Raw genomic sequence first — 72,089 nt, 5'->3', positions numbered from 1 at the left:
TTATTTCAGATATATTTTACTTTCCCGGACAAGAGATTTCCCTACATTTCACCTTAAGTGATTAATAACTGACAAATGACTAATATTCATCCAGTGCCGTCCTCTTCTCAGAATGCTTTCATAGACGCATTGCACTGGACGGGCATAACCCTCCGGGAGGAGGGGAACGTTGTTTCTTTTTAACAGACAGGGAAATTAAAGTGTGAGGTCGCATTGTCACTCAGAGCCCCTGGCTCAGGAAGAGCAGGCTCAGGATTCGAACCCAGTTCCTCGGATCGCAAGAACCATGGTCTTTCTGTCGACGATGTTTATAAACGACTTCCCCGTTTTCAATGCTTTGCTCTCCAAACCCTGGGAAGCAGCCCGTGGTCTCATCCACGCATAAGCTCTAGGAGAGAGAGGAAGCTCCGCAAGGCAGCGGCTTTCTGTCCGGGCCCCAGAAAACTTGCTGAATCTTCAGGAAGTCAGTCAGCAAATATTTTATGAAGGAAAGATTGGCAGGTACAGAGAGGCTGAGTTACTCATCCCAGATTACACAGCTAAGGGATGCAGAAGCTAGGAATCGAGCCCCGGCTTTGGAATCTAAGCCTGATAGTATTCCCAATCCACATTTTGTTGTATAAACTGACTGCGAGACCGTTTTTCCCCAGTATTAGGAACAGCACTTACCCACAGATTTCCTCGAGGCAAGGAAGTCAAGGAACTAAAACCGAGGGTTTTCTTGGGCACCACGTCCAGTCATTTCAGGATCCCTCCAAGAGGGCACAGTGTCCTCTTTCTACAGACGAGTAAATCGAGGCCCAGGGAAATGGCGTAACTTGCCCAGGACCACGCGAGGGAAAGCTTCTGTCAGGGTGCCTGGTTACCACCAAGTTTGTCACAGCTACTCTGATGAGCATGGAGAGAGAAGCCGTGACGAGTTCTAGAATGCCCTTGGCTCCTGTGACAGCGCTCATCCGTGAGCGATCCTGTTTCTCTCGTTTCAAAACACACGCACATGCACACACAGCAGGGCTAGTTGCTATTAAGCGATTAGAGAAGTATGTCGAACGTGCAAGTATTAACAGACTGAAAGTAAAGTTTGAGGGCGCTGTGACAATTCAAGGAAATGAGAAATCCCGAAGATGGGTACTCTTCAGGGAAGGCTTTGCAGAAGCCAAGGGTTCAAGGTCATTGTACAGGCATCGCGAGAGTCATGAGAGTTCCCGGCGTTTACTACGTCCTTCCTGTGACATCAACAAATGGCTTAACCTCACTTTTCCCCCATCAAAATGGAGACAGTGAGTCTCCCTTACAGGGCTGTGTGGGGAGCAAGTGGGAAGGTCTCGCAGGGCTTAGCTGGGTGGCCCGCACGCCGTAAGCGCTCAATAAATGCTGCCCGTAAAAATCGTAAGGATCCGGAGCTGAGGCGCTTCCTCCCGCCTCTATTTCGGAACCAAGCCCAAGGGTCCTTTCTCGCGCGAATCTGTTCCTGCCCCCGCCGCGGTGCCCACGCCCGTGTGGGCGTCGGGCGCTCTGCAGATGCCCGGAAACAGGCCTTCCCGTCGCACCCTTCTTGGGGGAGGGTGCTCTCTTAGATGTCCCTAGCCTCGTCGCGAGCCCAGGGGCTGGCATGTTCTAGGCACTCGGCGGACGAGTGCCAAACGCGCGAGGGGTTTACAGAGGAGAAAATGGACCCTGATTTTTTGCGGAGCTCACAGTGTCGATTTTAAATGATCTAAACGGCGATTTATTCTGTAAATATTCACTGAGCACCTACTGTCATGCTACATACACGGGGTGTTCGAATCCTGGCGATAAAATTCTGTTCGCGTCCTTGAAAACAATTCCCGGTCTAGTGGAAGGGCCGGACAAATAAACCAACGATTGCGTTAAACTACAGAGCTCGGGAGCCCCAGGGACTGCCTGCCGCCTCCTGACTAAAGGAGAATCCAAGTCGACCCAAACCCTCGGGTCATCGTTACATGACACGTGATGTCCACCTTTTAAAGCTGTCACCAGTCTGCACGAGGACAACAGGCACGTGACTGGACGTGCTCGCGCATGTGGCTCAGCCGGGGGGAGAAGGAAGGACCAGGAAAGGGGACGGACCCCGGCCTCCGGGGGACGCGCAGCACTGTTCCAGGCCCATGCTAAGCTGCGCCAACAAAGCCACGTTAGGAACTAAGCCGAGAAGGTGAGCTGGTGACGGAGCGAATGTTTATGCTCCGATGTGGCAAGAATTTAGACCGAACGAGGGAAAGGGGAGTAGACAGGCGTACACATGCCCTCGGCGCCTCGTCTGTCCTGGCCGGCTCGGCGTCCACGGTCACGCGTCAGGAGCAGACTGGCGTGGCGAAGCCCGAGAGCTCGTTTTGGCGTCTCTGACGCCCCTCGGAGCAAGGGGGTTCTGGCTTGGAGCGGTTCACGATCAGTGGAAGGCCGGCAGCGGAATAAAGTGGGAGGCATGGCGTACGAGCGGACAGGCGGCGTGTTGAGGGGCCAGCGGGGGAGGCCCAGAGGCTCCGTGGCAGGGATCGGCAGCAGACAGAGCCCCTGACGTCGTGGCGGAGACGTCTGGACTGAGATGTCGGGCGGCAGGATGAAGGTGAGTTTGCCACGGAAGGAAGGAAGAGAGCATTAAACGGGAAGACGAGCTTGACAATCATAGGCCTGGGTGTGAAGAAACGGGGGGCTGGGGAGGGAAGGGGGGGAAGGGGCGGGGAGGGGCGCAGGCGGCAGCCGCAGGCAGGACCGCGACGGGGGAAGCAGGATTCGGACGGGGAGAGCCCCGCGCCGCGCCCGAGGGCCCCGCGCACCCCGCCAATGTTAGACTCTGTCTTTGAGCACTTAGCACTTATCCGAACGTGGCAGGTTTTTTACTTTTTCATCACGACTATTGTCTTTCTTGCCTCCCCCCCCCCCAAAAAAAAATGTAAGTTCCATGAGATTGTATGCACTGGTAAACCCTGAGATCCTGTGACCAAGCCTGGCACCTAGTATCCGGTCACCGAAACGTGCTGCTCAACAACGTGCCCAGGGTTTAAATGTCACCTATTACCACCTAGTCTCTCAACGACGGCCTAGTATTTATGCTCCCAAAATGCAGGCGGGACCATTTTTTGGGGGGAAGAGCAAGTAAGCATGAAGACAGGCCAGTTATGATGTTATCCCACCTCTGACTTACCCTTCAGTAATTTCCACGCACGCCCTCCCTTTCTTCCCTTCCACTCACCCCGCCACCCCCGCCGAGCTTCTTCCCGGGCGAGAACAAACCCCTCTACGAGCCGAACCCCACACGAGCGCCCCGGACGAGGGCATGTGAGGATAACGGATGCGGGGAGAGTCAACAGCAATATTTATCCCGCGTCTCCTGCATGTCAGGCTCTGACAGCCCGCCTGCTGTCTCCAAACTCTGTTCATGTCAATAAATCTGCTCGACTCCCCCACCAGCCTGCTCGCGCTTCCCACGGCAGAGAAGCTGTGAAGAATGGCTGTTCTGTCTTAAAAAACAACAAAAAAACTGCACTGCTCCCAGGCACGGTGGGAGTGCACCTTGGCGGAAAACTGTCTTGGGGCCTTTGTACGATTCTACCTGAGCTTGGAAGTTAGATGCTGACCCCGAGGTGCTTCCCTGGCTGCAGCTGTAGGGGAGATGGGAGACGGTGTGTGTGTGTGTGTGTGTGTGTGTGTGTGTGTGCGCGCGCGCGCGCGCACGCGCACGCATGTGTGTGACGTGAGGGGGTGGTGTGGTTTATGTGCGTGCATGGGGTGTGTCATGTGTGTGTGGTGAGTGTATGTGATGGTGAGTGATACACGGGGTGAGTGTGTGATGTGTAGTCTGGGTGTGTAGTGTGGCGGGGGCGGTGATGTGGGGGGGGTGGCACCTTTCCTTTACGTAAGTCACGGTGCAATGACAAACCCAGTCATGCTCCCCAGTTTGGGCTCAGGTTGGAGGTCTTTCCGTCCCACTGAGGCTTCCACGGTTTTTGAAGACGCGTGTTTACAGCGTCCAGGTCCACCCACGGCCATGCGAGATCACGCACGTCGTTTAACCTCTCTGAGCCTCATTCACCACATTTACCCGCTGAGGGAATAACTCTTAGAGGATCGCTTGAGGGGCGAATGGGAGAAGTATCTAGGCGGCACCTCCCAGAGCAGGCTGGGGACTCTGTCCCACTCGTCGGCGCACACGAGGTGTGTCTCACGCAGCCCCGCGCGGAGGCCGTGATGAACGCATCCTCGTCGCCCTCACCGGTGGTGATGATGGCGGGGAGAGGAGGCTGGCAGCGTGGAAAGAGACAGAAGAGAGAAGACCAGGTACTCTACGCTTCGTCCACTGTCTCCCGGGGTTAAAATGAGCACTGACAGCTTCTCCGGAGGGCGCCCGTCCCAAGAGAACAAGACCGCGATGTCGGAGGAGGTCGCACCCTCTCCCAGCGATGGCTGTGGGGACAGATCCTCCTGGCACGAGGAAGCACCATTCCAGCTGCAGAGCCTATGACCTGACAGTCTCCTCCCAGCGATTCTGCCGGTGAGCTGGAAGCGGTCCTCTTTCTAGGCTTCAGTTTCCCGAAGTAAAAGAAGTGTCTGGATTAGACTGAGTATTTTCAAACCACACCGCAGGGTCTCCTCGGGGAGTGTGTGTGCCGCCGGAGGTGTGTGTGAGCGTGCAAGGAGGGCCACGGGCGACTCCATGTTCATCTCTTTTTGGGCACTGGACTCCTGCCTCCAATAGATTTAAAGATAGCAAAGAATGCCACCTAAAGCTAAATACAGACAGAACAAAGACAAACAGACGCGAGTCCAGTTTCCAGCATGACAAAATCACGTTTTCAAAAAGCGTCAGTGAGATCGGATAAACCTGCCCAAAACAGCCCCTGGAAGTCAGCCAAAGTCATACACACCCTGAGGGGCACTTCTTTAGTAAACCACTGCTTTTCTTGAAAGAACGGCAGAGGTCTGTGGTGTTCTTGCCCAGAGCGAGCTCTTGCCATCTCCGCCCAATAAATGGTGCTGGGAAAGCTACAGCAACATATGCAAAATAAACAAACAAAAAAAGCCTGTGATTATTTTCTCGCACCATCCACAAGCTCAACTTCCAACGGACTGCACACTAAACATATGAGGTAAAACGACAAAACTTCTAGAAGAACACATAGAAGAAAACCTTTGTGACTCCAAATTAGGCAAAGAGTTCTTAGACATGATGTCGAACATGCAAGCCGTAACAGGAAAAATAAAAATAAAAAGATAAACTGGATTCCATTGAAGTCGAAAATGTTGGCGCTTCGAAGGGAAATCACTTAAAAAATGAAAAAACAAGCCACACATCTGGAAAAAATATTTGCAAATCATGTATCTGATGAAGGTCTTATATCCAGGGCACATAAAAACTCACACTCAATACTAAGATAGCAAACAACCCAAATAAAGACTGGAAGAAGACTTAACCGCTTGGACAGACAGACATCCCAACAAAGAAAGCACACGAATGACTGATAGGCATATGTAAACGGAGCTGTCCTTAGCAATTAGGAAAACTCCCCAGCCGATGGAATGGCTCTGAGAAAAAAGGCAGACAGCCTCAAGCGCTGACAAGAATGTGAAGTGGGTGGAACCCCCACACTTGGCTCGTGGGAAAGTAAAATGGTACAGCCGCACTGGAAAACAGTGTCTTAACACGCGAGGCACAAAACTTATCGTGACACCCAGCAACTCCGCTCCCAGGAATCCACTCGAGAGAAGTGAAGACACTCCCACGCGAACGTATATGTAGCATCGTTATTCACGAACCGCCAAAACTGGACACGACCCAGTCGGCCGCCACACAGCGCAGCAGGGCGGTAGACCTGAACGCCCCTCGGCAATAAAAGAACAAAATACGAAACCTGCCGCGAAGTGGATAAGTCTCGGAAATATTATGCAAAGTGGAAGAAAGCCAGAACCGAAGACTACACAGTGTCTGAAATTTGTCTGAAATACTCAGGAATGACTAACCTCAGGAGACCAAAAGCAAATTGATTCTTGCCTCGTGCTGGGGGTGGGAGTGGAGATTGCCTGTAAAAGGGCTCAAGAGAATTTGAGGGGGTGATGGAAATGTTCTAAACCAGATTTTAGTGATGTTTTCCCCACTCTATAAATTTTCTAAAACGATAAATCATACACTCACGATAGGTGGATGTTATGGAATGTTAATTTAAATAAAGCTTTCTTGAAAAGCAACTTGGAAGCTGCAAAAAAAAAAAAAGACAAAAAAGCCCTTGAATACCATCACGACGAACATTCTTTGAATCTTCAATGCTCCTTGTGGCTTGAGCGCTGGGTCTCAGCTCATTTCAGCTGGCTCCCTCAATTCTGAGACTTTCAGGTCTGAGAAAATCCTGTGCTTAGCTGTCCCTGAACTTTTTGGTGCCATTAATGGGCAATTCTGTCCTCTTTTTGCAACATGTAATTTCCACATTTCAGAGTCCTTCTGGCCTGTGCCTCTTTCTTGCTTCTGCGGACGAGCTGAGCCTGTCCTCACTCTGACCTACACCGTAACCATTTCGTAGTCTAATAATGCTTTCGGTTGCATTCTTAAGCAGGAAGCCCTGTTTGCAGAAGAGTTATCATTTTTTGTTATAAAATTTACCAATTAAATTGAGTGCGTTTGACCCAAATTGGAAAGAGAAGAAAAAGCTCTGGTATTTTCAGATAAGGCTCTTTATTCTTGGCAATAACAGAGCCACTTTCTATGTTCGCCAAACTCCTCTAGGCGAATAACTATCTTAACAAAACAGCGAACTGAGAACCAAATTGGAATTCGGGCCGACGCTGGCTCCTTGAACGCAGGTTCTACAGGAATTCGCGGCTTTGTGAAGGGAGGATCGTGACCCTTTGCCTAATTTCCACTCCGATGTCCTGGACAGTTCTACCTTTTGGAGCACAGTCCCCTCTGGGAATGGATTCTGTCCTTAGTCACATTTGGATTTTAACTGCAGGGCCTCAGACTGACATGTATTCTGAGGTACTGATGTATAAAGCCCACGGCAAAATTCTGCAGGCAGGTGGCCAGGTGCAGCTTTTTTGCAGCTCTTGCTAATTTGAAAACCTCCTAAATATGAAAAAGACACTGTCTTCTTTTCAAAATGCACGTCCTCGACCTGCCTGGTGGCCAAGAACAGATCCTGTGCCCAGCCCTGCTCAAGTAAAAGAAATAGTCTAAGATAAAAAGGACTCCATTTAAGACATAATCTGTCCCCAACCTCATCGTCCCATCGAAGACGCAAGTCTGCAGGAAAATCCCTGCCCCCCAGCCCTGGCTGCATTTCTTCCTCCAAAGGCCTCATCTAGTTTTGCTCACCCTGTCCATCCTCCTAACTGCGGCCGGAATCATTTTTTAAAAAAATTATCCTCTTTCTGGCTCACGATTCCTTCTGAACTGTCCCTGCCTCTGGGATAAAGTCTAAACACCCACACTTGGTGCCCTCCCCGTCACCCGCGTTTTTACCGAAGCCTCACTACTAGGCTCAGGACGCCTCATGCCACCGATGGTCCAGCATCAAATGGCTCGTCTGTCCCTAAACAGCAGGTCGGTGCCCGCTGCGTCTGAAAATGCCTCCTCTTTCTTCAAGCTGCGGCTGCAATGAAAACTTGTCAAATTGCTCTCCACCCAAGACACTCCTCAGTTCCTTCTCCTTGTCCTATGGAACTTCAGACGCGCCACTCACAGCCGCCCTGTTCCAATGTGACATAATTGTTCCCATGTCAGCGCCCCAGAAGGACCACACGCTTCTTCGGATCTGACGCTGTCTCTCATTTACTCGGCGCCGGGCGCTTTGATAGACACGGGAAGAACCGGAAGGAAGGAGGGAGAAGGAGACCCAGAGGCGGCTTCGGGGAAGGACGAGTTCACGTGGGACATGGGGCGTGCAGAGCCTAGGGGCAGCCAGGCCAAGTCGTCAAGCAGGAGGTGCACACGTGAGGCCGAAGGGCAAGAGAAAGGCCAGGTGTGGGAGAAGAAAGTCTTTAAAACGCATCGGCTTCCAAAGGGCTCTGCCACCGTGGATGTGGACAAGATCAGAGCTGGCCAGTCTGCGGGAAGCAGGCCTAGGGCATTATAAAACCCCGGGTAATCAGAAGGTTCAAGAGCAGGCAGACGAATTAAAACAAGAAGAGCCAGTAAGGAAGATACAGGGAGGAACGTGCGAACTTAGCGCCTTCTGCACGGCGAGGGAGGGAGAGGCTGTCACCCGTCTGGGAGCCTGCGCGGTTCTGCTTCGGACACGGCCGTTCAGACCGTCCGCCCATTTTCAGTTCCATCTTCGTCCCTAAGGGCAGAAAGACCTCCTACCCCAGATTCGTGAGCCTTCCTGGGGTTCTGAAAATGCACAGTGGATCTTTTTTTTTTTTTTTTTTTTTTTTTGCTTCTCCCACTTCCTCCATAGAATTAAGCTTTCTCGCATCTGTTAACTTCAGCGATCACTTGCCTGTCAGCTTTCCAGAATCCGAGTCTTGTGCTCCACGCGCCTTTCCATCTTGTCACTGCCTGTGATCGATGCCATTTTGATGGTGCCATCGGGGAGAGCTGAGGTAAATGTCTACAGTCGGAACGCCACCGTTAAGGGGGACCCGGTTTTTTCCTCAGTTTTTTACAAGGCCAGCTGGCCCTGCCTCAAACACTGATTTTTTTTCCTCCTAAAATTATAGAAATTTTAATCCTGAGATGAGTATAGAAATCCCTGAAGGTAGAGTCAGTCACGCGGTATGGACTAGTTATTTCCCGTCAAGCACCTTACTAACGGTGCAGATATTTATTGAACACTTATTGACTGATATTGACTGATTGCCTCCAATAACTAAGCCGTTCTCGCCAAATCCCTAATGGATGAATACATACACAGATCTTAAGGGACAATTTTTGAACAATGGATCTCTGCAAAGCATTGATAGGTGATTTCTGTGCCCTAGGTCATTTATTACTTAAGCCAGTTCTACTGGATAACTATTAGCCCCTCTCCGCAGATGAGGGAAGAAGGGGTAAATAATTGTTCTAAGATTGCACTGCTAATCCATATCAGAAAACACACCTGGCTCATATTTTCTCTCAGCGAAACCATCAGGCTATTAATTCGCAGCTAAGGAAGAGGAACTTTCTTCAACCGTGGGAGGGCCACTTGTAGTTTATGGCTGCTCGTTAGGTTGGGGTTTGTGGCACGCGGCATCCACAAGAGAAACAAGTTCATCTTCCAAGGCTAGATCGACCCGAAGGGCAGGGCAATAATAAGACCAGTCACCCCAGTCTGCCTTCTCAGAAGAACTGGGATCCCTCGGACCAGCGATGAATGAGAAGGCCTTGTGCGGGCAACATTTCAGAAAGTGAACGTTGTCATTTGTCCACCTCGACTGAGGCCCCTGGACGGTGGTTACTTAATCTGGCTAATGACCAGAAAATGTAAACTGTGTGGACTCACGCCAGACATTAACAAAGATAAGGCGGTAAGTCAATAAACAAAACAACTGCAGGTCTTTCCCCACGTGGAGCTCACGTTCTCCGGGAAAGAGTCAGGCACAGTCTCCTAAGGAGCGTGAGCCCCTGGGCGCCGTGGTGATGCACTTGTGTCAGGAGGAGGCGGGCGGAGCCGAGGACAGTCACACGCCTGCCACCAGCAAACCAGGTGAGACTTCCTAAAGATTTTTCTTTACCCATTTCAGTTTTATTTTCCCTCTGAACATAGGGTTTCGAAATTTGGTGTCTCAGCAACTGTGACAGTAAACAAAATATACAGTGTTTGAAAGGCAGCGTGTACAGGGTCCCCACGTGGCAGCGAGAGCATCAGCCAGATGTAGGGACCGAGAAGAGTCTGAACAGAGAGACTTGGGAGGGCAGTTAGGCTGCGGGGTCACTGGCCCTTCCGCAGCCAGAAAACGTACCTCTAGAACTTTGTTCTGTGTTTCTGAAGGATCCGATGTTTTGCTTCAATAAGTCTCCTCGTCTTTACACAGTGCTTCTAATACTGAGTTATTTGCACTCCCTAATGCACTGGGAGGTGCGCCAGCCATACTGAGATTTAGCAAGCTAAGGTGACCTATCTTCTTGGAGTGTCAATTTTATTGAGTGGTAAGTAATTTTAAGCATTATTCTTATATTCTGTGGGCAGAGAGCAGAGTGAGTGAAATGTCCGTGTGAGTCAGGGCATTCTAGGACAGAAGGCAGAGCTGTGTGCCTGTGGCCTGGCACACGAGGAGGAGTCAGGGGCGTGGGGAGACTGAGTCCTCTCACACAAGGGGTTCCAGCCTCAGGACCACCTGGGGCACATACAGGACAAGGCAGGTTCCCTGGCTCCGCCCCAGCCCTGCTCACTCAGAATCTCGGAGGTAAGGGCCCAGGACTCAGCCTTTGAAACGGATTTTCCACACGCACTAAAGTTTAAGAGCATCGCTTTTAAGAACAGGCGGTTAAAACGTTTTTGAAACATGATGATGTCAGCTAAGGTGACTCTGGGGATTTCTTCACAGGTAAGCCTGTGATGTTGTCTAAAGTAAGGCAGTGACAAGGCTGCCTTCCGAGTCTCTCTCCTACCTCCTTCCCTGGGGAAGACCCCAAGACCCCAAGACTTCTTTTACCCCGCAGAATTTGCAGGGAACACTGAGAAGGCGATTCACTCAGACGAAGACGGGTCGTGATTTCAGAAGGGCGGACTTCGTGGTAGGTCTAGTCTGTCGTCTCGGTCTGTTCTTAGTTCGGTTTCTTATATGAAATTAAGTGCTGGGACTTGATTGGGCGACAGCTGTTCTCGCGAATTAGCTTCTCTCTGAATCGAGAAAATTGCCGTGTTCCAGACTATCCTCCCAGCTGGTTCAACGAAGACAGAGCCAATTATTGTCATTTGGTGCAGTTGTGGGGTTTCTTCTATGAAAGTTTAGAATATTCCTATATTTTTTACATTAGAGATAAACAAGAGATGACTGACTTCAGAAGCCTTGCAACTTCAATGACAGGACCCAACTCGTGCCAGAGAGGAGAGAAGTTGAGAATCCAGAACACAGAGCCATCTTATCTGTTAAAGATGACCTCCTGGACCGGACAGTGATACACACAGACTGGTGAGTATCAGGAAACACAGATTTGCTCTTGTTTCCAATTATTTTAATACTTACTTTTTTTTTTTTTTTTGATATTTGCCAGCTTCTCAGTAAGGGGCAAATTTTCCCTTCGATGTGATGGCAGTGATGATTTCCAAGGGGAATTAGACGCTGCTCAGAGTTTTAGCTTCATGTCCATCTCACCTGTCCTACAAGGAGCGTCAGAGGCGGCGGGGTCCGTCATCACAACCAGAAAACGAAGGGCATTTACGTAAGGCTCACCGTGAAGCCTCGCGATGCCACATGCTGCGACGAATGTTTGCTAAGCACATTCGCGGTCCAGGTAGCATCTTCACCAAGGTTTTCCCTTTGGGCCTCGCAATGACCCTGGGAGGCTGGACCTGCTTTGATGAGGAAACCGAGACTTGGAAAGACTAAAGATTTCTGCAGAGGTTCGAGATGCAGGGAGAGTGTATGCTCAGCCTCCATACCAGATTCTATCACATGTTCAGTTCACGTGGACATACCAAACCCCCAGGCTTGTCCTCCTCCGTGTCTGAGAAAAAAAAAAATGTTTAACCCCATTTGGCAGCTTCGAGGTGGGAGGCAGAAGACCTAGGGTTACATACAGTATGAAAATTCTACACCACAGTGAGACTTTCCTCGCTGATCTTCACATAGAAGAAGCGGCAGACTCAAATGGGATGATTTTACCCAAAATTAATTGTGTGGAATGACTTCATAGAATGCGTGTATCATGGCATATGTATATGCTTTGTATGTATACACCACTATATGTGCATATATTTTGAAATCCCATCCACTAGTTCAGAGAATGTTCATAACGATTGGATTCAAGGCTCTTAACTGGCCAATGAAATGGCTACTGGGTTTGAATCGACCAACTCCGCACACAGTTTGGGTCCGATGTGTTCCCAAAGACATTTGGCTGAGCATACTCCTTTTTATTTATACACATTTTAAAATATAATGTTACACTAGCTAGGTTTATACAAAAGGCCATCCAACAGACATGAAAAATGCTCGACACGAATCATCATGGAAATGCACATTGAAACCACGATGAGATACCCCCTCATGCCTGCCAGAGGGACTACTATCAGGAAGTCAACAAGGGCTGGCAAGAACGTGGAGAAAAGGGAACCTTCGCGCTCTGTTGGCGGGATTGTAAATTGGTGCAACCATAATGGGAAACAGTGTGGCGTTCCCTCAAAAAAAACTAAAAATAGAACTACTATATAAGACCAGCAACTCTACTTGTGGGCATTTATCCCCAAAAAAGGAAAACACGAATTCAAAAGAGATCTGCACCCCTATGTTCACTGTACGGTGCAGACATGGAAGCGACCTAGGTGTTCACGATTGTCGAGTGGATAAAGATGTAAGACACACGTGCGCACACACACTAGAATATTATTCAGCAATAAAAAATAATTAAATCTTGCCATTCGAGGCAACGCGGATGGACCTGGAGCGTATTACGCTAAGTGAAAAACAGAAAGACAGATGCCATATGATTTCACTTATATGTGGAATCTTAGAAAACAAAACAAATGAGCAAACAAAACAAAACAAAAATAGACTCGGAGAAGCAGAGAACAAGCTGACGGCTGCCAGATGGGAGGGGAGCGGGGGGAGGGGCGGAAAGGTGAAGGGAAACAGTCGCTAATATTGTGATAACTTCGCACGGTGACAGATGGTTACTGGGCTTAGCGATCGTATCGTAAGGTATAGAAACGTCGGTTCGCTCTGTTGTACACCTGAAACTTATATAATAGTGTATGCCAACGACACTTTAATTTAAAAAAAAAAAATTTAAGTAAAACAAAGATGTTTTTAAGAAAAAAATTAAAGAACTGGTTTTAATTTGGATTTATTTTAAACCTTGAATATAATGGTTGCCATAGATGCAAAAGATACCTCGAAAAATATATATCCGAGTGCATTGTCATATGTACTTAATAAATCACACTGCTCGTTTTTCATTTGTTTCCACTGATTATGCAAAGACTGTATTATAATAACCACTGACGTCAATTGGTAGTTATAGCAAACTAATATAATTGCTATATATATGTATATATAGAGAGAAGAGCTTGGTGGCTCCTGTGAATCAGCAGCAAAAGCCGAAAAACACCGCAGTGAGAATGCCTGCCCTCCTTGCCTCTGGCTTTGTGGGGTGGCACCCTGGGGGAGCCCCGGGCAGCAAGCCAAGGGGCCCGAACCAAGACTCTCTGGAAAAGGGAAGTAACGCACTTCTCGGTGACCCAGCTCCCAGGCGAGTACGTCCATGTGGCCACCAGGTGCTTCCTACTTCTATATTTAGGTAGTCATTCATAAATGTGCATAAATAAAGGTGAGTTGGGCCCAGCGCTGAGCCACACACAGGAATTCACACAGAAATGAAACACCGTTCTCGCTCTCCAGCGTCAACACGGGACTAAGAATAAAAACAGCCACGTTTGCAAAAGGACCCATGCCGTGATGAGCCCCTCGGAGTCATCCTCGCCAAGTTTCAAGACCACGCTGCAGAGAAGGTGTTAGCTGCTTCCATTTTTCCTCTGAACTTACTGTCACACGGCTTCAAGTGGCAGAGCCACCAGGATCCGAACGTGGATCCGCCCACTGTCTCCCTTCCACACACAGCCTGTTCCGCGGGTCTCAGCACTACTGTCGAAGGGCCCGCCGCTCGGACGAGCTGTTCCAGCACGTTCCGTGCCGAGGGGGAAGGCTTTCTCCCATCCCATCAGCATTATACCTGCCTTGCAACAGGGGCATCGAGGCAGAGCTCCGTGTACCCAGATGTGGCAATGAAGTCAGCTCTTTTTGTCTGGGGACAATCTGAGTGACACACACCATATTGCACTCAGAATACCTCTTCCGTCAGGTTACGTTAATTAACCAAGCCTCGGACCTAACATTCTCTGTCTATAGGTTGTGTTTGCTCCAGGGTGGGACACCAGGGTGCCAGATACGCCAAGTGGGGCCAAGGGGTAGACGGACGTCCGGGAGGCTCAGTTGGGGTTCCCTCATGACACACACACACACACACACACGCACACGCAAACACCCTTCTCAGAGTGAGAGCTTCTTCTCTGCAAAGCGGTGACTATCCTTTGCCAACTTCTCCGGGACAGAAGCTGTATTCTGTCTGTGCTACTGAAGCCAACTGATCAGCTCGTCCCTTGAGGACGAGTGTGCTGCGTCACGGCTTCGGAAGCATCCTTCCCGAGGAAGCCTGCGCATCTTGAGCTTTGCCTAAAAGCTCCAGGCATAAGAGACGCAGAGGAGGTGACGGAGAAGGATGGACGGAACGCACGGCGAGGCTGCGATGAGGGTCCCAACGTCGCCTCTCCCTCGGGGGCAGGCCCCGCGCAGTGATAGGGGGAGAGGATGGCGGTGGCGAGGGCTGGAGGCCGACCCCCTCCCACCGGGAGCCACGGCCCCACAGGAACCCGCTTACTTCCTCCTTTGCGACCGTGAGAAGCAGGCAGAGGATGCCGGCGCCCTGGGCCTGCGGAGAGCAGGAAGCCCCGAGCAGGGAGGAGGCGGTGCAGGGCGAGGGAGGGCACCGCAGAGTGACCAGGCGCATCCGGGGCGCCTCGGCAGCCTGGAGCCCCTCCGGCCACCCCTGCCCGCCCCCACCCAGAGCCCAGACCTCCGCCAGGCGGGCCTGACATTTCCTCCTCCTGCCAGTTCGGACCACCTGTCCCTTCACCACCACACACCTGTGTGGTTTCTCCCTTCACGTGTTATTCTACACACACGCCTTGAATGTCTGCTCTGTGCTACGCAGTCAGCTAGGCGCTGGGGGCACGGCAGGGAATAAACTAGGCAAAAATAGAGCTCTTTGAGCTTCCACTTTACTGGGGAGAGTTAGGCAGTCAGTATAATCAGCGGGCAAAGGATTCGCCGTGGTAGAAGGTGAAATGAGCGCAGGAAGGAACTAGGGAGTGCGGACACCTGGGGGTGGCCACCGAGGCGTTCAGGGGAGGGGGCCCTGGGGGAGGGGCCTGGGGGGAAGGTCCGGAGGGGCGATCGCGGCCAAGGAGCTGGGGCGGGCGCACGCCGGAACGGTCAGGGCCGGCACGGAGGCCGCTGGAGCCAGAACGAGCCGAGAGAGGGGAAACGGCCGAAGGAGCCCGAGGGGCACCGCCGGGGCCGCAGAGACCACTGAGGACGCTTGGGGCTGCCCTCAGGACGGGGGCAGCCGTCATCACAGGGGCTGAACAGGGACGTGGCATGATCCGACTCGGTTCCAGTCACCGCGGCAACCGTGGCACACAGATGAACGGGCTCAGGGACAGACGCGGGGGCTTCAGCGGGGTGCCGTTATCGGGGTGAGAGAGAAAGGCGGCCTGGCCCGGCTGCGAGCTGAGGACCACTCGGATGCCGGAGTCTTTCGAAGGCAGAGACAGCGAGATCCGCCCGCGGGGCGCGCGAAGGTTATGGCGGTAACTGGCGCCGAGGACAGGTGTATTAACCCGGGATCCTCGAAGGATGGCCCTGCCATTTCCCGAGATGCGGACAACGATGAAAAGAGGAAGAAGGTCAGGAATTCCGTTTCGTGCGCAGCAAGTCTGAGGTGACTAATGCGAGGGGAGAGGAGCGGAGGCCCCTGGGTGGACAGTGCCGAAGGCCAGGCCGGCCTGTGCAGGATGCGCGGACCCGGGAAGCCTCCGGCGGAGGCGCTGTTTAGTTCTGTGAGGCTTCGCGGGAGCACCTGGGAGCGGGTGGAGCTAGAAGGAGGGGCGGTCCCAGGACTGGGCGCTGGAGCCTCTGACGCCCCGGGGGACGAAGAGGAACTGGAAAGGAAAACGAAGGAGGCGAGGAGACCAGGGAGAGGGGGCGCTCGGGGACGCGTCCAGGCGCAGAAGTCGCCCCGAAGAAGAGGGGCGCGAAGGGCTGGGCCGGGGGGTGCTGCTGGGAAGCCAAGCAGGACAAGGACGGGGGGCCGACATTTCACTCAGCAACTTGGGTGTCCTCTCACGGGCGGCCTCGACGAGAGGGCTTCAGCGGAGTGAGGGGAGCAACGGCCCAAGCAGAGCAGTGCGGCAGAGCCGGCGAGATACTCGGCCGCCTCCTACCCTCGTCCTGGGCGCAGAGGCCGCACCTGCTCTGTCCGGTCAGCGCCGCGAGCTTCGTCATGTCGGAAACACACCCAAATCGCTCCCGGACTCACAGGTCTTACAGGGCCTCTTGCCTTCCTCACCACTGTCTTGTCTGTCTGTCTGTCTGTCTGTCTCTCTCTCTCTCCCCTTTTACCCTCCTCATCCCCATGAGGCTTGAATGGGAAGGCTCGACCCTTCATCTGATCTTTGCTCCGAGTTGCTCTATTCAACTCGGAAGTGTTCCGAGTATCTTTCACTCAAAACCTTATGAAACCCTCCGTGAAATGGCCCCTTGTCACCTCCGCAGTGGCTTCGAGGCCCTTCCCGGTCCTGTACGACCCGCACTCCCGAACTCCGCCTGCTCGCGATTTCGCTTACGGAGTGGCCCGTTCGTATTAAACACACCTTTCTTTATTTCACGTCTTGCGCAGAGGTGATAATGGCCTCCACACGTCACCAGCGTCCGGCTTCTCGACTTTATCTTAGAGCTACGATCTCAATAAAAACGTTTTTGTTTTTTCTTTCCAAATAAGCTGCTGCTACACACCTGGCCCTCTAACTCTCAGTGTGTTGCATCTACTTTTTTCATCTCTAAAACTCCCACTAAGCCGATGCCGTGCAAAAACTGATACTGATTTCTGTTATCAAGTCCAGATAAGTAATACTAGAGGCTGTCGCAAAACCCTTCCACTCTCAATGATTTAGCAGGAAAAAAGCGTAGCCCGTTTCCTTTTCCGAGACGGCCTGGAATACTGCACGCTCCAGTCTCCCCTACAGGTATGTTGAGGCCGTGACCTGAATTTCAGACAGGAGTGTGAGCAGAATGACATGCGCCAAGCCCAAGCATAAGGGCCCCCGTGTGACTCTGCTCACGTCCTGCGCTTTGTGGTCACCGCCGAGGCTGCAGGCTGAAGAGGGAGATGTCAGAGCAGAGGAGCCGACCGGCTGCCTGGGTCACCCCCGGAGGACAACCGCCCGGAAGGGCCTGTCGACCCCCACGGAGTGGGATGGGAGAGCAAAATAAACGTTTAGGGTTGTATCACTCCAGTAATTCATTGCAGAAACTCTCCCGCGAGCACACGGCGGGGAGGAGATGGGAGAAGCGAGTGAGGCCAGTTTTTTAGAGAATTTCTGGCATGAAGCGGGGAGACGGATGAGAGGCAGAGGGCCGAGGAGAAGTCGCGTAGAAAGAGAGGTTTCGTTTGTTCCGTCTTTGCGTAATGGGGAGAATGAGTGTGTTTGACGCCCGTGGGAAGGGCCTCGGGGGCAAGATCCTGCGGTGGGAGAGGAGGTGGGATCTGGAACGCACATGTTGGCAACGACATTGGCCAAGAGCACGGGCGATTCGTCTCTGCATCGGGAGAGAAAGCCGTGGCCACGGGCGCAGAGGCGAGCGGGCAGGCGGCTGAACTGACAGAAGCCAGGAGAAGTTCTCTGAAACCCTTACATTTTCTCGGCAACATCACCAGCTGAGACTGAGGATCGGAGACGACGTGTCGGGTTTGAGGAGAGAGGCGAAGGCGAATGAAATAGTCGTCAGGGGCCGTAGGACCGCGGGCGCGCAGGGCTGGGTTGCTCTCCATGTCCACTTACGGCGAATGAGCGTGAATGGAAAGCGAGACCAGCATTTTTTTCCTCCAGCCAAGTCCATCTTGTTATGTGGACGGGCCGTGAATTTCACTCGGGTCGAATAAGGCAGTGACGGCCTAAGGGTGAGAGACAGTGGGAAAGCGATGGTAAATCTGGTAGAACGCAGGACCCCGTGAGGTCACAGGAGCACTGGAGCCAGGGACAGCAGGGGAAAAGGTGACTCGGGACAGAGAGGAGGATGCTCCGTGTTGAGGTTACGGAGAAGCGCGGCATCGCTGGCAGTGACGAGGTCCGCCGCCACGTGGTTGGGGGTGTGCGGGGCGGAGGTGAGCAGCAGAAAAGGGGCAGGAGGAAGGGAGAAGCCCCAGGAATTAAGAGCCTGAGCATTTCAAGGGTCATGGGGACAGAGGCTGAAATCCCCGGCCATGGGCACGCGGACGTCTCGCACCCGAACAGGGAGTCAGGAGCTAACCCCACGTCGGAGGTGTGACCTAGGAGCCGGTGATGACTTCGGCAAGGAGGGTGGTGGGCGTGCAAGCTGATGACATAGGTAGAGAACTGTGGGGCGGGTTGGGGTGTCATCCCAAGGGTGTCTCTAAAGCATCTCTCTCTCTCTCTTTTCTTTTTTCCCCAGAGCAGCCCTGATGCAGGGCTGCCCTGAGAATCAGACATCTGCCGAATACCGAAAGCGAACCGCAGCGTAGCACAGACGGCTTCCATCCATCCACACGAGACGCGGGAGCGCGTTCTTGTCCCGTCACCCTTGCTGAAGAATCGGACAGGTTTCCGGTCTTAAACAGATGGGGCCTCCTCCCATTACTCTCCTCTTACTCCGCTCTCTCCTTTGCGTCTCTCCCCCGTCACGCACGCACGTGCACACACACACACACACACACACACACACACACACACACACCGTCCCCTCCACCTTCCCATGCACCCGGAAGAGTCCAAGTTTCTGCACACTCATGTTGCCTTGTCATGCAGAGCCATTGCCACTCCCGCCTGTAGCTCTAGACCAGACTCCCGTCCTGCGCGGTCCCCCGTTCTTCACATGAAGGAGCGACAGACCCCTCTACAAGTGTTCCGTTTTTTAGCACGTTCCAGACTAAGTCCCCAAACAAGGCAGCCTTCCACTGACAAGAGTTTTGGGTCCATGTGTCGGGGGCTGTCTGAAGCACTAGCCAGCGGACGAAACTTGGAAATGAGTAAGAAATTGTACCGCGGATCTGAGGGACGGGAGCCTCGGTGGAGCTGGCTGCGGCCACGGAAGCGCCGGACGGCCCGGCTTCGCCCGCGAGCCCTGTGCATCTTTTGGAAGGAAAGAGGCCCAAAACCATGGCGGAGGATTTTGAATACAGGCCAGGAGCGCGCCTGGGGCCAGCGCCCATGCCGAGTGTGGGCTGTGGGCTGACCCTGCAGTGAAGGGCATAGTCCAGTCACACAGCTCTTCCCATGACCCACAAAAAAAAAAAAAAAAAACAGGAAACGCCCTTTTGTAAGAAGAAATAAAGCAACATTGTTCACTGCCCTCACAAGTTCTGAAAGTCTCTGTTATCCTATTTCTCAGAGAAGGGGGAATTGAGAAAGGCAAAAATGAGAAATGTATTTAAACAAGGAAAAAAAGAGGGATGGGGGAAATGAAACGTGGGGCCCGGGGAGCGGGGAGCGAGGCCCGGGGAGCGGGGAGCGAGGCCCGGGGAGCGAGGCCCGGGGAGCGGGGTGCGAGGCCCGGGGAGCGGGGAGCGAGGCTGCCCCTTCCAGGCGGCGGAGCGTTCCCTCCGCTCCGTCTCACAGCCCATGGAGCCTGCGGTGAGAACTGTTTTGATTCCAGGTGGCAGCCCAGGAAGCCGACTGAGCACACTCTTTTTTTTTTTTTTTTTTTCCTTTTTTTTTTAAGTCTTAAAAACGGAAAACGCCCAATCTTCTTTGTGAAAATTCAAGCAGGGCTTGATTTGTTCTTTATCATTAAGGAGCCCACTTAAAGCAGAAAAGAAGGTACGGTATCAAAATATAAATCAAACCTCAATGCAAGGATTAAGCCTTCAATTTGCTCTCTCTTAGATCGAACTGTCGGTCCTCTTATTTGACATATATAGTTGGCTACCCCTACCTGTTTTCAAATGCAGCTTCTATTCTTGGCATGGGGTCACCCAGCCATGACAGAAGAATCCCCCGCATCATCGTAACGCCTACATTCGTTTAAAAAGGAGCGTTATAGGGCGACTCTCTCTGCTTGAGTAAGCCAACGCCATTTTAAAGTCGACTCCATCTTTTCATTCTAGCTTATAGTTTGCAAAAAAGTGAAGGAAGGAAAACAGGAAGGAAGGAAGGAAGGAAGGAAGGAAGGAAGGAAGGAAGGAAGGAAGGAAGGAAGGAAAGAGAGAGAGGGAGGAAGGGAGGGAGGAAAGAAAGAAAACTCACATGTGGCTACCCTGTGTTTCGTTACCTAGACATGTTTTCAAAGACATGATCTTTTTTCTTAGTGTTCTAAAGATGAACGCGATGTATCAGCTAAAAATACGATAATTAACATGTGTGCTTTGAATCACATAACAGCAAATGTCCTTGTCCTGTAAGGGGTGTGTGTTCTCGAAGCTAATCAGAAATGAATGGCGCCCAGCAGGAGTCAGCAGGGCACCTCCAGCCTGGCAAGCAGATCACAGTCCCCTTGGGCAAACCATCCGTGAGAGCACCCAGGGGCACCTGCAGCCGGGGTTCGTGCCTGGGGGACAGAGAGGTTTCTAAAACCCGGTTTACACACAGCCTTCCTGTCATTTTCTCGGCTCAGGTTGGATGCCGACAAAGGACAGAGAACACAGGCAGGTACGTGATTTCTCCTAGTAGTTTCCAAGTACAGAGACAGCTAGGACTTAGTTCAGATAGCGATGATCTCAGTGGTACCCAGCAGTCATCTGTGAGGTGCTTGCTACCCTAATTGATTATTACTTCGGGGACGAAAGTCGAGGAACACTAAGAAGGGGAGTTCGTGGTCCATCGCTCATCTTCTTTCACTTAACTTTGTTCACTGAATTCCTCTTCCACGCGGGCAACGTGCCTAGTGCCACCGACCTGCGGGTACGTGGAAGCGCGGCGGTCCTGTAGGACCGAGCCCACAAGGGCAGTCCCTCCGGAGTGGCACCACAGGGGCGAGGAGCTGAAGAAGAGCTTAAGGCGAGAGGTTTTCTGAGCCGAGATGAGAAGCGGTGACCCCGGGTGAGGCCGGAGCAGGACGTCTGGGCTGATGCGAAGGCCCAGAGCCGGGACCAGAGGCAGCTCTGTGACACGGTGAGAGTTCGGTATCACTGCACTGTTTCGGAGTATTAATTCTCCTTTGCAAAACGCCCTCTGAAATGGTCACCGGCGAATGCACACCGTGGCAACAATATGTGTCCCCTTCCCGTTTCTCCCCCGGGAAGTAGGTGGCTGTCCTCCACGCATTCCTCATGCCACAGACCCCTACGTGACTCGAGTTCCGAGGACGGGAAGGTGACCGTACCTGCAAGCTGCTCTTAGCCTAGTTAGTAAACGAATGGATGTGTGTGTGATCACGTGGGTACCTAACCGTGGATAAGACTTCCAAGAGGCCAGCACCGTAGAAGGTGGGCAGGAAAGATGGGCACATGTTCGGGCGTCGTGGTTCCTGGAATTCTAGACTCGACTTTGCCAGCAGCCACGGTCATGGGTCTGCCCGCCTCAGCGCGCTGGGCGCACCCTCACCCGGGCTCCGGCTGAGGTGAATCAGGAGCGCTGCCACCTCTATGTCACTCCTCAAACGTGTCTTCCACTTGCTACTCGGGGTGACTCCGGAACCAACAGCATCAGGCCACCTGGAAGCTCTTTAGACACGCAGACTCCCAGGCTTCACCCCAAACCTCCAGATCTGCAATCTGCATTTAGAAGGTGCTCAGGGACTCAAGCTGAAAGGCGAGTTTGACGAGCACTGACCCCCGAATTGGGCTGCACATTTTCATCCCCCTAGAGAGTTTAAAAAAAAAATAAAGGTGCCTGGGTTTCACCCCTGGACTGATTCATTTGGTCCAGGGTGAGGTTAGGGCATCATAATTCCTCAAAGCTCCCCAGTTAGTTCTCATCTGTGGCTAAGTTTGAGAACTCCTCAGCTACCTCTTTAGCCTGACAGCCACCAGCGAGGATGAGAGGCGCCCGTGGCTGTTTGGGAATGGGAGAGGCGGGAGAAAGGATCAAGGCCAGTCGAAGCGGAGGGACTGCGAGAAGGAAGCAGTCCCCGAGAGCGGCGAGAGACAGCCTCTAATTAGACAGCCTTTACCGTCACGCCTTCACTTGACAATACGCCGAGGCCGAGAGTGGGCCGGCGACTTACCACGGCCACAAAAGAGAATCGAAACGGAAAGTGGCACCGGCGGGGCGCCAGAGGAAGCAGCCAGCAGGGACGCCAGGCTTCCCGGAAGCCTGACTCTGTGCCGTCCTCATTCCCAGCCCCCCCGGAGCCCCCACTCTGCGACCTGCGTTCAGTCCCCACACCGCCTCCTTCGTGCAAGCCAGAGTCTTAGGGGTCCTCCACTTCACCTGCACGTCTGGCCCTGACCTTCCCGATGGTCACTCGGTAAAGGAAGATACAGTCTTGTCCCTGAAAAAGTGTGATTGCCCCATCCCCTCGGAGGAAGCCACGCTTTCCCGGGCCCTTATCTTCACAAAAGAGTTTCTTGCTCCCGGCTCCACAGAGAAGGAAGTGAATGACCTAATGCAGAGTGCTTCAAAGACAACCCTCCAGTAATAGTTTTCATAAAGCCATTATGTGTAATATCCCTGGATGGAAGCCAAGGAAATAACATTAAAATGCATGAAAATTCTGCTGGGGACTAAAAACATATGGTCCGAGTGCACAGCTTGATGCAGGAATAAAAATTAGCACACTAGAGGAAGGGATAAATAGCCTGCCCTTCAAATAAGTCCCCGTAAATATCACTTCCGCCATCCAGGCTTTTGATAGGGCAGCACAGGCTTCAGGTCTCATTCTCTGGCCTGGCATGTCGCTGCTCTGTGTCACGGGTGGGAGGAAAAGCCCGAACAGGCAAATGGTAGGGTTATCATCTATTTTTGAGCATTCATCACTCCAGTTAAGGTTTTTGGAAGAATAGAGAATAATCCATTTTTTGTGCAAAGTTGGGCCAAGGGTATATTCAAAGGATGATTCGGCAAAGGAGTTTTCCGAAGAAAAAGGTTGTCCTCGTAAGGACACGTGAATTTATGAATGGTGGACCAAGTCCTGAGGTCCTGTATATCACCTGTGGTGCATGGAGGTTTCTATACCTTTCCACACCGGTTTCTAAATGCCCCGGAGCCCTGGGAGACCCCACCACAAGGGCTGGGTGCATGTAAAATTCTCACAGGCAGAGAAGGTGGAACTTGAAATAAACCTTGAAAGGTGAGGAGGCTGTCGATTCATCAAAACGGATGAGAACAACTTGGACTGAAGAAAATGACTAATGGGGAGCGTTATCCTTAGAGACGCCGCTGCTGCACTCAAGGAGGGAGTGAGGCTTGGCCTGGGGCCGCCTGGAAACAAGTCACATGCAGGGGAGTCCTGGAAAGTGTGGGTCACCCCCTTCCCTGCAATCACTACCCCCACCCCATTTGAGAGCTCGGCGATGTAGTAAAAGGATCACCCTGATCTTCCCCTCCCCGCTCCCTGAAACTCTGGGATTTTACTAAACCAGAACCCGCCCCTCACTCACACCAGACTCAGACCCAACGCTTCCTCCTTAACTGACCGCCCAGCAAAACCAGTCCTTTCTCGCTCATCTCTGCAGCACGCCTGGCAACTCGGGACGCATTCAGATGCTTCCGAAGTAACTGCAACTTCGCTGACCCCGCAGGCGACAGTGTGTGGTCAGCTCTTCCAAGGGGAGGTCTAGATTTAACGCATGTCGTGTGTGTCTTAAACGCAGTGCCCATTACAACCGACACTGATGAGTGGCGCGACGGACCCCGCCTGCGGAAATCAGGGGTCACGCTTGCTGACCCCTAATGGGTTTTCCAGCTCTAACTTGTACGAGTCTGTGAGGACTCATAATGAACTTGAAGAAGATGAGGTGACGTACCTGTATGTTTCACTAGAGTGAAAATTAGTCATCGGTCAGCACCTCAGGGGATTAATCATAGCATGAGCTGGATTTACGTAGACTTTTAAATCCCCAAAGACTGCACTCAGGGAAGAGAAAAAAATAATAATAGATCATATTTATAGAATCCATATATATGCCGGGGGCTCTCCCAAGCAGTTGAAGGAGAAAGTTTGGAGGGAATTACCCACAATGCCACGTGCTTTGCTCCTCCGGTGGCCTGGCAAGCATGGCAGGCGAGCTGACCAGTGCACCTTCTGGAGTTCGCCTACCTCAAGGGAAGCCCGGGACGGCTGATTTCCTGCGTCTCACATTTCTTTGTGCCTCTTTACCGAGTTTACTGAGCAAATGACTCAGACTCAAACAACACTAGGAGTTGGTGATTTTTTTTTTTTAATTAGAGGAAGCGGATTTCAAAATAGAATCATAACTGAAGATGGAGGAGGTAATTATCATTTTTAAATCATCTGTGAATCCAGGGAAAAGGCAACATCTTTTCAATTTCTAAAGTCTCCTTTTTGGAAAAATAACAAGCAGCCCCAATGAAGGCATTGATCCAGGCTCTAAAAGACCGGATGAAAGAAAAAAGCAGGTCCATTACTGGGAAAGAAAAGATGTTTCTGAAGTGATGTCAGCAAGACCTGATAAGCAATTAGATGTGACTGGCAAGGCAAGGCAAGAGGTTACAATGAGCCCCGGGGTTCTGTCTCGTTCTTCGATCGGGAATGGGAAGAATCTAAGTAGAAGACAGTAAGCTTCGTTTGGGCGTTTGAGGGCCCCGTGGGAAATGCTAGCAAAGGTGTCCGACAGGCAGGTGACCACGCGACTGCGAGCCTCGCAGAGCGACAGAAACACTCGGCTCTGGGGAGCGTAGAAGGAGGGAAGAGTGAGAACACCTGGGTTCTAGCCTCGGCCCTGAGTCGGCACACCGTGCGACCTCGCCCAAGTCCCTTTTCTGAGGTTCAGTCTCCCTGTTGGCACAAGGAAGATGGATGAGCTTCGTCGAAAATCTCTTCCGATTCTAAGCTGCATTTTTTACCAAAGAGCGACTTTTGAACACGAAGGAACAGCCCTTTACGTGGTTCAGGTCTCGGCGGCCCCTGACCAGCTGTGGGACGCGCAAGTCGCCACCTGCTTCTTTTCTGTAAAATGGGGACGCCACCAGTGACTGAGCAGAGCTCACGTGTAAAGCAAAGTCTGGAACTTTTAGGGGCTCAATAAAGCTAAAGGTAAAAACGGCCATCACCGGCTGCCACGTACCACCTTCCAGATGCTTTATATGCTCGACTCAGCAAACCAACCGCGTAGATTTCTCTGGAACCAGGTGGGGTAAGAAATGAATTGACGTGGCTTGTTCTAATCCGGACAATACGGCAATTTTACAGAAGAAGAGAGGAGAAGGGGGAGCTTCTGTGGGTTCCCAGAAATACCCAGAGAGTCACTGATGGGTCACGGGCTTGGCAAGAGACTCCCTGATTCCCACGCTGTCTTCTGCCACCAGCCGGTGCCAGCTGCCTTTACCGACTTCAGAAAGTCACTCAACTCTCATGAGCCTCGCCCCGGGCCTCCCCATCTGCTGTTCTCACAACGTCGCCACAAAGGGGAAATGCGTCGAGCACTGGAGGCTTTTAAACTGTGGCACAAACACACACCCGCGAGTGAGCAGTCATTGATACGGCGGGTGAGGACTTCTCACATGTTGGAAAGAAAGCTCACGTTACCATGAAGAATCCTCATTTAACCTTCAGTACGCAAAGATCCAACCCCAGAGTTCCGACCCCCTTTCTCTCAGATCCGCCTGGAGCAGTGGAAGGGGACAGGGGAGGACGAAGGCCGCACGCCAGGCCTGGCCCACGCCCCGCACCCTGTGCCGGGCACTGAGCCGCCTGCTGGAGGCACCGCCACCGCTTCTGCACAAGGCGCTGTCCCAGCTGTCACGGCTGCCTCACAGACCACGCAGCAGAGGCATTACCCCTCACCGCACGGCCAGCGAGCGGCCGGCACCGAACTCTGCCTGCGGCGTGGCATTGTGCGACGGGGTCTCCCAAGCCCTCGGAAGCATCCTCTACCTCTGTCCGCCGCGAGAGTCTACCCGGTACTCTCTTCTCCTGACATTCCTCGGGGAACGAATTTTTTTTTAATTTTTATTTTTCAAGTGGAGTTGTTATTCATGTCGTATTTGCTTGTACGGCGTGGCGGTTAGACGGTTCCATCATTTATAAAGCGACCCCCTCGATGAGTCCAGCACACACCTGGCACCGCACAAAACCGTTACCACGGCGTCGACTGTATTCTCAGTGCTGTACTTCACAGCTAGATGTGTGGCCAACACGTCAATCACGGTGCGACCTCTGCACTCACTTCCAGTACAGAGTAGAAAACCATTGTCCTATGCACTCCGGGGTGGAGTCCTCCTGACAGCCAGCCTCCACTGCCCACCCCTGGAAACCCTCTTCCCAAGGAGCTCGTGGCCGACGCAGCCATGATCGGGTGGCGCAGGCGCTCGGGGCTCTCAGTGCCACGCTGCCGTGGGTGGGGCCCTGTTTTCCCCCATTAGAGAGAAGGCCAAGCTCTGCTACACAGCCCCGAGTCCATTAAGGAGAAACTAGGTCGCCTGTGATTTTAAAAGACAGTGTGAGCCTCGTTGGCGAAAGAACCAAACAGACCACTTGGGAGCAACGCGCCTCCAGCCGCGGCCCCTCCCGCGACTGCGTGACAGGGTGCGGGCTGCTTCCGCACCCGCCCGAGCTTCAGCGTGAAGGCAGCTTTGACACTTGCTGTGCTGGTCACTGGCCCAGGCCCTGCTCCCCGGCCTGGAGGTGCTCCGTGCTTAGGGAAGGAACAGAGGATGACCGCAAGGGAGCACCTCCTTATGGGGGGAGCAGAACGGGGGTGCAGGAGGGGCAGGAGCAGGAAAGTAGGAGCAGGTCACGAGAAGCCCTCTGGTCGATAACGGGCCCAGGCTTCATCCCGAAAGCTTGCTGGGTTTTGTGCAAAGACGCGTATCTGTGTCCTACGCTTGTGCTATTCTCATGGACATGTGTCAATGGTATTCATGAGTCCCTCAGCCTCGAGCTGTGTTATGCTTTATCAGATCCTCAAGGATCCCACGTGTCACCAGTGACAGTCCTCCTGGGACAAAGTGTCCAGCAAACCCCTAGTCAGGGCTCTAGGTCCTTGCCCATCGTCCTTTAAGGCTCACCGAGCCCCCTCTCCTGAACTTAGAGGAGACTCTCTTTAACCCAACCCAAAGCGCGGCCTAGACGTGGCCGAACTTGAAGGCGGGCCGTCCCTCATGCAGCAGCCGGTCCAGAAGCTCAGGACTCCGAGGCTGGCACCGCTGGTCCCTTCAGGTGCTGCTTCTTGGTGTTTCCATGGTGCCCTCCACGCGGTCCAGCCACACCGTCAGCTGACATCTGCCTTGTGCATGCCATCGTGGAGGAAGGGCGCCCCTCTGGGAGCAGGACCCTCTTCCGCCCTTGGCCAGCTCGACTGTCGGAACGTTGCTCTCAACACTGAGCTGAATCCGTCTGCTGGGACCGTGCGTCCATCCATCTTCCTGTCACCCTGTGCGGTCACTCAGAGCAATGCCAGCTTCCTCTACCGTGGGGCGTGTTTATTTATCTGATTCTCCCTGCAACTGTGAGGTCCTTAAGAATGGGGGTGCCACCCGATTCATGCGGAATCCCCAGAATCTAGCACCATGCCTGATATGCAAGTATTTGGCAAATGTTGGCTGGATTAATGAGTGTACAAATCATAAATGAGGTTAACAAAGGTATGCCTGATAAACTATGCTGCACGAATGTACAGAGAATATTAGTCAGTCTCATAGGTCCTGATAGTCCTTTCCTTTCATGACTATTAATTGTAGGTCAAAAATTTCCAAAAATAAAAATCGAGGGCCTTTAATTTAAGAGCTTCTCTTAGTAACCACAATTCAGACCAAAATATTCCATCTGAGTGGGAGGACACGTGACCCTCTCGAAGCCCATTTCCTTTATAACACGGGTTTGTGGCTCGAAATCACACTTTCTCACCCTAGAAGGGCACTAGACTGAGGAAATGAACCGGAGGACAAAGCCAGCGGACCGAGACGGACGGAGGTGAGACGCACAGAGGAAGTGACCGTCTTTCTTCACCTCCTTTGTCCCGCCTTTCCTGTGCCCCCCATCCCCGAGAGCAGAATTGTCCCTTTTCTGCACGACATGGGCTACTTGCTTCCACCATCACACTCCTCAGAAAGCATGGCAACGCTCTGCCGTGAGCCGGCCTCGGTCAGCAGAGGAGCGAGCTGCTTCGGGGAGGGTAACTCTGTGTGTCTGATTCATCTCCACGTCCTCGGCCCAGCCTGGGGCCTGACATACCCAAGAGCAAGCCGAATGCCCCCAGTGCGTAGACTTGGAATTCGTTCCTGCCCTGCCCAGTGCCACCGGCCGGGGGGTGCGTCTGCCCTTCGGAAGCGGGACTGTCGTCAGCCGCCTCTACGGAACGGTTCCTATTTCCCTGTGGTATTTCTACAAACGAAAGCATTTTCAGTCCCAATGCGCACATCCCAGTTTTCTGCCTTATTTGAACCTGCACACCCACTGCTTGATTCACAAGGCCGGGAACGCGTTAGCTCGACCCCTTTCACAGATCAGGCAAAGCCATGAACATCGCATCCTATCGCTTTGGTGCTTTGCCCCTTGTGCTGGGAATAACATCCAGACACCCGACTGGGGTCCGCGAGACTCGGCACCATCTACCGCCGCGACCTCTCAGACATACCCCCTGCCCACCCGCACTTGCCCTCTGGTGGTTCCCAGAATACTGCACGCTCTGCCCTGCTGCGAAGCTGTCATGCTCCCCGGTCCCTCGGCTGGGATTACGCTCCCCGGCACTTGGAACGGCTGACTCTTCCGACGCGTCAGGCGTGACTGTAAATGCCGTGCTGACGGAGACGCCTTCCCACGACGCGCTTGGTAAAGGAGAGCCGGCCCGTTGTTCTCGCCGGCGGCACCGCGCCCATTTCTCTCGCAATGCTGGTGCCAGTAGCAGTCACTTTGTCTAGTCACTTGTTTGCTGGCTTTTGTTTGCCATCCCTCGGCAGTGTGAAGTGTGTCTGCCCGGTATGCCGTCGTGTCTCCGACGTAAGATGGCATTTACTGAGTGCTTACCACGGGTCAGGCACAGTTCTGTGCTCCTGGGGGGCACGGCTTCTTTCGATCCTCGCCACGACGCTAGAAGAGAAATACCATCCCTGTTTTTTAAATAAAAAATAGGGCGTAAGCAATTTGCCAATGGCCACCCGACAAGTGACCTAGTCAGGATTTGAGTCCATACTGTCCGGTTTCGGAATCCATGGCCATATAATTCGGGGCTGCAGCCTTCAGTAAAAAATGTTCTGAATAAATCAATGCTAAAAGCAACAGCGGCAGATCTCATAATCTCCGTGACTGTACACGCCCGGAAAATAAGAACCATGACATATTCCCTTTGGGGTTTTCCAACTCCCATTAGGGTGGCAGGGATAGAGTAACTGAAACAATGCTTGCAAAAAAGCAGGAATTTAGTAATAACAGGTCCACGGCAACGGTGCTGCATACAGCGACACTGGACTTATCATGTGGATCAAACAGAAAAAACATAGAGCACGTGGAGTAGAGATTGTCAGCCGGACTCCCTTCCTTACAGACGCTCATTCGTACCCAAGTACGTGTGCCTCAGCCAGGCACACCTGGTCCTCCATGACCTGCCTTCATCTCACTGCAGCCTTCCTCCTCCACTCTTGCCCCTACCCGGACACCCCCTCAGCAGCTACGAAGCCAAGGGCTTGTGAATCCTTCCTTGTCAAAGAGTTTGGCTTTAATTTTTCGATAGAGGAGCCACTGGAGAGTTTTATTTAGAGTGTGGCTTGATTAGATTTGGAGGATTTGGGTGGCATGCTGCAGACCAGATGAAAACTCGGCGCGTGGACCAGCATCAGGAGTATATGGTGCTCAATACATAATTGTGGAAGGAAGAAAGTGAAGGAGAGAAGAGGTGTTTTAATTGCCCTTGGAATCATCCAGCTGAGTCGATGGCGGGGAGTTAGTTGAAGGGCACGATACGGTCTTTGTATTTTGACTACGAACATAAGAGCATCCTTAGGGTAGTGGATTGAAAAATAATGCCTTGGAAGGCTCTGCCGACTTCTCTGTCATCTCTTCAGCAAGTCAGCGGACAAAACCAGAGACGAGTAAGACAGACTTTCCATTACCAAGGCATTCGCAGGGCAGAGCCGACCCAGGAAAATCTGTGGTCCTACTGGGAGGAAAAAGTGATATGAACAGAACCGCAGGCCGGTACCAGAGACCTGAGTTCTGGTCCTGCCCCAAAGGAGTACTTCAGCTGCCAGCTCAGGGTTCCGCAGCGAGGGGTGGACAAGGCAGACTCGACCCGGGCCTCGGGTTACTCGCCTTGGGCTCTTTCCAACAGTAATAACTCAGCCTGCCAATAAGCCACGCCCCCTGTTCCCCTCCCCTCCCCAGCCTCAGAGGCCTGCAGGCTCCTCTGAAGCAGCCGTGGGGTTCATTATGGTCACCGTGCAAATCTCAAGGCCTGGAAGCAGCTCCCCGGGCAGGAGCCTCCAGTGACGTCACACTTCCTTTCTCATGAGCCCTCGGTACTAAATCGAACCATTCGGAAGCTTGTATAGCAAACGCGGGGGGTGCTCATTGCGCCCAGAGACCACAGTGTGGGTGCATCCGCCACCCCGCGCCCTCCGTCCCCCCCCCCCCGTGTCTCCCTTGGCCCACCCCTTTCCCTCCATCTCTCTGTTTGTACAAACTGCCTCTGATGATTTCTACACTTAACCAGAATTAGAATGTTAGAAGTGATTTTACCCATCATCAACAATGGCCTGGTTTTTGTCTTATTACGAAACCAATGCGCATTTCAAAACAGGCCTGCGCCTTCCTTTCCCTCCCGTACGGAACAATGCCCGAGCTCTGCCCCCAGCGCTCCTCTGTGCTAAGCCTTGGCCTGCGGAGCTCGTTACCCCTGCCGCGGTTCACGGCATTGTAAAAGTCCTGCTCCGCGCAGAGAGCTGCATCCTAAATGAGCGAACTCAACCCTTCCACGGTGTCTCGGCGTGTGCCCACACTGTGGGAAGCGGGGCCGCGGGTTGCGGTGGGGTTTCCGCCCCAGAGGTACAGCACAAATGAGGGCTCTCGGCACTTCAGACCCCAACACGGGCACGCTCTCCGCTCCCCGAGCCAGAGGGCTGCGGACGCCCGTAAGTCCCTTCGCATCATCAAGAGGTCGCTCTGGTTACAGACCTGACGGGACTCCTGGCGCACCCTGAGCAATGCGAGGCTTTTGTGATGCCTAATGTCCAGGCAGAGAAAAGGCTATTTAAGGACTCTGAAATAACATGGCAGGAAATCGAGATTCACTCGCTGCATATAAAGTGATGGAAAAATCCCCTCTTTCGCTATCTCTGTTCCCTCGGGCCTGTGGTTCAAACTGCAGAGCATAAATCGCGGAGCGAAACCATGCTGGAATATCAATAAACCCACATCGACCCGAGGCAGGAACTCAGCTCGCAGCGCGGTTTTTGTTTTTTTTTTTTTTAAGACATTGGTTGGCAGCCAGGTTGATGAAAGGAGAAACCAAAGAGAATCACGGCTTCACGGCAGCCGCAGCAGCAGGACTTAGAATTCAGGAAACACAGACCGCGCGCCTCTCTGAGCCCGTGAGGCGTGAGACCGGGGCGGCGGGCGGCGGGCGGTGGACGGCAGTGCCAGTCCCAGCGCCGTGCAGGAGGCCGCAGGACCCCAGGCCTGGGCCGAGCCCGAGAGCTGCGGTTGGTTGGGCTGGGCTCCTCCCCAAACTTATGCGTCGAAGTCCCAACCCCCGGGGCTCCAGTGTGCGACTGTGTTTGGGGACAGGGTGTTTACGGAGCTGTTCCCGTTAAAGTGAGGTCGTTAGTGCGGGCCCTGATCCCAGACGACGGGTGACTTTGTGGGGAGGAAAACCGTAGACACTCACAGACTTAAGATGATTTGAAGAAACATGGGAAGAAAACTCGTCTACGAGTCGAAGAGAGACCCGGGAGAGTTGGCCCCTCGCAGCCAGCCCACCTCCCTACACCTCGTTCTCAGGCGTCCACAGCGGTGAGATGATAAATCCATGTTAACTAAAGACTGTGCTTCCAGAAACGCCAGCAAAGCAACGAGGAGGCGTCCGCTGTTTTTGCTGGTTCCCCCTCTTTTTAACTCCCAAATGGATGCTTGGCTAAATTCCCCCCCACTCTTTGTCAGGCTTTAAATGATTCTGTATATCTGTAAAAATGCATGTATAAAGTAATAACTCATTTGTATTATCATTCTATAATAATAAAAGACAAAACTAACGGCCCTCAGAATATCTGGTCAGCATGAAGAGCAAGGGTGACCACCTTGAAATAATGCGACGTCACCCGAAGGCAAAGAAACATGAAATTGACACAGTTTTGATAGCTTCTTCGGGCATAAGTGTAGCAAAGCCATCAGGCTTGCAGACATGTGGGAAATACTTCATAATTCCCTCCCCCTCCCTCTGCTTTCATATGACCTTCAAAGGTAGACTTAGGAATCTAGGCGTGTGCTTCTCAAGGGCTGGTGGCAGGCATGTGCTGAATTTAAAAGCCCAGTAGGTTATTTTCACAAGCTGCTGTCACTACTGCCACACTCTAGCTCAAAAAACATCAATTTTTCCCATTTTTTTTTGATAGGTGAGAAATGTACGCCTTTTCCATCCAGCCAGTGCTCCGACAAACATTTATGAAGCTCATACGGGGTGCTCAGGATGTGCCAGGTGTCAGCTGTTTTAATAAGGTCCGAGCTTCTTTCTGTGTAGCTCCCACCTCATGAAAGATCCAGATATTAAAGCTGGGTGGTTATGTGCAGCGAATGTCAAGGGCGGGCTTCTGATCAGACGCTGGAGTCAGAAAACCCTTCTGCGGCGCGCCTTCGAAGCGGAGGCGTCAGCAGGGCGCAGGTGAGGCCAGAGGACAGCGTGAGCAAGACAGAAGGGCGGGGGACTCACTGTATGCGAGTGTGTGTGCGCGTGCGTGTGTGTGAGAGAGTGCGTGCGTACGCACCTGAGTGCGTGCATGTGAGTTTGAGTGTATGTGCATGTGCGAGTGTGTGCATGTGAGTGTGTGAGTGAACATGAGCGTGTGTTAGTGAGTGTGTGTGTGCACGTGCGTGTGTGTGATTGTGAGTACACACGCATGTCCACACCGGAATGAGTGTGGTGGGCACGAGGGGAGGGGAGGCCGTGGCTGGGGGCAATAGTGATAGACTGTAAATGTCTTGAGTTGCTGGAAAGCCTGATGTGATACAGAGTCGCACGAACATGAACTAGACCTCCAGGCAGGGCCCAGAGTGCAGGGGGAGGGGCGGGGTTAGGTCTGGTCAGATTAAGAGACTCACCCAAGCCCACTTGGCTGGCTAGCAGAGAAGAGACTTAGGTCTTCTTTGTCCCAAATCAGTGCTACCTCCAAAGTAATAATAATGGTTTACATGTATCAGTAAACGAAAATAAGGCATTTTATACATTAGATGCATTGCGTCAGGTTTACAACAATACAATAAAATGGTGATTATTATTACAACCCCTATTTCTCTGATGAAAACATCGAAGCATGGGGAGTTTTAGCATTGCTCGAAGTGATAGAGCCGGTAAGTGATTATCAGTTTTCTTAACCGTCACTGCACGGTACCTCTGTTTTGTCTTCTATGGCAATAGTATTTACAGAAAAAGATTAGCTTACATGATATACCTGAGTCGGGAAAAATATATGTATATGCAATCGTGTAAGATACAAGGTTATCTTTATTAGGGAGAAGAGAATCATTTTACCTATTTCATTCTCAATACGGGGAGAATTGACACTAATTTCAAGGATGCTCAGCATTGGTCTGCAGTGGAAACAGCAAAACAGAACCTGAAATGATTTCTCTCTTGCTTTCGTTTTCCAAGTCCCACAGGCATGGTGCCCTGTGGTCCATTTTGGTCAGACGTGATTGGTGTTCATGCGCTTATCTCTGAGTACCACACATACCTCTATGGTGAGCATAGGCAAGAAGAGATGCTTCTAGGAAGAAAATGAGATTGAAGAAAAGGAAGACTAGCCTGAAACCCTTTTCTGGCTAAGTTTGGGCAGGAGGATTACCCCTCGAATGCTATCGTGAGCTCCGGTTCCCTGTTGTTCTACGCCTGTGTTTTGGTGGAGTGTATGAATACACCGCATTCGAATAATGACCCGAAGAGTTAATAAAAACAAGACACACTGACTCTCACTGTTTTCAACGTAACGCTAACCGCGTACGTGTTCCATGCCTGACGTCCTCTTAGGCAGAGAGAACGTGAGATGTGCGTTCTCCTTTCTCAGCGCAGAGACATACTGAGGAAATCAGAAAGGGGGAGGATGAGGAAGCTGTTGGGTGAGCGGAGACAGGGCAGAGTTCACACAAGGCGGTGACCAAGACAGGGGAGTGTAAGGTGCAAAGGGTGACAGAGAGAGAGAGAGTTTCTGGAAGACTGATCTCTCATTAGTATTTAAGGGGTTACTGCAGTTTCTGAGCTTGGAGCCGTGGGGAAGAGTTGAGAAGCCGTGACAGTCCCCTGAGGATGCCAGACCTAGAGCTGGGTCTGGAGAGAGTCGGGAAGACCTCAGAGGGGGCCACTGTGTCCCCAGCATTGAAGCCCAGAGGACACCAGGCGTCCCGCGTTGGAGTCTAGGGACCACCGCTCAGGGTTTGAGCCTGGGAACTACGTCACTTCTGTCGGGTTGAGCTTCCTCATCTGTAAATTCATGACAAATAATAGTCCTGGTCTGATGGAAATCTGTGGACAGCGAGTAACATCGTTTCCGTTAAACGCTTAGCACAGCCCCATCTGAGGGGTGATGCCCTGCAGACACCATCTATGACTGTCGTCATTTGAAGAGCTGACATTCCAAGGAAGAAGATCAGCATTGCAATCGATTTTCCAGGCTGGAAAGAAAAATAGCTCTTTTGTGAAAAGCTCCTTTTCAGCTCCGACTATCTGTCGGAAAAAGCAGACCAAGGATTTCACGTGGGAAACAGAATCTGAAACTGCACCTTTCATTCCAAAATTCAGGAGATATAAGTTTCCATTTTATTATGCTCAGTCAGTTCGTCTTTTCTTTTTCTTCACTTCTATTCTGCCCTCCACCCACGCCCAAGTGCTTCGCTGAAGCATTCTGCTCCCAGACCAAGCCGTGAATAAATGCATTTAGAGCACAGAAGGTTGATGTACAAATGCCGATAAATGAAAACAGAAGCTATTTGAGTCGATCGGCTCTTCGGTCATTTCGTTTTTCAAGCATGTATTGGGTTTCTACTCCGTGCCAAGCATTACGTTCAGTGCGGAAGAGATGAAGGTGCTTACATCATCATGGCTGTCCTTGGGGGGCTGTGACTGGTGTGGGAGAAGGGCAGGTAACCAGACAATGACAATTTCAAAGGGCAGAGGGAAGAAGCAAGGCGCCTTGCAATAATGAGCCCAGCCTGGAGGGCCAAGGGAAAAGTCACACGAGTCTAAAATCGATATTAATGTCCTTTCAAGGCCCCTCTGGAAAGAATGCCGGACTCACGAGTGACTGTGTAGGATGGAGGTGTCCCCAAGTGCCACTCGCTGTGCACGATGGAGCACGTGTAACTCAGCCCTGCAGGGCAGCTAGAGGGAGCTTCTTCCCAGTTGATAATAACGTATTAGAACCTTTTCCTCCCAAAATGTATTTCACACTTTCAATCTCCTCCTTCTGAGAGAAAAAGTTTAATCAGGGCTGAATTAAATTAGAAATGTTAATGCCGAGATAATTACCTCTGCTTTCAGAAGAATTATCTTTGATAATGCATTTCATTCATCAGCCCCGAAAGCGGTTTTGATCCGAGCATCTCCTTACGCGGCGGAAGTGGTCCAGAGCTGGCCCCACATCTACCGCAGCTCCCAGGCATTCGCCACGCACCGCAGGCTCACACCCCGCATGGAAGGTGGCGTCCGGTCCCTGCTCATCTCAGTGTTAGGATTCAACATACGATTGCACAGCTGCTGCTCGGGGATTCTTTGAATTTAATGAAGATGACTCACCGAGCTGGGGAGTAGACGGGACAGACTGAGCACTTAGAAATTGAAGATATCGGAGGAAGAAAGTTTAATTGAGCTTCTTGGGCGGCCTCCGTCAGGGCAAGTCATCCGAGACTGCTTTTCTATTCTAGTCCTACTGACTCTTTCCCAAGTTAGAATGTCGTGGATATGAACATAGGAGGCAGAATCAGACAGACTTGCCCCTGGTCCCCCACCCATCAGCTCCAGCAGTTACTGTAGGTATGTTGTTTAAATTCTTTAAAACCATAGTTTTCTCACTTGTAAGATGGATTAGTAAAATCTACCCTAAAAGACTGTCATGATGATAATACAAAGGCATTCCTCTCTGACTGCCGAAAACACAAGAAAATGAACTAAGAAGCAAAGGTTGATATTATTGTCTTATTTATTCCCATGGTCAGTTGGGAGCAGGGTCCACGCTTCACACCTGGGATGCCATGCTTTCTAACACAGCAGCGGCTGGGCGAATGTCTGATGAATAGTGCGTGTTGTAGGCATTGCTGTCTAGGAGGATTGGGTGCATAAATCTCTATAACATCATTGAAAAGGATAGAGAATGTAGTGTACAGTTTACAGACCTGGAGGCGGGATTTCCAGAGCTACAGGTCTCAGCCTTCCCTTTACACGGTGGAAGTTTGGATCCGCAGGTGTAGGCCATACCATGCAGCTCTCCCCTCTCTCGGGGAGGAAGGGAGCCAACAGTCATCATTCAAGCCTTTCAAACTTGCTTCACTGGGGCAAGACTTTTGCCTGAAGGTGGCTGTGAGGGTGCCACCTCGAAGGGATGCAGAGTTTGGTCCCTGGGAAGGTACAGTGGCCCAGTGTCCATGCAGCTCAGTCAGCTAAGGTCCATGTCAGTGCCGCTGAATTCAAGATACAGGAAATGAGTCGAGTAAATCATTACAATTCTATAAAGTAAATAGTAGGGAATACAGGCAGTGAAGTGAAAAAGAGAGCATCATAATTGTGTGTGAGAGGCTCTTCGGACCAGATAACTTTTGAGAAGATTTTCGAAACCTAAGTAGGTAATACCACACCAACTAAAACAAAATGGTCTATATAAGTCCTTAGTTGCATCAAAAGCAGAACACTTTTGACGAGTGCTAGAACATAGTTTCGACCTGTAGTCTGCAGAGACACACATTCATTCCTCAAACATGTTGAACTGTTCATTATTTGCCAAGAACGAGACCATAAGACATGATCCCTGCATCCAAAAAAAGTTTATGTTTTAGGACAAGAGACAGAGAAGAAAGTCAATTAAACGACAGAATAACATGATATATGCTGAGAAAGATGTATGTACAAAATAAATATACAGAGAAGGAAATTGGCTCAGACTAGAGAGGTCAAGGTGACATTAGCATCTAATCACATTGAAATGTAGGCAATCTGCTACATTAACATTTTACCAAATTGCAAGACACCGACTGTAAGGAGGCTAGGAGGATCTAAATTTCAGTCCCAGCTCTATTGCTTACAATTTTAACCAAGATATTTAACCTCTCTTAGCCCCAATTTTCTCATCTATCTGTAAACTAGGAAAAGCGAAGTGCCCTCCTAGAATTAATTGAGAAATGCGTGGGAAATACAATTCATTAGAAAACACTCAATGGATTTCAGCTATTGTTTCTATTTTCATTAATAACAATTTGTTCACCCATTAATTTTATTCAAAGTGAAAAGGAGTATTGACTCGCTGTCCACTACCCAGTGCGTTACCTTCTGTTGCCATGATGGCTAAGGGAAGGGTCAACGTTGGGTCCTTTAAAATGACAAGGGACATCTTTGTTACATCTCATGTTACTGAGTAAGGTTACAGATATGGTCAAAGTAAATCTGCCAGTGGTTCGAACATAGATACACAGCAGACCCCCAAAGGAATTCTTGATTACCAAAGCAAACCCTCCCTGTGAAAGCACCTGACACGTTACCCATCTACGGAAAGTCCTCACTACGTTATTGACAAATAGATGAATGAATAAATGAATGAATGAATGAGGGTATAAATGGACCAGTGTATGAATAACTCTTTTCCTTTGGGGCAAGTTTACCAGACTGAACAAACCATACACGAGCGATCTCCACCACTCCCCGGAGTCAGACCCCATAGCACACACTAAGTCTTGTCATCCCGAGTACTGAGCTTCCGGGTACACTAACTTTCTTCACTTTCCTCATACCCCTCTGAGTAGGGAAGGCATTGGCCCTCACATCATGAGTTTGGAGATGGAAGTCCACAAGGATGAGGTGTCTTTTCCGAGAATTACACTGCTGGCTTGGCAGACTTGGAGTCCAACTAAGTGCATTCATCGTCTGCTTAGTGAGTCAGCTCTTAGGAAGACCGTGAACTTGAAGCCTTCCCACCCAATATGTCTTTCTTTTACTTTCGTTTTTCTTATGTAAGGCTCAACTGTCCATCAGGCACCTATTCCAGAAACTGAGGTATCTGTTTTTCCCCATCGTCTTTTATTTCCAATGAAATACCAATATTTACCAATCCCCCCGTCCTATAAATTTCAAACACCCCCTCATTCTCCATCCTGTGTGCCATTCTGCTTGTTCAGCCCACATCCAATTCCTTCTGATTTGTCCGTTTTTATACCCTGCTATTATTATCTTGCGCCCACCACCACACTGCTGCTTACTCTGGGTCAAGAACTGGGTCTAAGTCCTTTACATCTATTAACTCCTCCAATCTCATAACAAAGCTATAAGATAGTTACTATATTAGACTTTGAAACCTATGGAGGAGAAGCCATGCGACCGCATCTTATTCAACTACTCATTCCCAAGGCCTAGCACAGGGCTTGAGCCATAGTAGGTACTCAGCGAACGTTTGATAGATGGGTGGGTGGGTAGATGGATGGATGGCTATTCTATAGGATGAAGGTATCTAACGCTGATACTAAAAATAATCCGAAAACAAATGTTCCAGTAACACTGAGCACAGATAATCAGAACTCTGTACTCTTTCTCTCTTCCAGTTTGGAATTTCTAAATCAATCATTTTTGACATGCTGGTCAAAATATAGATGTGTAAAAGCTCCAGAAGTTAAAAATGATAAACTGATGGCAAATGGGGGGAAAATATCGCTCGTTCTCTCCTTTCCCCAAATCTTGTGAAGTCTTGCCAAAAGACCCAATGAGAAGACCACAGTCAGTCACGGAGTCTATGTGTTCATTCGTTTGCTTTCAACCCGGACCAGGAAAAACAGATTTACCGTAAAGAAGAGCTGTTTCTGAAACCTTTCAGTAATTGAACTGATTTGCATTTTCCCTTCAACATGAACTGATTTTAAGTGGGAGAAAAATCAACTTCTGTTTTGTACTCTAATGGGAGGATAAAAGTTATATAACCGTGAATTCCACTGATTAGAGATTCCTGCTCATTTTCTGCTGCCTGCTAGCCATTTGGTAGCATTTTAATTTAACTTTCCACTTACATATTCTCCATTAATATTTATGAAATGATTACTAGCTGCAGCTCAGTCTTTGAAAACTGGATTTGAGGCAAGTCGACAAAATACATTCGCTAGTAGTTGCGAACAAATAATGCTCTATAACAAGCTGTCGGAAGGCTTTCATTTCTTAGCATACCTCTTTTTTCTTTCCTGAAGCTAAGCTAATTAAAAACCAGTGTGGGCCTAATGGGCAGGTAGGAATGTTCGTAATTACACTAAACATTGCATATTACAGGAATCCTTAGACCATTTCTAATCCCCGATTTTGACAGGATCTGTGAAGTCTTAACTGCCCATTAGATGAAGACAAAGCTTTATTCACAGGACCTACACTAACATCCTAACAATAATCAAGATGTGGGATATCGTTTAAAGTTTGAGAAATCCTTTTCACATTTTTTAAAAATTTTATTCTCACCACAACTCCTGGAAATTGGTGTTTTTACCATTCATTCCTCTTTTACAAATTAGAGCTTTTAAGGTAATAAAGCTTAAGTAATGTCATTCAATAAACACTGTCTGAATGGCAGCCTCGCACCCCGTTCTTGCATCTAGAGGGTACAGGTGACAGTCTGTGCGGGAGGCTCTGTGACGAAACACTCCAAGGAACAGATCTTTGCAATGTCTTGAGAGAAAAGACTGGCCACTGTGGAGGTTGGCCGAGATACAGTCTATCACCAAAAAGGAACCGATGGAAATTGAAGCGTGGAGCAAGAGGAGGGGTACTGGGAAGTGAAGAAGGATTTGCAGCTGCATCGTTAAGGGCCAGTAAGAAAATACAGCACAGAAGCATCAGGCATCCTACTTGTCAGGGGACTGCATATGGCCTGACAGGTGACAGCAGGGAGCATAGCATGCTGGGAAGGGCTGCGTGGAGGCATGAACCAGATCACAAAGGGCCATCGGGTCGGTTCATGTGTTAGGTGATGAGGACTTCTTAAAAATTTAAGCAGGGCGGCAACGACGAGATAGGAGGGCTGGACAAGGACCAGCTATGTCTGAGAGCAAATGATCAGGGGCAAAGAGACCAACCAGGTAGCAGCTCAGGAAAAGAGTGCCAAGGACTTGGACCTGGCCAGAGGTCAGGGACAATGGGGACGAAGGTCAGGCTGCCAGAAAGTGGGGGAGCCCATTATTGGACCAAATCCTGGGGTTCCGTCCAAATGCCCTGCTCCGCACACCCTGCCTCAACTGTCTTTACAGGGCAGGCTTTGAAAACCATCCCTTATTGGCACCGAGAAATGAATTTGATAGAGCCACAGGATGAGGAGACCACTATGGAGACCGAAGCTGAATGCCCCGCTTATTGCGATAAGGCAGCATGACACGGACAGAGCTCCGTCTCGCCAGTCTTTACGTGCCAGGCTGGCTTGTGACAAAGTCAGGGAAGACGAGCCCTCCGGGCACCTTTTTATCTCCTTCCTCCCTGTCTAATGATGACATTTTCGCTGATAGCAGCTTAAAATGGAATCTCACTGTAAAGTAGACCCTCATGAGGAGCAAGATATTTCACCTCCGATGATGGAAATTCTGGAGCTTTGGGAGATATGGGGGAGATTTAGAGCCCCACTGGGGAGCCTGGCCGGGCACTGTTCTTCCTGTTTTATGACTCTCTGCCTCCATGGGGCAGGGTGAGGGCTTCCAGAACGGCCCCCCTTTATTCCTGTCAGGTTGGTTCTTCCTTCTCCCGGCTTGGGCCATTCGAGATTCATAGTCGAGACTCATTACGGCCCCTAGAAGTTCACCATTAAAATATAACTCTCTCGAGAGACAAATTCATGGAGTCATTATTCAATATTATTAGAAAGTAATGATTTAACTGCTTTGTAAGGGGTTAGTGGACTGAAAGGAAATAGAACAAGAGAACTGTAGGCTTTATCAGTGGTAAAGGGACAAGGACTTGTAGAAAGAAAGAGCTTATTAGTCAAGTTTTCAGGCATTGATGAGGCGGCACTGTCTGAGGAATGATGGACTATCTCATTTGCACACATGGGTGTACAAACATGGACATGCGTGCACACACACACACTCACGCACCTGCAAGTAAGAAGAAATTGGATGAATCGCCCACCTGTTGATGACTACCTATCACAAAGACCGTTGTCCTATGGTGACTGCATTTTTCAAACCAAAATCAAAAATCATATTCTATAAAAACATTCCCTTTTTCTTTAGTAAAATAAACATGCTTAATAAAGTCCAAGTGTTCATCATAGTTTAGCCCACCAGAGACCAAGACAAATGGTGGATTTTGTCCCCCAAGTCCCCTTCTTCATCCTGGAGAGGACTGGCCTCCCATTTAACCAAAACGATGATGACTCTTTGGTTAAACATCTATTCCCTCCTGCTCCTTATAACGTATTTGCTTCTACTCTATCGTCTTCTAACACGGTGAAATGGTTATGTGAACACCGGGATGGAAAGTCTGACAGCTCCGAGGCTAAATTCCAGCCCTGACAGTGTCGAACCCCAGCCCAAGGCCGGGCCTCCCCTATTCCGTAGCCCTGGGTTGCTCCTCTGTGAAATGTGGGTCACCGTACCCCTCCCGCGAAACTTCAGACACAGAAGAGCACTCGGTAAATATTTGCTCCCGTTCTCCGTCGCCCTCGTAACCATGGAAGTCTCAGTACCATCGTTTCAACGCCATTGTTCCCACGCAGGCTGCAGCCCTTTGTGCTGCATCGTTATCAATGACATTTTTATCAATGACACGCTTCGGGATCCAGGATCCAGCATGACTACAGACAGCCCCGTGAGAGCCGTTACATGCATTGTTCTCTCTTCAATTCAAGCAAATACAGTGCCAGTGGTCCACGTTCTATTTCACATTCAAACACAGCATTTTACAGGAAGCAAGAGTTTATTTTACATGAGTTTTTTTAACTCGACGTATTTTCTACGAATCGGTAAAGTGAAGCTCATTATTTTCAATGATCATGTTGTCACATATAAAAGAGAACGAGTATACTCAATGTTAGAACTTCACAGTAAGGAGGGAAGCACTTATCATTTTTTTTTTTCATTTATACATTTTGAAACCGGGAGCCTGAAGTGGTGATATATTTATGAGCTGCTTTGAGAATGAACGCAATTATTAATGGGGCAGCATGAAAGAGAATTGATTAACTGGAAAGCTCCTTTCTATGCGTCAGATGCCACACACCACTTTGCAAACACTTAAAAAAAAATGCCTCTGCCTTAAAGGAGGCTCAAAGCAGTTCAACCCACATCGAGACTGAACTAGCACAAGACACTTCGAGTCTCACTTATCAGGAAAGTCGCGTGTTCCTCCTCCCCGCCACTGTATCCCGAGTTCAGTCGCCTGGTGGTCACCTCCTCCAGGGTGCCCGCCCCTCGATCTTTGCAGCTGGGTTCACTGCTGCCACTCTCCTGTCCAGGAGGCTGTGTGCTGGCTACCGTCACAGCCCCATTGCATGGCTCCACAGTTCTTTCTTTCTTCGTTGTCACTCCCAATAATCATGAGCTCCTTGAGTACAGGAACGGTTCATTTTATGCTTAAATTCACAGCACCTCCCACAGTGTCTGGCCTACATGTGCATTCACTAAGTGTTTGTTAAATCAATAAACGGATGAGTCAATGAATGAATCAAAGAAGGAGTTTAAGAGTCCATTTAATCGAGCATTTTAGTAAAAGATACACAGCAGGTATTTATTAAACTAGTGCTAGGGAAGAGATAACTAACTAGAACAAGACGTTGGACTACAGAGAGCTTAGAAATCCTACTGAGATTACTGTCGGAATTACATGCCAGTCTCTGCTGCCATTAGAAGATGCTATAATGTACTTCTTATGTTAAAAAAAAAATCTTATTTTAAGCTAAGATTGAAGTATGATTCAATCATTTCAGTAATAATAGTAATAGCATTGTAATATTCCTGTATATTTGTCCAAAGCTTTCCATTTACAAATAATTTTCAAGTATGTCATTTCACGTAATTTTTTCCATTTTATACAAGAGGAATGGAGTTCTGAGAAGCTCTGGAACTTTCCCTGGGAACTAATTCTATGGCCTTCCAAACTCTTTATAATGTCTAAAGCCCATTCATGATTATTTCTAGGCTGAGTTTTATGGTAAGACATATATATTTTTCTGACAGTTGATGACAATTACAAAGTAAATTTGTCAAAAATAAACGGACCAAAATAATTAGTGTTCTCAGTCAAAATCTTCTTCACATTATGGTGATTTTTTTACACCAGTATTCAAACTTTTTATGAATCTTGTAAGCATTTGAGTCCATTCTTCAGAATATATTTTACTTTTTCAATAATTTTATGTATTTATATTGTTATAAAGTTTATTCTTATTTTTATGCTCTTAGTTTTTAATTTCTAATTTACCTTTAGACAGTTATGCTGACTTCCACTTTTGTAAAAAGCATATGACATTTCTAATTTTCATCTAAAAATATTTCAAAAGTAGCTGTTGAGAATCACAACTTTGAATGTTGATGATCTCTCAGCACTTTACATTGATTTTTGAAAATATATTTAAAGCAATTTATTCACTCTCTAAACTCTTATATTAAAATATATTTTAATTTTAAATTTATCAGATAGTTGTTCCTATTTTGCTTTTTTATTTCTACCACATTAAGCTGTATATTAAATTTATTTTCAAATATTTTTATTTAATATAAGTATAAATTTTGCTACATCATGATGTTTTATTGTCGCCATTCAAGAAGACTTCTGAAACCAGAATTCAAGCTCTAATGAAAGTCACCTATGATGTAGATTTAAGGACAGAGCCTAACTATAGGCTTAGGAAAATATACAAAATAAATGTTACCATTAAAAAGTTGTATAAAGATTCATAAATGATTAAAAAGAATGTGTGAAATTGAATGAATGTTTAAAGATAGGCTAAAATGTACTAAATCACTCTAAGGTGCGTCAAATTATCAACACACAAAAAAATTTATTTTTGCTTCATTTGTTCTTTCAAAGTCGTTGAATAGATTTATTGGTGAGACATCTGAATCTCTGTCCTAGTAAATGAGCCTCATAGTATTGTGATAGAAAAATTTGTGTGATAGATTATTGAGCAACTGTTCAATTACACTAATAGGTTTAATTTATTAGTTCATTTTGACAAGGGTGATTTCCCCCCTGCAGAACATGTCAATAAACCTGGTCAAGAAATGTTAGGGAGAAGATGCTATTATTATTTTCATTTTACAAATGAGGAACACAGTATGATGATTAATATGCATACCACTAATGATAATATAAAAGCAAAATAAATAAATAAATACTAAACAGAGACAAATATACAACATAGATAGGAAAGAGGAAGGAACAAGTCATTCCAGTAGGGAAGACAAACCCAAAATGTAATAAAAAAGTTATGGTTCAGCTGAGACTCAAAGAACGAGAAAAATCTTCACCAGACATACATAGTTAAGTGCAAGCCACACTGCAATAATGGCACCAAGGTCACATCAACTCCAGTATCAGATACTCAGTCAAGATTTGTCTACTTGACCTGAACAAACTTTTCTTGTGTTCTTGGTGGGTGGGCACCAGCAGGGATAACTAATAAAGCGACTTTTCATCCAGCTTGTGATTTTCGTCTGCCTTGTACCTCCACGTGACATTTCCAGGTCTATCAGATGCCATGCATGTGAGCGCACGAAGGCTGGGAGACAACGCTCTCTTTGCCCTCCAGGACGAATCCATCATTGGCTCTACCCTTGCAAAACTGTCAAGGGGCCGGGTCTGGATGCTCAGCTGAACTGGGAAGGGGGTTTCCCCGAATGGGGAGGAAGACAAGTCAGAGCTGATAAGGGAAAGAAGTTGTAGCCGGAGTCAGTGTTAAATACCAATCCTGAAAAAACAAGCCGAGACTTAATAGGAGAAAATGAATCATGAGGACAAATCGCGAGGGAGGTCAGGATATGGAAGAAAAAGTATGGACGTGGAGACTAGGAACGAGACAGCGCCGGAGGCTGAAGGGGCGTTTCTGAGCGGCTCTTACCTCCCCACTGATCCCACGAGATTAAGTGGGGAAGGGGTCGAGGACGGGGCACAGTTAATTCGTGGCCATGGAGTGGGTGTGGCTGCCTAAACGGAGGAACTTCTAGGATTAGCGCCTAGTCTGAACGCAGGACGAGTTGAGAACTAAGAGGCTGAGTTTGGAATCTAAGACACCAAATTCAAATAAGAAAAATCCGAAGAGTCAAGATAAAAGGTAAAGACATAAAGGAGATGAGGATGATGGAGCTCAGGCCTGACCGAGTTGGCCATGGACATCCTGCATCGAGGTCTCCCGACCCTGAAGTCTGGAAGGAGGAGGGGTTCCTGTTCCAGATGTCCATTGCACCATGGGAAATGGGCACCGAGCTCACCAGGAAGCTGTGCATCACACTCCCTGGCTCTCGAAGGGTTAACAAGTACGTTTTCAATACCACACGCGCTTAATCTACGTCTACACCAATTTATAATTCTCCACACCTGTTCTTTACTGCCATCGTGTTTGCTTTGAAGCCAGCTTGCAGGGAGGAGAGAATAAGTATGTTCACCTCCATCTACAGGATACACCGTGCCACGCTCCTTGGGATGGTCCAACCAGTAACGTCCTTTACATTGTTTTCCTGTCTTTGCAAACGTAAAGGCCTCTCATTGCAAAGAAAAGCAAGCATGTCAGTCTGCCGTGTGCTCACCACCCCCCCCCCCAATATTAGGTACTATAGAATGTTCAAAGTAAAATTATTGATTCATGGTCTGCTTCGTACCCACCAGAAGAATGATTATCCCAATGTCAAATGAGTGGGCAGCAGGATGTTAGAAGTCTCTTACAGAATGCTAGCTAGCATTCTTTCTCTGCTTACTTCTCTAATATTATTTTCCACTTTTTAAAAGCCCTTGGCTTTATGAGCTCGCAGCAGCAAGCCATGAATGATAGATGAGAAGGAAAATTCTCTCCTCTCCGACTGTTTAACTGCGACAGGCCAGACAATGCTTCCTTTCTCTCACACAAGTCCAGCTATTTCCAGGAATGCCAGCAACCTAAAGGACAAAAAAACTCTCGTCTGGAAAATAAAACTCTTTCCGCCCGGGTGGGGAGAGGAAATGCAAAGGAAGAAAAAAGAGACTTAAAGGAGAGGTAAACGATGTTTATTACAAAGGGGATATTTGTTTTGTTTTGTTTTTCATGTTTTCAATCCTTTTGCCTACAACAAGGGAATCTGGGAATAAAAATTGTTTACACACACACACACACACACACACACACACACACACACACACACATCCCAGCTGTCCTGTTTAAATTTAAATCTATATTCTTTACCTGGTGTGTGACTTTTCTTAAAAACTGATCTATTTTATTCTCCATCGTGGTCATTTCAGTTCAAACCAATGTCGCGATAGGATAGGGACTATTTCCTCAGAAAACACGCAGCTCAGCCAGCCTGACTTCCACGTCCAGCGCTGGCCTCGTCTGACCGCTGCTGGCACAGGTGACAATGAGCTTCCCGTGAGGCTTTGGTGGTGGGCTCGTGATGCGATGGGGTGCGGGTGGGCACGGGGGAGTCAGGGGTCTCTCAGGCAGCTGGACTGCTGGGCACGAGAGCCGCCTCCCTCACCTCCACACAGAGGGAGAGAAACATTTGTTTTAATTCTCGTTTGGCCATTTACCAGTTTTATGATCTTAGGCAAATTACTTAAACTCTATGAGCCTAATATTTTTTACCAATAAATTGAGGGGAATAATGCCAGCTGAACGGCTTATATTCAAGATTAGCTATAACATATGCAAAGCATATAGCATCTGAAACATAATGGGCCTTAAGCAGATATTAAACTCATTTTTTTAAATATTAAAAATTAGAGATTCTGTCTTCCTGGATTAGGAAAATTAATGATTGTTTTAGTTATTCCTTTTTCACCATTATTACACTTAATTCTTTTCTTTAAAATGAATGTTGCAACTCCAGTATCTGAAAATGAAGTAATAAGTTACCCAATGATAAATATATATATATATATACATTCTCATTTCTTTTTTGATTAATATTATCAATCAAAATTGTATTTTTAATGGAAAATGATTTATAGAAACCAGCTTGTGTGATACGACGAAGGCGTGTCAGCGCTGAGGAAGCGCATTGAACTTGGAGCCAGGGAGACCCATCTCCGGGTCTGGAACATGTCCCTTAATTGTCATTCTACACTGGAGCAAGCCACTTAAACTCTCATTCCCATGCGATTCAAAAAACGATGAGGAATGAAAACGATGTCTCATTCCGGTACAGGGCAAAGGCTGCGAGGGCCCAGGACGACGGTGAACTTGGGCAGGGCAGAGCGGACGGCATGTGTGAGGCCAGGGACCAGAAAGCAGGTGGGTCACAAGCTCAGACCTGGCCACGGCTTTGCAGCGGGCTGGCCTGGGAAGAGGCAGGTCCTAACGGAAAACGGAGAGTTAGGGAGCAACTCCCTGGGAGGCGACCGGCAAGGCCACGGTGAGCTCGGAGGTCCCGCCCTGCACATGATACGCCGCAAGGCGATGGGGGATGCCGTTCGCTGTCGCCACGCGACCTTTTCTCTTCTCGAAGTCTCCTTGTCCCCCTGCCTTCTTACGTCAGCCGCCTGTACATTCTCCCCCCTCCTCCCCAACGTCATTGTCACTGTGCTGCGTCCTCTGCTCGCGACTCGCCTGGACAACCGCGGCGGCTTCTACACACTCCCATGCCATCAGGCCACTCCTCCGCTCATCCCGAATCCCTCCTGCCCAAGACGGCCTCCAGGACGGATGCTCGCTCGCCTCGCTCTTCCAAGGAGATAAAAGTCCTGCTCCTGACTGTGGCACGCACAGCCTTTTACGGCTCAGTTCCTGGCTTATCTCCTGCCTCGGAGTCCACTGTCACGCCCACCACCAATCACATCCTCCAGCCTGATGAAATTACTCAGCCCTGCCCAAACACACGGCTTTTTCCTCTGCCTCCAATTCTCTCATCTTTTTGCACATGACACATACAGGTTATAAAGCATTTTCCATGCCAGGGCTTCCCTAGCCGCCTCCCCATACCATACGCGGGAGTCAGAGGCACCCACATTTTCATCACCACCTTCCTCTCAGAGAAAACGGCGGTGGTTCTAGTTCGGTCTGAGATGACCACCAGTCCTCCGTATTCGCTTGATCGCATCGACAGGTGCACATCCTTCTCAGAGCAGAGCTGGGCACAGAACCCAGGTCGGCCAAGGACGACACTCTCTCCTATGACCACAGAGAATTATTCCACAAGAGAGAGAGAGACATGCTCCAAGAGAGGCATCAGTTTCTTCCCTGGAATTGAAATACGAGACCGAGAAAGATGAGCATCTTTTGTTTGGCTGCTAAGGTAACAGGGTGTGTGTGGGTGCAGCTGTGATGGTGACCGGGCCTCCTGAGATCAGATCTCATTTACCGAATGAAGCCAGACAGGCACGTGCAGAGCTGAAAGGTGGAGAGACAGAGGCCCTGAGGACGTCCGGCACAGAGATGGGACACTGAGCATCATCGATTCAATAAATACAACGAACACAAAGCGTTTATCAGATAAGAAAGAGATGAATGGATTGATATGTGGACAAATAGAAATGAGCAGGGGATGGGGAGAGACACAGATGAGGAGGTATGCACCTGCACAACAACTGAGGCCAGATAAAGAAAGGAGAACTGCACATAATCTGCAAGGCTTCCTCTTTGCTCTGTTTCACGCTCGACAGCTCAGCGCCTTCCTGCTTCTGGTGTAGAGCCACGTTGCCAGGAGTCTGTGATTTTCCTGCCGCTGTCATTGTTTAATCAGATGAAAGATTTTTCAAAAACATCTCATCTGCGCACATTTCCAACAGCTTTTTATGATTCATTGTTGGCCATCTCGAGCTCATTCTGCATAGCTCTAATTGACATTAGATTTAGATTTATTGCCATGGCCGACTTTATTTTTTTAGACTTTTAATTGTGTTATCTTCTGAAGGGGAAAATATTGGAGCTTGAGTAGAATTATATTAAGTTAGAAAATGTGCTGCAGAAGATTTCGAAGATTGATGATGTTCAGCACTGTCACGGGGGGAGAAAGGAGAGAACCCACCTACTCTGCTGGCGGAAGTTGTATATTGGCAAAATTTTACTGGAAGATAACTCGTGTCAAAATCCGATATGCCCTAGCAATTCTATTTAGGGAAATTTTTGCCGAAGGAAGTAACTGAATAATTGTTCAAATGTGTATATAAAGCATGTATATGCATTGGATCATTATTTTTACAGTAAAATGCTGAAAACATCCAAACCGTCTGTCAATATGGGATTAGTTAAATCAGTTAAAACATACCTAGGCAATGTAATATTACATCGAGAGATATATAAAAAAGGTAATCTATAACTATGGACACGTGTGTATGCATATAGAGATGTAAATATAAATATAGAGGAATATATAAGCGTATGGATATGTAGACAGACATAAATAAAAATGAGATTTTACTGATATGTTGTTAAATTTAAAAATCGAATCGCAGACCATGTATAACTTTACTTCTATTAAAGATGATATAACATTCATATATATTTATTTAGGCACATCGAAAATCTGAAAGTTAAAGTATATCTGGCAAACTATTACCGGTAGTTCTCTCAGGGGAGTATGTGGTAGAGAGCTTTCATTTTAGCTTTTACACTTTTCTGTATTGTTTGATTTTTAACGGGTAGCAGGTATACTTTAACAATCAGATCAATAATAAAGAGATTTCTGTCTGGGAAAAAATAGCTTTCGCATGTTACTCCTGATTCTCCGGGTCATATGCTGATCCTAGTTCTGTCCATATTTTATAAAACGCATCTGTGCCAACGTGAGGATGGTCTGTGCGCACGACAGCGACGCGGCTGGTCATTTACGAGCACGTCTGTGCCCAACATGTTAGGGTGTGCGCTGACGTTCGATCTGGAACAGATCCAACCGCAGGCTGTTAAGAAACATACATTTATTCCTTCATACATTCGTGTCACGATATCGCAGAGATAAAGCCAATGGGAATCTAAAACTCGATATGAGAATATGTGTAAAGATTAAACCCCGGAACCAGAAAAATGTATGTGTCTGGGACTGTGAGCGAGAAATCACCAGGAGCGGGCTCGTCGTTTTTAACATAAATGATGAAAAAAAGAACGTCGATGAAACGCCGAGGTCGCCGAGGTCGGTGTGAGGCTGGAGGGGGTTGAGGGAGGATGGATGGCCAGAGGGTTTCTGAGTTTCGACTATTGCGTTTCCTGTTTCAGCTTTAGTTTCCTGGTTTTTTTTAAAAATTCTGTTAAAACGTGCTTTGTTCTTCCATTCTAATCTAAGGCGGTTGTCCTTATTTTGAGAGGAGCACAATTTCTGAAGTCACGTGACCGAGGTACAGATCAGCTTCGCGTTCACGGCTGTGTTACTTAATTCCTGAGACCAGTTTCTTCATTTGCAGAACAATAGGATTTGGTTCTTTCACAGAATCCCATGTGAGGAGGTAAATGGGTCTCATACACTGCAAAGCACTTGGAAAGACGTTAGCCTTTTTAGTTCGTCATCATCTCCCTCAGAATTTTCAGAGGCACCCCGGTCCCTAGTTCTCAGGAGATTTAAAGAAAAAAAAAAGTGTCATTGTTTGAGACCTAGTCAAAGGGATAAAGGTTCAGGCCTTCTGCACACACCTTACACGATGAATGACGGCAGACAAGCCAACGTGGCTACACAGGCAGGTGTCCTCTTCAGGCAGGTGTCCTCTTCTGAAAAGCGGGACATCGAATCCCGGCTTCACAGTGTCGCCGTGCGGCTCAAATCAGACAATGGTCATGCACATGCTCTGTAAACCACATGTGCCATACAGACGTCAGCCATCATTAGTAACATGAGTATTGACAGTTGTTAAAGACAACCAGAGTTGGACAGTAGTTCAAGTGGTTAAAAAAAAAAAAAACGGATTTAATTCAGGAACGATTGCAGTAGGGTAAAAGAGACTTCACTGTGGAACTGGGATCAATTCCAGACACAAGAAGGGAGAGGCGCTCACAGCCAACGACCGGGTCGGTGGATGAAAAATTACTGCAAAGAGACATCGGTCCAGCGTCGCCCCTGGACGGAGCAGACGGGACTCATGCCGAAGGCAGAGCTGGGCGATCGGCTGTTGCCTGGGTGTTCGCCTTCATGTCATCTTTCTTTTGGGGCCGGCAGACGAGGAATTTAATTTTTAAAATGTTGTTTATGAAAGCACCTGGTAGTGAGGAAAGAGCTTACGCTAATATTGGCTTTCTTCAAAGTCTTTATTTTCATTATTTATGCTAAAAACTATATTGGGAGCAGATCGAGCTTCGGCAACCTGCCGGGTATGATCCTCTCGGCGTTGGCTTCTCATGCTGCCCTGGGAAGAAGGTTTTAATGGGGCTTTAGCAGCAGCAAAGCCAGCACGGTGACCCTTATTATTATGATGTGAACTTGGCATTATCCCTTTGTCAAAACATCTGCCTGAAAGATTGTGGCAGGAAGCAACTGGTAAAAAGTAAGAATCTAGCTTAGCCTGTCACTCACTTTGCTCAAATTAAAGCTATTTGCATTTCTAAAAATGTATTAGTTCTATTCAAAGCCTGCCATAGAAATGGAAATGGTCTTGGGGGAATAGCCTGTTTCTAATCAGTGATGGGGGGTGGGGTTGGGGGGGATGAGGCAGTCACTGACTCTGAATCCCAAACTCGGTTTCTCTGCAGGGGACCCCAGATGCAAGTTTCCAAAGGTGAGCGGATGTAAACACCACTTGCCTTTTCAGTGTGACTAATTACCAGGGTCGCGACACCCAGAGAAATCAGAGCTGATTAGAGAACCAGAGAGAACGTCCTCAGAGAATATGAGGCAAAATTGACAAAAGTGACAGCCGACCAAAAAGCCGTCCTTAAATCATCAGTGAGTGCACTGGGAGGGAGCGAAGCCTCTGGGCAGACTCTGAAAGGTTTCTAAACTCTCCCTCTGTTCCACAAAAGAAAGGATTAACCCCAGAAAAAACAATCCATTGGGGGAAAAAAATTTTTTTTTAATGAACCACTAAAAATTACCACGGAGAATTTGTATCTCCCCAACCAGCAATGACCCATGAGAATATCATCTGTCCCTCAGTGCCTGTCTACGCATAGTGTCACCGCAGGCATTAGTCATCACCCCGGGGTCACACAAGTGTCCCTCAATTCACGGATGCTTGAGAGAGTCCCTAAACTTTATGTTTCCCAGGGCTGGATTGTTCTAGGCTCACGTTAGTAAATCACAGACAGAGATTCAAGATTTAGCACCGTAATTTTCTAAAGTCCCAAAAAAAGTCCAGGGCTAGCATTCTCTAGATCATCTTTTTTCTTCCAGCTCAGCATGTGTTATCAATGCATCCGCAAAGATCCAGGATGCGTCCCCTTCCGTGGCTCAACGGCACTGAATTTGCTAAAGATTTGCTTGGGCGGAAGCTCAGAATGAAAAAAGGAAAATTTAAAAAACAGAACCCAACCGAATCAATCAGGTAAGACTAAATTAACAAACGGCCCCTTAAGCTTAGGGCTTCCAATAATAGTTTTACTGTCTACTCCTCCTACTTGTCCCCCAGGGTTGGCTCTGTTCCCATTTTCTTCTTTGTGGGCAGAGGCTGACAGAGCGTTTGCTGTCTGGAACACAGCCAGTCACCACAGAAGTGGGAATCACTCACTGACTCTTAAAGCCTCTGCTTGGAAAATGACGCATATCAATTTCACTCACGGTTTATTGACCAAAGCGAGTCACGTGGCCGAGCCTGAGTTCTGAGAGTGGGGATGCAGAATGCTCCCACAGGAAGTGGCGCCCAATGTAGATGGACAATAATACGATCTACGGTATCGGCGTTTTCAAATGAAACAATGAATATCGTCCTTTTCAAAGCGCCTTAGCGACACCCCCAAAGGGCTCGGTGGCCCTCACTTCTCTGCTATTTGTCTTCCCCAGTCTGCAGAGCCCAATAACTCTTCTCTCCGTCTCATGCAAACCTGTTTAAATTTTAGCTCTTGTCAACACACACCTTTCTACACCAACCGTATGTCAAAGCATTTGAATCATAGGAATGCTGGTGTCAACTGTTAAAATAATAATGTTTTTTTTCGTGTCTGATTATGTAAGAAACCTGCTTTTCTCCACTTCCACTTTGCAGAACGCTACCTCCTGAAAATGGCAATTTTACGTCTTAGTTTGTAACAGTTCCAAATACCAGCGAAACCACAAGCAGACGGAAGAGAAAGGTGCCATCCAGGCAGAACAGAGAGCAGTGCCATACGGGCCTTCTCCGGAATCTGGGAATTCGGCTGAGACCTGCTCATGACCTCCTATTCCCCGGTCATAGCTCCAGCTCAAAAAAGATCTTACTAGAAATGCTAGTAAACAGAGAAGGAGACGAACAGCAATCTGCAGCAAAGACTTATTCAAGACATAAGTTTGGTTTGTTTTCTGAGGTCGATTTTTAAAAAGAACAAGAAAAAAAAACATGTCTTCATGTGCTTATTAGCTCTTTGCATAAATTCTTTTGTGAAGTGTCCGTTTAAATAATTTTCCCAATTAGGAAAAAAATCAAATAATCATATTTTTTAAAAGGACAAGAGGTTTGAACAGGTACTTCGCAAAACTGGATGTTCAAGTTTCTAAATAGGCAAATGGAAAAATACCAACACTCATCTAAGAAAATAAACTAAAATTAACAAAAAATACTGTAGCACCAAGTTTTGGTAAGGATGTAATACAACTGGAAATCTCAAATGTTAGAAATATATATTGGGGCAAACATATTAGATAACTATTTAGTTGTATCTACTAAACCTAAATGTAGATCTCTATAATCACCAGTTTCACCTATAGTTTTATCCTGAAAAGAAATGAGTACATTTGTGCATCAAAAAATATGAACAAAAGTATTTATAGCTGGTTTATTTACAATTACCAAAAGGTGGAAACAACTCAATTATCAATGGGAGAATGGATGCATAAATTGTGCTAGAGTCAAATAATGCACTACAAATAGCAATTTAAAAAAAAATCACTAATGCACACATAACATGGATGAATCTAAAAACAAAACAAAACGAAACAAAACAAAAAAACATTACTTGGAGCAACAGAAGCCAGACACAAAGAAATGTACACTATGGTTATATGAAGTTCAACAGCAGAAAAACCTGATGGATGGTAAGAGAAGTCGAAATCTGGTGACGTTAAGGGAGGAGTATTGATGAGGAAGAGGCAGAAAAGATGGGTTGTAGAAAAATTCTATTTTCAACTATATGGTGGTTACATGAATAGAAAATCTTATCGAGCTCTACTCAAGATAATTGTCCTCTATGTCCTCTATGACTGCATGAGTGTTACACGTCAATTTTAAAAAATTAAGGTCCGGCTTTTTATCTCACCAAAGAATAGAAACCTCGTCAACAGCCATGAGAAAACAAAATTTCCCATTTCAAAAGTAGTCTTGAAGTTGAAAGTTAAAAAAAAAAAAAAAAAAAAAAAAGCTCTGGCGTACCTTGAAAGTTGGGTCAGAACTGGTCAGATGAAAAGGAAATCAGGTTTCAAAGAGACCAAAAGGGGGTAAAAATCACTGAGTGAATTATCAGCAGTGTGGACTCAGCATCAAATACATGGGAAAAAATCTGGATGACCAGCATCTATAGAAACGCACTCTTGGATTTCCGAAAAAATGGAAGTCGTTAAGAAAATGAGAAGTTGTCTAGCAGACCCAGTGCCGTGATTTATTTACACGAATTAGTATATTACTCTGGAAAATAAACAAAAAAATGCCGATGCTCTGTTACTGCTGAAGATGAGATCCAGAAGTTTCCAAAGGAAGTTGGGCCAGCCTGGCTTACATTTTATCATCTATGTCCTTGTCCCAGACGCACGGGCAGAGGACTAATGGCCACACAGGTCAGACCGTCTCTCTGGAACCACCCACAGCACGCTTCCTTTGTACGAATGAAGTCTCGGGTTCCCTTATCATCATCCTTGCTGCCCTCCTCCATGGTCCCTGGGCACAAAGCCTGTGGGATATAGACTAGTGATTAAAAATGCCCCATTCACTACCCTGAATGTCAGCCTTTCAGCCCAGACTCAGACACCCTGACCTGTGAGAGCACGGGCATTCTGCAGCTAATGGTGCGAGGTCGTTTCCATTGATCGCGGCAGTGTGACTGGTCCTGTGAACTGATTACCTTGGCCCGCTAGGCACTGCTGTCAGAGAGAGCCTTGGGGATGTATGCTTGTTCTGTGAGGACAGGCTACATGCTATCGGATCCTGCCCTTGGCACCTCTGGGTGCCATCTCTCTTCTTTTTGGCATCCAGAGAAAGTGGGTCAGAGGGGGGGGCCTGGGTGAGCAGAGGCCGAGCCGAGGCACCTGTGCCCGGCCACGGCACCCCGGCCACACTGCCGTTTCCCCTGGGTTTTTCCCCCGCTCATCACTGGCTGTGACCAGGGCCCGCCTCGTGGTTTCAGCTTAAATTAGGAAGGAAAGATTCGCCACTTCGACGGCCTGCGTGATCTGAAGATACGGTGAGTCTTTATCTCCCAACTGCAAAAGCCTGATAAGGCAGAGATGATGGGAGAATTTGTAACCGATTTCAGGGATTTTAAAACGAAAAGGCTGAAGAGGAGCGAGGAGGGGGAATGATCACTGATTACGGACGTTGTGTATATGTCTTTCGTGTCTTTGGATTTTGCCCTAAAAAAAAAAAAATCCAATATGCATTTTGGGTTTAACCTTGGAAGAGGGGATCAGGGCTGGCCCTATTATCTCTGAATAGGGGACTTCGGGAGGGTCCTTTAAGCTGTCGACCTAGGATATTTCAGAAGAAGGTCCTCACACCCGTGGGTCTCCCTCGTCTCTGATTTCCATGATTAAATGAATTCTGGAAGTCTATGAGCTTGTTTTTGTTTGTGTTCTTCAAAATAAAGTCTACTGGGGTCAAACCCGGCAACTGAGACGAAGCACCCCTCCCCCCACTGCGTGCCGTGGCATGGTCTTCGTGAGCACGGTCAGTGGCTTGTCCCTGCTCTCGCTCCCTGGTCATGTGAACTGGGCACTCTGCTCACACCTTTGTCTGTAAAATGTGCGTAATACCAGCCTCTCAGAGCTGTATTTTCTATAAAGCCAGGTAAGGTGACTGGCTTAGAATATTAGCTGTGATTATGTCTATTTCCCAGGTATAGGAGCAGAGGTTCTGGAGTCAAACGTCTTAGGCTCGAACCTGAGCTCTGCCAGCTTCCATCTGCGCGACCTTGGGCAAGTTGCTTGACCTCTCTCTCTCAGTGTCTTCATCTGTCAAATGGAGGAGTGCTACCTACCGCATTGGGTTGTGGGGAGGATGAAATGGATTAATATACACGACATCCTTAAGTGCACAAGGTAAGTGTTTAATAAACGTTGGGCATGATAACGATGATGACCAAGGAATCCTTTTTTTCTATTTTTCAGGACTGGAGATGAAGCGTCAGAAACCAGGTCCTGTGTGTGGCACTGCGCTGGCAGAGCGGATGGACAAATGGGTCGTGTTGCAGGAAAAGCGATGAAGCGGATTCCGCAGAACCAACAGCTGAGTTTGCCTGTGCTTGAGGATGAAGGTAAGGCAGAGAATGGGTCACGTGACTATACCATGGGCAACATGGTGGAGGGTCGTGCCGTTATGCGAGAAAAAAACTGTGGGAAGGATCGGAATTGACGTGAAATAAAATGAGTTTGTGTTTAGATATGTTGAGTTTGAGGGGCCTATAAGATATTGAAAGGCAAAAGAAAACTCCTTACCCAAATCAGACCTAATAAAGAATAGAATCCTGGCCAAGATGAATTCCAACCACCACATAAAACATCCTGTTTTACCTGGAAAAACTTAGACTCAGTTTTTCAAAAAGCCGAAGAAAATCAGTAGAAGTACTTGTCCCCTGTCACCTGTCTGGGACGCATTTTGGAGGTCTGCAGGCCAACCTCCTCATTAGATGGATGATCTTTGATATTTTTAACCAAAATGCTTTACAAAGCATTTTCACATCCCTGATCTTACTTGAGTTTATGGAAGGATCACACCCCATTTAACTGATAGGAACTGGAGTTGGGTCTAGATCCAGGCCTCCTCTGTCCAGAGTTCCCTTTACACCACTTAATTAATGTCAGCTGGTACTGTAACAACCTCGCATACCTGATTTAACCGAGATTATCTCAACGACCCAGGCTATAGGTGCCATCAGCTCCACAAGGTCACATAGATGTTAAGTGACAAATTCGGGATGACCAAATCTGTGCTACATTTCTGAGCTTTTTGTGGGATTTTATTATAACAATGTTTAGATGATAATGCAAGTTTCTTTAAGAGAGATTTGTGGTCCTGGGTTCAAATCCTGGCTCTATCTCTTACTAGCTGTGGAACTTTGAGAAGGTTACTTAACTTTCTGCATAGCCTCAGTATATACATATAAAATGAGGATAATATTGGCATTCGCCACATAGGGTTGTAAAGAGAACGCATAGAGTTAATATGTGTAAAAAGTTTAGCGAAAAGTCTGAAATTCAACAAACAATTAATGTTAGGTATTATTATGACCATAATTCTGATTTCCATAGGATCCATTTTTTTTCAAGTAGAGGTCAAACTTGTGAAGTCGATTCAGTGTAAACCAAGCCCAGTAATTATTTTCTTTTTATTTTTTTACCCATATTTATTAAAAAACAAAAACAAAATAAAACAAAAAACTCTAGGTCTTAAGAAAAACAACATAAGACAGGTTAAAAGGGAAGGAAGGAAGGAAGGAAATCAAGGCGAGAAACTAAAGGCCATTAAATGTATATCATGAAGTGTGCTACGTTTACAAGATTTAGGGCACAAATTCCACCCCGAATTTCTAGCAGTCGGTGCAAAGAGGGAAACACGATCAGAGAATCCGAACGGTAAATGCTCGCGAGAGGCACGGCTGGTGGTTACGGCACTTCAGACGGGAGCTTAGCTTATTGCTCGTGATTCAGTGAGCACTGGGCGATGAGCACACAAGTCTCGCCACTATAAAACCCAGCCTGGCCAACAGCCGTCAATCTCTTTACCAGCCACTGGCCCCAGTGATTCCACAGGAGAGCAGCCAGGCGTGTCCACAGCTTCGTCGTGAGGGTGATTTTGTTCCCATCAGAGCTATGCCGCCCCCCATTCCCCGTCAAGGTCCTTCCTTCACTACCGCATTTGCTTGGCTTCAGGGTTTAGCTGTAAAAAATACCACAGTGCCAATGACCGAACCAGGCATTACACACCTGTTGCGTGGGGTTCGAGGGTTCAGTGTCCCTCAAGCCTCTCTAAAGTCATCGATGAGTTGCCTTCATCATTTGTGAGAGGCGAGTGAATGTAGGGAAGAGCAGAGACTTGCAGTCGGGTGGACTCCGTCAGGTGGGGCATCTCGGGACCCCAGAAGGGCAGGCAGTTCACACTCCAGCTACGAACCCCTCCCTCCGCCACCTTCTGGGATTTCTAAAAATGCCGGGTCCTTCTGAGTCGTCTCAGACAGAGAGGATGTGCCTCATTTCTCTAGAGATCCGTCTTCTCAGTACAAACTCTAGCCGGGTTTTTCTGAGACAGGCAGTGCCTTTCCGTCCCCCGTCTGGTTGTCCCCTCAGCAATGCCAGCACCGGCAGGCAGAGCCCCGTCTCCAGGCTTCCCCGCAAAACCTACAGACGCCTTGCCCCATGGCACAACCCTTATCAGTGACAGCGGCTTATACAGCTCCATCTAATTCCTGATGCCTAAGACATTAATTTTTTTTAATAGTTTTTTTAAAACTATTAAAACAAGACTCCCCATCTCTACTGCAGACGTAAGTTCTCTCATCTCTGAACTCCTTAAACATCTTAGCTCTTTTAGATTAATCACACTTTGCCTGGTTTTATAGTTATTCAGATTCATAGCTTAACTTTCCCTTCTAGGCTATAACTTTCTTGAGGCATGATCCAAGTCAAGCAGGTGCTCCTTAAATATCCAACAAATGAATAAATAAGTACTTATCGGACATCTTTGCGGGGACAGGGCAGCGAGAGGGACGTTATTCTGAAGGAGGTCATCATACGATCAGCGAGGGCTCCGTCAGCGTGATTATGATGTATTTGTGCGAGTACAATGATAGACGAAGCTCAGCGCCTCTAGGAGCAGGGAGGAGGAATGCCCCAGATGACTCAGTCAAACGAATTATTTATAGTTAGCGTAATAAAAGGGGCAGGAAACAAGCAACTAACGGCAGCTCACCGACAACTAACATCACACCTGATGCCGAGCATCCCGGCCAAGAGGGAAAGGGAGTCAGAGGACCTCGTCTGGCTCTGGGTGTCAAGCCAAACCCGCCACTTTACAGGCAACCCAAAGTTTTACCTAACTTCACGGGCGGGACCTCTGACCAACACTCCCTGAGAGACATGGAGCTGCATGATGAAAAGCAGAACTTACAGCTTTAATTATAGAAGTGACAACCGCAGGGCGTAGTGTCGATCTCTTCGGGGAAAGGAAATCTCCACGAGGAACCAGAGGAAGGGAAAGCCAGGGCGGACGTGGAGAAGCTGGACCCTTCCTACCTTGCTGGTGGGAACACACAGTGCTGCAGATGGAGACCGGCTGGACAACCGCTCACGGCTTCCTCTAGGACTAACTACACCGCTGCTGTACGACCCGCCGATCGCCTCCCGGGGATTTATCCCAGAGAATAGAAACTTGTGTTCACGCCAAAGCCTCTACATGAATGTTGATTGCAACTTCTTTTTTAAAAAAGCCTAACATTGGAAACTACTCAACGTCCTTCAACCGGGGATGGGTAAACACACGGTGGTACACCCCTCCCAGGGGATGCCGCTCAGAGATGAGGTGCAACAAACCGTCGATACGTGTAGCAACTGCGTGACTCCCCAGAGGATTGTGTTGAATGAGAAAATCCAGTTGCAACGGGCGACATACTATATGATTCCATTTATGTTGTATTCTTGACAGTTAAGGCAGGAGCGAGGTGGGAGGGTGGGGAGGTGGCTGTCTGTAAAAGGACCACACGGTGACAATGCCGATACCCTGGTTGTGACATCGGACTATGCTTTTATGAGATGTTAGCATGGGAGGAAATTGAGGAAAGGACACGTGAGCTCTCAGCATCTCTCTGAATTCTTCCTTACAACTAGACGTAAGGCCACGATCACCTCAAAATCAACATTCCCTTTCTTTAAATTGAATCATGAGAATGGTGCAGCCATGTCGAAAAATGGTTGGACAGTTTCTTATAAACTTAAGCACAGACTCAACATAAGACCCGCCCATCCCACGCCTATGCGGCTCAGGAGAAACGAAAACAGATATTCACACAAAAACCTGTGTGCGAATATTTGCAGCAACTTTACTTAGTAACTCGAAGAACTGGGGACAACCGGATATGCATGAGCTGGCGGACAGACACACGGCGGTCCGTCCCCGCGGTGGGAGGACACACAGCGGTACGAAGCAGCTCCCGATCCAGCCACCTCGCAGACGACTCCCAGACGGGTCATGCTATGTGACAAAAGCCAGGCTCGAGCCACTGCCCACTGTACAATGTCACTCATATGACATTCTGGAAAAAGAGAAATTATAGGCAGAGAAAACCGATCAACGGATCTGTGGGTACAGGGAAAGAGTCGACTGTGAGGGGTCGTCACGGAACCGTTGGGGGGTGACGGAAAGTCTGTACTTTGACGGGTGATGCTTACAAGACCGTACACCTGTTTTTCAAAACTCATACAACCATCCCCTTTCTAAAAAGGCAGAAATATGCTGTATATAAATTATGTCTCCAGAAACTTGACTTTAAAATTGCAAAGTGACTCGTTCAACTTTCTGTGGTTTCCGGGCCGGAGCTCAGAGACGTTAGAGCACGAACGCTCATGCCCCTTCGCTCACGGACCAAGCCGAACGTGGTGACAGGCGAGTAAGGTGCTGTCCACGTGACACTCACGCCCGCCCTGTGCTGGTCCCGTGATTACGGAGGCAAAGAGATCATAAAGGATCCATACAGGGCCTCGCCAATGGTAATGGTGACAGAACTAGAATTCAAACCCCAAGTTCCCCAGGCTGGAGAAAGTTCTGCTGAGACGTGGCACTGTGTGACTGCTGGTGGGTGACGAGACTGTATGAACTGGAAACCGTCAGTTCGAGAGTAACCGTTGCGTTATGACGGTGTGCGCATTTAGTGGTGAAACTTAAGAACCCAGCTAGGACCTGGAATCCTAACAGGGCCCCTCCCGTCCGTCTGGAGACGAAGGAGTCACAGGCCTACAAGCTGGACGTGGGGTAGCCTGGGGGAGGAGCTTCAGATCAGTCCTGCTTTGCAACTGCTGACCCAAACCAGCCCGGGGTCCCAGCCAGCGTCTGGGCGGACGCAGCACCCAGGCAGCCAGGAGTCCAACTGCCATTACTGGGACACGGAGGGCCAGGTCTGCTGCAGGGGACAGGAGTGGTGGGGAGCGGACAGAGTGCCACCCTGCCACGTTCACCGCCTCCCGGCTCGGAGCCAGGGCACAGACTCCGGGAGGAGACACCGCGGGCACAGAGGACGCGACTGGTTACCGGGGATGCGGCGGGAAGGCAGGTGGGCCATGAGCCTGGCTCACGATGGCCCGACGGCCCACCCATCCATTCGACACATGGGCACCGAGGGCCTGGAACGCCCGGTCGTGAGATCAGGCAGTCCCCAGGTCAGGCCGCTCCTGGGGTAAGACGATCGCTTCCACCCTGAGAGGAGCCTCTGCTCTAGAGGAAGTCGGGCGGCACTCCCCAGCCCCGGCATGCCCTTTCCGACCTGGACGTGCCCCCGGCCCTGCCCGCCTGCGGCCCTCCACCCCACCCTCTCTGTGAGGCTCCCTTGAAGTCCATCGCTTCCTCTCCACCTGCACTGCCTCTAAGTTCTCACCCTCCTCATCACTCGGCCGGACTTAAAATAGGTTCTTGACTCATCTCCCAGATACCACAACCCGTTCCCCCAAGTGTCTCACACAGACCTTAACCACTTTTACATCCTGCTTCCCTCCCCGTTGCCAGAGGGTGAAGCCCAAACGCCTCGTAAGGGCCGAGGGCGTCTGCGGCTGCCTGGTCCCCACTTACCCCCGAGTGCCCGCCCCGCCGTGTCTCCTGAGCGCCCATGCTCCAGCCATCCTGCACTGCTGGCTGGTCCCCGAGCACGCTGGCGTCTCTCAGAGCCCTGTCCTTCAGGGCTCCCCACCCCCCCTTCGTGGGGCACCGCCTCGACTGTCCTTCCATCCCTGCTGGGAAAGCTCGCCTGTCCCACACCCCTCCCGCCTCCCCCAACCCAGACAGTCCGGGGCTCCCTCGCTTCTGCCTCTTCCATAGACTGCGAACTTCCCGGGGGCCAAGACCGAGTCTTCCTGACCCTATAAACTTTCCTTCCACCCCAGTGTGTGGACTATGATAAAATTCTAATATATATTTTCAAATGAATGAGGGAAGGCGGGGGGAGGAGGACAAGGTAAAAGGAGGGAGGGAGGGAAGGAAGGAGGGAGGGAGAGAGGGAGGGAGAGAGGGAGAGAGGGAGAGAGGGAGGATCTTGAAAGAGAAGGACAGGGTTTCGGGGCCAGGCTGCCACTGACTGCCGGCATCGCACAATATAAAGAGAAATGGTAAAACTCATCGTTACTAATCCAAAATTTTAATATGTATTTTTAGTTAGACCAGCTCCAAAGTAAAACCGCTCACCCACTAAGCCGACACTTCCGCTCCCCTCCCCCAGGTCCCGGGCGACCGCCCGTCGCCCTTCAGCCTCTCCGGACCCACCTGTTCTAGACCTGTCACGTAACTGGTGCCACACAGCATGCGACCTTGGTTCCCGACTTCTTCTGCAGAGCGGAACGTGCTAGAGGCTCGTCCACGCCGTCCAGCGTGCCAGCCCCGCATCCCTCTCCGCCTCTGGGCCGTGTCTCGCTGTGTGTGCATGCCGCGCCGTCGTGACGCTGGTTGACACCACCTTCGATCAGTGCGGGCACGAGCTCCCGCGCACACGTGTTTGTCGGAACGCCTGCTTTTGACTCTTTTGACCTCTTCCACTTCCAAGGGCCCGTGTGATCACCTTGAGTCCACCCAGAACACTCTCCCTTAGCTCTACTCATATATATATATATGCAAGGCGACATGGGCAAAGGCATTAGGGACACTTCTGAGGAACCATTTTCCTGCCCCACCACGAGACCTGCATGGTGAAAGTTTGGCCGAGCCTGCTGGCTGCGGGAAACCGTGTGTACTCTGGACGAGACCAGAGCTGCTCAAATCTGAGAAATAGACGAAAACCATTTAACGAGAAAGAACATTGCCGGAACTCAAGGCCATGTCCACTGGTCCTCAACTTGAGAGACGGCACACCGAGGGTTAACTGTCGGTTTAACCAGCCCTGGCTCTGACGTTGTGCTCAGGGACACAGACATGAACCCAGACACCAAGGTCCCGCAGCAGGGCTGATGAAAGGCCACCTCCCTCATCACTTCGGGTCCTATTTTCTGTTAATTTTTTAGATTACCATCAAATAACAAGAAAAATTTTTTAATTCTCACAGGATCCATGTAACACCAGCAATCTGGGGCCCCTGGGTAGCAGTAGATCCGGCATGAGAAACACTTGGCGAGTGCTCGCCTGTCTTGTTTATTGCTGTGTTTAATGCCTAGAATGCCCCTTGATGCATGGGAAAAGATACTTCGGTGTGCGGGGCGAGGTTGGCAGAGGCCCGATGGATCGTGGACAGGCTTCTTTAGAGCACATTCTGTTCCAGCCCTAAGAACCACGTGAGGGACCTCACGTCTATGTCCCTTGCTTGGTGATCAGCAGTGAACACATTAAAACTCTTCTACCTCCATTAACAGGGAGGAGCAAAGGAGCCAAATCAGAAAAGAGAACCAGTGAGCCGGGTATTAGAAACGAAGTCAAATCTTCCGTGAGGATCGAACATGAAATACGTAACTCAAAGCTCAGGACCCATTTGGTCATAGTGTCTCATCGCCAAGGAGAGGAGGGAGATTTGGGGGAGTCTTTTACAGGGAGTAAACCCCTCGAACCGAATGAGGAGTGACCTTGGTACGTTCCAGCAGTGAAGGTCTCTCTGGGATTAATAAATAAGGCGAAGGCAGGCCAGGTGGTGGTCTCGGATGACATTCCTAAGATTTCTAAGGAGGAAAGACATTTCTGCTTGAAATGTAAATACAGTGCTTTCTGCTTTATTCTTCTTAAATACGACTTGGCTCTGAAAGTTGATCTAGTAAAAGGAAAGCTTGCCTTTGCCAAAATGTCAGAATCATGCAACTGAAAATGCATTCAACGAGTAAGTATTATTTCCTATTTATATAAACTTTTCTTTTTCCAAGTTCCAAAAAACGTTGAAAACCTTCAGGAATGAGGCCGTGTTGATCTCTTTCAAAAGGGTTGTCAATTGAAATAAGATGTGGTTCTTTTAAAAAGGACACAGTTTTGTGAAATCCCTTTTAGAAACTTGTGCTAATACGTTCAAATTGAAAAATCTCAAGGTGAAATTCTTCGTGAGTTGGTAGTCATAGAGAAAAAGAATGGCACTTTGTTTCCAGACTCTACATGTTTACAGAAAGCCTAAGAATTGTGCGATTCACGTTGACTCGTGACCTCTCTACCCTAGTCCAAGTCCTGCCACCCCGGGAGCGTTACATCTCTTCTCTGGGCTGCAGCGTCCCTGGCCACAGCAGGAGGAAAGCGACTAAGTGATGTCTTTTAACACCACTCTGTGAATTCTTTGCAATGAATCTACAGAACCCGAATACATTCCGTAACCTCGGAGGTGTGTATAATCTCAGATGTAAACAATGTCCCTACCCTCTCAAAATATACATTTTTTTAAAAAAAATTAATCTCTCCTAAGAAATATGGAAGATATTCTCTTTTACAGACCCTTCTAAAGTTATGGCTCTAAGTGTTTCCACCTGTACCCAGCACGGATGTGGCCACTTGATCAGGATGTGATTATCTGGTGCAGAGTTTGGCCAGAGTGTATGTTTTCGAGACATGAAGAGCTGAGCCATGTGGTCAACAGCGAAGACTTCTAGTCTCCAAGAATTCCCCATCCCACATCTATTGGGCATAAATGTTCTCAAGGTTATACACCTTCAAGGACAAATACATAGCGCCTTGATTAGAAAGGATTTCTAGCACAAACACTCATCCATTTTGAGCAAGTCCTGTGGTTCCTTTCTCCAAAATATCTCTGGAATCTGTTGTCTGCGAATCCCTCAGTTGTTGCTCTGGTTCAAAACACCCTTTCCTCCCCATTTCGATTACTGTCCTTCCTTCCGGATCTCCTCTTTCATCTTCTATAGATCCAGTAATATTTCTAAAACAGAAGTCTGATTATATCACTTTTCACTTTTAAAAACCATCCAAGACCACCCCACGAGATTGAAGTCGAAACTCTCAAGTGTGACTTTCAGACACCTACATAGTACGGTCCTGATGGCTTTGTACTCTAGTCTAGCATCACCAGACCTACCAAATAAAAATACAAGGTGTCCAGTTAAATGCAAATCTTGGATAAACAACAAATAATGTTGTCAGTATAAATATGTCTCGTGCAATATTTTGGACATGTTCGTGCTAAAAAAAAGTTCTCATCGTCTATCTGAATATCAAATCCAGTTGGGTCTCCTACACCTATATTTCATACTCTGAGTATTATCATGGGTCTGCAGGAGTGACTGCAACACAGTTTTTGACTGGAAGGGACGTGAACTCTAAGATGGCAACCCTAATAAGTGTGGCCTCTCCTGGACATACGTCCAAACCCAAAGAAAATGTGTCAACCCGCAGACGGCATCCGATCGGTAGAGTAAAGAAAGGAACTTTTTAAAGAAAGAAGACTTTGACTGCTAATGCATTTTCTCCAAATGTATTATTTCTGAGTGTGAAATTACTCACCCACGGCCACGTCCTCATGTCGGAGAGTGTCCCTGTGGCCCGTCAGAGGGAAGCGGACACGAGGGCCAGTGAGTGGAAGGCAGATGCCCAGTGAGAAGCGAGAAACACAGACAGAAAATCCTGGATGCAGAGGATGCACTGCTCTGTTAGCAAAGCTCGAAATGTGATCTGTCTAAAAATAGACCCAAGGAAACGGTAAAAAAAAAAAAAATCTTGGTACTCAGAACTTGGAGTGCGGAACTAGGAAATTGACATACACGGCCCAGGGAATTTATTGATCGTAGTGACTAAATGAGCCAGGATCACACTTTACTTACTTTGTATATCAACATCCTTAATTTTCCAAAGTCTACCACGCACAGGCATTGGCCCCCTTGTAAATAAAGTACCTGCAAGATCTCTTTAACCAATGAGTTTCTGAAGCTAAGCATGGCCACGAAGGCAACGGGAAAAGCATCAAGTTACTGAATACATTTTATGTAGCAAATACTATGCTTGTCTTTGATCCATATTATCTCAACTAAATCTCGGAACTGCCCTGTAAAGAAGCGTTACTGTTCTCTGTGTTTAGGGGGAACTGTAGCTCAGGCGACTTGTACCCTCCTTAAAATCGCAAGGCTAATGTGGGTCTTAGTAGAACCTGAGCCTGAACTGTTTTTTCAAAGTTGCTTACTTAGCATGATGGGTGAAAATTATACTCAGTCACTCAACAAACATTTCTAGAACATGTGGTGAGAGCTATATGCTGAGGGCCACCAAAGAGAGCATAATAATGGCTCAGTGGCAGCTCCCCACCAACGAGCCACGTGGCCTTGGGCGGCCATCTTTGCTGGCCGAGTCCAACATCATAGTGATGACATTAATGTCCCCACAATCTCACAGAGTCAGTGTGAAGAGTGAAGGAACCAACGTATGAGGAAATGTTTTTTGCAAAATGTTAAATGTCATAGAAATTTGAAGAGCAAACTCGTTTTTTCAATGACTCTCCAGGTAAACAGAGGTTTGAATAACTTCCAGAGGTGCATCTAAGCAGGAAGTGGAGTGGGGACCCAGAGGCGCGAGGACCCCCGCACTGTCAAGGGTCCTTGTCCTGTCAGCCGGCTGCTGGCACACAAAGGAAGCTGAGTCACCCCGCTCAGCAAGGGCCCCACGGCCCTGAGGCGATCAATCGAGTCTTCCTGTGAGAAAGCGGAAAGCCAAATCCTGCTGCCCCCAGGCTCCCTCCTGAGAGCCGGCCCCTGTGGTTGGCCAAGGTCAGCCTCAGGGCCGCGTGGTTCCCTTCTGCGGCTCGGCTGACGAAAACAGGTGGCAGGGTAGATGCTCTTCCTGCCCGCACGCCTCTTAGGGCCCATGGTGAGGAGTCAGAGAGACAGAAACGAACCAGAGACGACAAAGTGACCCATGTTGGCCCTCACCCACCGACAAACTTTCTCTGTCGGAACACGTACCTGTCAAGTTCACGGCTCTGGTTTGCCTTCAGTTGCATGACTTCAGAAACTTTCAGGACACCGTTTACGAGGCTCTCATAGGAGGCCTTGGAGAGCTACTGGAAGGTCAATCTTCGAGTTACTTTGACAAGTAACGAATCCCCACAGTCTTGGAGGCCAGAGAGCTCTGTTCAGACCACGAGCATCTCAGAGACACAGGGAGCAGATGGCGCCACCCCAGAGAGCCACGCAGAGTGGACAAAGGGACAAATGTTTCACTGCCGGGCTTGTCTTTGTCTCGCCGATCCGTCTTCCGGCGAGAGGACAGAGAGGTTCAAGGGAGGCGGTGGTCATTTAGAAGGATGGTTTATTCAGGTACCAATAGGAACAGGGATGAAACCTCTCCTAGAGCTGCCCACCCCCAGCCCCCTGCCTGAGCGGGAGCGGGGTACATGGAATATAAACACTGTGCAGTCAGATACACCAGGAGTCAGCTCCCTACGTCACCACTTACTGGCGGTGTGGCCTCGTACAGGGACCGAATGCTCTGGGCTTCTGTTTTCTTCCCATTCCAAGGAGATGCCATCCACCCATACGCAGTCCAGCACCCAGAGCGGGGCTGTGGTGTGGACCAGAGATGATGCGTCTACCAGAGATTTATCTATGACGTTCTCAAGAAAAGGAAACCATGTTATCATAACTACTGCTCGAAGGAGCCCGTAGAAACAAGGTGAACTTGAACTTGATTTGAACAGGTCCAAATGGCTATAGAGGCAATTTAGTGCCAGTGCTTGAAGTCTGAGGTAGCCGCCTCTGGGTTTCGAGTGTGGAGTGGAGTCTGGAAAGGAGGAACAGACTCGGCCCTTTGGGCAGAGGTCAAGTTCTAATACAACAGGTTGGAGACCCGAAATTATAAAGCAATGCCTGGTAGGATTGGGGGCTGACTATCTGCAGCAGAGCCTCAGAAAGTGTGGCCAACTCTCTGGTTAGAGACCAGAGCAGTTCCCCTGCTGGGGTGAGAACCCCAAGAAGCCCACCGCCTCATGCATGGCCACTGCGGCCCCCTGCAATGCTGACGATCTGGTGAATTCCGTAAATCTACTCGCTCCCTATCCTGGTGTTACTGAATTGTGTCCCCCTAAAATATATTAAAGTCCTAAGTCCCAATAACTCAGAATTTAAGCTTATTTGGAAGTAAGTTCTTTGCAGACTTAAGTTAAGATGAGGTCATTAAGGGCGGACCCTAATCCACATAGCATATGCCCTTAGAGCAAGGAGAAATTTGGACACAGAAAGAGACATGCGCAAAGAGGGGGACCTGAAGACACGGGAGACTGCCGTGCGAAGGCAGAGGGCTGGAGTGACGACGGCTCCACGCGGCGAGGACGCCAGGCAAACCAGGAGAAGCCGGGGGGAGGCGGGCGGGGCTCTGCCCAGAGTCTCCGGGAAAGCGCGAAAATGGACAAGACCCTCCGCGGCAGAGGTCGGTAGGAAACCCGAGGTCGGTGTCGTAAACAAGAGGAGGAGTGGAGACTTCACGAGTGAGGCTGATGGGAGTGGGGGGTGTTAACTAGTTCCCCCCGACACACGCCATCCCAGCCTTTCCTGCCCCATCCCACCCACCGAGTGGGTCACAGCAGTGACATGTGTAGGAAAAATAAAATAAAGAATCTGGGGCCAAAAAGAGGTTGTCGAATGTCTCCCTTACCTACGGAAGGCCATAAAATCCACCATTCGTTCATCCTACAAGTATTTATGGAGTGGCTGCTGTATGCCAGGAACCATTCCTGGCACTGCGGTCAAAAATCACTGCCTCACAGAGCCCACCCTCTAGTCAGTCAGGGGAGAGAGACATTAAACTAACTAATCAGGTAAATAAATAAACACACACCTAAAGACGTGAACAAATGAACAGGTGTAAAATGCTCTAGAAAAAAATGTCACGTGTAGAAAGGAAACGGGAAATGTCAGAAGAGGAGAAGGCACCCAATCGAGGCTCTCACCGGCTTTTCTTCTGTATTGTGAGATACTTTCCTACTTACTGTACTGGTGACTCTGTCAGCCATGTTCAAAACACACGTATCTAGCACGTACCGTGTGTAAGACACAGCTACCTCCCCTCGACTGTCTCCTGCTGATGACAGTTGCTTTTCCCCATCCCCCAAGTGTGTTATCGAGCTGTCACCTACCTTCTCAGGCTAATAAAAGAGAAAGGGGGGAGATGTCTTATTTCCATTAGCATTGATTGAGGAAATACTTAGTGAGCGTCTAAGAACCCTAAATAGAGTGTGCACTGCATGTATTGTTTATCCAATACTTCCGCGACCTCATGGCTGTCCAACCGCCCCATAATGAAGGTGAAGTAGGGGCTGTTTCATTTTTATTGCACCCCTTCTGAATGAGATTTGAGGACATTTTAAAAAAATTATGACCAGTAGGATTATTACAGCCATTTCATAAATGAGGAAACAGTCTAAGAAATCCAACGGGACTTGTCTGACATCACGCAGTGCATCATAAAGGCGGGATCAAAACTTAGCTCTTTTGACCCCAGACGGTTCCCACCACCTCATGACTTGCCACCCGCGCTCTGCCAGGTCACCCAGTTGCCTGGCACACAGCGAAGAAGCAGAGGTGGCTTGTTCTCGCCACACTCGAACTCCAGGGAGGGCTGTCAGCCAAGGCTTCAGAAGCTATAGAAAGACGAGGAGAGACGCGACGGGGTGCGAGGGAAGCCTGGACGTTCACAGAAGCACAGCCTCATGGGCACCTTTGGATGAGAAGTCACACAGGAAAGGCTCGGTGGAGGACGCGGGCTACTTAAAGGGACAGGCGGGAAAATGCTTTCTGGGTGGACAGAATGGTAATTGGCCCGAGCATTAGAAAACACTGGGCATACGCCAAAAACATCGTCGTGATATCCCACGTCCCGTATTCTCATAAACTAGTTGGCTTTCCCAAACTCCTGTGAGCCAGGAGGACCTCAGAGGATGCTCTTCCGGGGCCCCTCCATACCTTGGCTACAGCGGGCTTCCAGGTAGAGAAAGGAGAATGGGAAGGAATGATCATTCGTTGAGCACCTACTACAATCGTTTAGTCCTCGCAATAGCCCTGCCAGGTAAATATCACTCCCCATTTTAGAGATGAGAAACTGAAACTCAGACACTACTCGACTTATCCAAGTCAAATAACTAACAAGCAGAGCAACTCTGATTTGAACCCAGGACCGTCAGAAGCCAAAGCCAGGTCGCTCTCTGTGAGTCCACACCCTGAACCACATTTACACAGCCAAAGATGAAGAGGCAGCTGTGCTGTGAATGACTGTGAGGCTGTGAACAAATAATTGAGTGCCTAGTGGAGATCAGCAAGTCGAGATCTAAAGTAGATTTAAGAACGTGAGCTGGGGGAAGGGAGAGCAAGGGGCCGCTATTCAGTGGGTGTAAAGCTGAACCTCGACAAGGTGAATCGTTCCGGGGACCTGCCGTGCAGATAACGGGACTTGAAAATCTGTTCAGGGGGTGGGTCTCACGCTGAGAGTTCTTGCCACAGCAAAACAGACTGAATCACAAAGAAAACATTACAAATGAAGAAAAATATACCATCGAACACATCGAAGCAGGAATCCTTCCATCATCATTCTGCCTACAAGACGTTTCCATGTGGTATAAATGTTTCCTTCGTCGCCGCGTTTTTTTTTTTTCCTAAATCCCACGAGGAAACCTTCAAGCTATAGCAGATCCTGTTTATGTTACTGTCTATCAGATCACCCGAAAGCAATTATGATAGCCCATTGATTCATAAACACGAACGTGGACATCATTAAATATTTACACAAACACATTGATTGCTTACATTTATAAGCCGACGAGGAAACACTGGGCTGTTCTTCGGTATGATGTTGGGGGAAAAAAAAAAATAATAAGGTTCTTTGCAAATACAGCAATCAGCCCATATTCACCACTCATTAGACCGACTCTCGAAATAATCTTCGGGTTGTTTGCAGCCGCATCTGCAGCGGCACGTGTGCCAGAGCAGCGTGGGCGCGGCGAGCGGGAAGTGCGCTTCGGGTGGCCCAGCCAGAGAGGCCCGCGGCAGCGGCCGGCGCGGGGACGGCCCCGCAGCAGTGGCCGGCGCGGGGACGGCCCTGCCGTAGCTACAGCGTCGACGACCCATCGCAGCAGCAGCAGCAG

Source organism: Rousettus aegyptiacus, unplaced genomic scaffold, assembly GCF_014176215.1.
Source record: "Rousettus aegyptiacus isolate mRouAeg1 unplaced genomic scaffold, mRouAeg1.p scaffold_m13_p_7, whole genome shotgun sequence".
Classification (NCBI taxonomy): Eukaryota; Metazoa; Chordata; class Mammalia; order Chiroptera; family Pteropodidae; genus Rousettus; species Rousettus aegyptiacus.
Note: the sequence above shows the minus strand (reverse complement) of the source record.